Source organism: Diabrotica undecimpunctata, chromosome 4 (assembly GCF_040954645.1).
Source record: "Diabrotica undecimpunctata isolate CICGRU chromosome 4, icDiaUnde3, whole genome shotgun sequence".
In the NCBI taxonomy this organism is placed as follows: domain Eukaryota; kingdom Metazoa; phylum Arthropoda; class Insecta; order Coleoptera; family Chrysomelidae; genus Diabrotica; species Diabrotica undecimpunctata.
The window spans coordinates 129,800,370-129,872,458 of NC_092806.1; the positions used below are offsets into that span (position 1 = coordinate 129,800,370).

The 72,089-nt window shown below is 32.9% G+C and overlaps 3 protein-coding genes across 3 annotated transcripts in view; 1 reads left to right on the forward strand and 2 right to left on the reverse strand.

Moving 5' to 3' along the window:
* LOC140440000 (solute carrier family 53 member 1-like) overlaps positions 1 to 3,431 on the forward strand; it is a 24,516-nt gene extending 21,085 nt beyond the window's left edge. Inside the window, exons 7-8 of the mRNA XM_072530228.1 lie at positions 635 to 804; positions 2,947 to 3,431. Of these exons, the coding sequence (XP_072386329.1) occupies positions 635 to 804; positions 2,947 to 3,342 (566 nt within the window). The 3' untranslated portion in view covers positions 3,343 to 3,431. The remainder of the gene's footprint in view (positions 1 to 634; positions 805 to 2,946) is intronic.
* Positions 3,432 to 11,124: 7,693 nt separating this feature from the next.
* On the reverse strand, positions 11,125 to 59,653 carry fab1 (1-phosphatidylinositol 3-phosphate 5-kinase fab1). The gene is made up of 20 exons (XM_072530229.1): positions 59,254 to 59,653; positions 58,704 to 58,893; positions 57,692 to 57,938; positions 55,132 to 55,338; positions 50,212 to 50,423; positions 49,518 to 49,742; positions 48,941 to 49,129; positions 45,084 to 45,319; positions 42,671 to 42,938; positions 38,672 to 39,348; positions 37,715 to 38,004; positions 36,448 to 36,861; positions 31,969 to 32,270; positions 30,196 to 30,450; positions 29,741 to 29,913; positions 25,312 to 25,613; positions 19,949 to 20,196; positions 19,291 to 19,614; positions 18,588 to 18,749; positions 11,125 to 16,123 (listed from the first exon to the last, which is right to left on the reverse strand). Exons 1-20 carry the CDS (start codon positions 59,557 to 59,559, stop codon positions 15,927 to 15,929), a joined length of 5,424 nt encoding a protein of 1,807 aa, XP_072386330.1. The 5' UTR covers positions 59,560 to 59,653; the 3' UTR covers positions 11,125 to 15,926.
* Positions 59,654 to 62,078: 2,425 nt separating this feature from the next.
* The window catches only part of LOC140440002 (uncharacterized), an 11,030-nt gene continuing 1,019 nt past the window's right edge, over positions 62,079 to 72,089 (reverse strand). The window contains exon 2 of the mRNA XM_072530230.1: positions 62,079 to 65,880. Within this exon, the coding sequence (XP_072386331.1) occupies positions 65,257 to 65,880 (624 nt within the window). The 3' untranslated portion in view covers positions 62,079 to 65,256. The remainder of the gene's footprint in view (positions 65,881 to 72,089) is intronic.

A 72,089-nucleotide genomic window follows, 5' to 3' on the forward strand; every position in this document is an offset into this window, starting at 1 on the left:
TCTTCCATTACGGCATCATACATTGTCTAAAACAAGCAAAATTTTTTATTAAGAATTACTTTTTCGATAAAAATAAAAAAAGTTTCTTGCATTAAGCATCCCATCTATGTGCATATTGTAGAAATTTTTCTTAAATTAGAATCATTTGAAAACGGTTTCTTGAAGATATTTTTTCTAAATAAGAATATGTGGCATTTGGTACGTCATTTAAAAGCTCTTGTACGAGTTAGTATGTTCCTTGATTTTTATGTTATATATATAAAAAAAAAAAATTAGTTCCATCAGTACTCGAGAATTTACAAAAATAAATTGATCTGTTTGACTGTTTTTCATAAAAGCTTGAGTATCAAATAATCAGGAATATCCCATGCTTTCTATATCACATGGAATGGTCGCCATTTTAAAACGACACGACAGAATGCCAAAAATTTTGCTTTTATCAATACTTTTATCGATACTTTTATCAATTGCAGACGTATTTAACAATACTTGCTTTCTTTGTGGTTTTCTTGTTGAATATTATTACTAGGTTAGAAAGGGTCATAGGACCATAGGGATCCACCCTCGTATACTGGTATACATACTAAATTAGCAAAAACAAAAATGTTTTATTAACACTCAATCTATTTTTTAGACGATTATGCAACGCCTTCAGATAATCCTTATATGTTTCTTTGGATAGCGTCACAGGTACTGAGTTCCACATATGCATACACTTGGGATATTAAGATGGATTGGGGATTATTCGACAAATCAGCTGGTGAAAATAAATTCTTGCGGGAGGAGATAGTTTATTCGTCAAAGGTAATTAATTTTATTTCTATAACAATATAGCATCTTGTAACAAAATGGCATATCGGGTTTTCGACACGTTACAACACCTCAGGGAATATACAATAGAAATACAAAATAATAAGATAGAACAGGTCTTAAGCTATGTATATAAAATTTAACAAAAAAAATCAGACTGTGGAGATAAATTGACGAACAAGATTAGCATGGACAACATTTGTAAAACTAGCTTTCGTATTAACGAATCATAAATATCCAAAATACTTTAAATTTTACGCTGAAATGATATTAATATTCTTTCCTTGCAATTCTTTGTTTAATATATTTATACTCTCAAAAATGTCCGCTAAATATGCGAGGTATGCAACCCAGGAAGAGTTTTTAAACATATCTGTGAGAATATTTTTTGATTAACCATAAAAATTTCGACTTCAGTTTTGAGAGTCCATACTCGATTTAGTACATTTCCGCGAGAGAGCCACCTTACTTCTGTATAATAAAGTAGGTCCGTATATTCAGCGTATATTCAGCTTCACCGTCCTGACATAATTCACGAAATTTCCGCGTGTTTAGTGCTTTTCCCTTGATAAAATTTACATTCTTGATGACATCGTGCATGACGGCTTCCAGTGTAGGTTCTAAATATTTGCGCATTGACGTATTCATTTACTTTATTGTATACATCAATTCCACGAGATCTCAACTCTCGAGAGGAGACCAAAACAGCAATTCCTCTTCAAAATTATCTGCACCTTTGTAGCGAACATATACCATTAGCTGTGAATTGCTACTAAAATCAGTTTTCTCATCAAGCTGAATAGCAAAATATTTAGCCGGTTTTAATGCGAAAATAACCTGCTCCTTCACATTTTCTGCTAATATAGATATTCGTTCTTTCACAATTCTCGCAGACAAGGGCACTGAATTCAGTTTCTTTGCTTCTTTTTGACCACACATAATCTCTGCCATTTTTACAGCAGCTGGTTTAACCAAATTTTCACCAATAGTGTATGGTTTCTTATTTCGTGCAATCAACCAGGCTACTTCAAAGCTAGCCCTTGATGCTGAACGCTGATCAAATGTACCAAACAAGTTGCTATTCAATCTTTATCTTTTAACAGATATTTCTAAATTTGCAAAGTATTCTCGCGGTTAGGAAGACAGGTGTGAATGCAAATTATCTAAATGTTTCTTCAATTGACTTTTTTTGAAAGATTCTGAAGTCAGTACCTTCTACATAACACACTATGGTTTCATTGTCTTCTATTTGTGTAAAACCGTAATTAAGGACAAGTCTTGGTCTCGTAATAAGTCTTGGTATGTTCTTTTTCTATTTGCTGCCATCTTAAGGGAGACAGAAAATAATAGTTGTAAAATACTTGAATTAAATTTTCAAATTGCAGCTTACCTTAATCGATATATCGATGATTAATGATAAAATGATGGTCTTGTTAGCAACTAACTAGTAAAAACTCGCTCTCTGACTCCTCAATGTATTTGTATCTTGACGGCATGGCACGGACTGAGCAGGTAGCCGGGCCGGGGCTGTGTTTTACTGCGCAAAGATATAACTCGAGAACACTCTAGTTGTGGGGAGTGAGATGTCGCAAAATTGTTTATGTTGAAAAAAATACTAACAGGTTTATAAAATAGCAAATTAAAAATAAATACTTTTTACTCACAAAAGTTTCATTTTTACCCCAAAAATTTCTTTTTTACCCCGAATTTACCCCGGTTCCCCGACCGCTGATTTAAAGAGATATGCCGGTCCAGGATGGATGAAAATCGCAACGGACACAGAAAAATAGAACTCAGAGAAGGGGCCTATATTCGAACTTAGATTTAAAAAGAGCTTTAGATAGATAGATAGTTTTTACAAAGTTCTCTTTTAAATAGTATTGGTATTTATTAAGTTAAAATTTGTATAAAATAATTATATTGAATTAACTACTAGCAATATATTGATTTAGTACTGTTATTTGAAAAAAAATTAAATAAAGGATGAATGATATGAAAAGATCATATTGAAAATAATTATATTATTATCTGCAAAAATCATAACAGCTTAAAGATACGCGAACTGTGCTAATATTTGACCTGTCTTATCTTGTAAATTTCAGTATTAATAATAATGATACTATTATTTTATTTTAGGTTTTCTATTACTTCGCCATAGTAGAGGATCTGATTTTACGTTTTGCATGGGCAGTTTCGCTTTATTTGACTGAGAATGGTTATGTTGGTGGAGATCTAATGACTTCCATTTTAGCACCCCTTGAAGTATTTAGAAGGTTTGTGTGGAACTTCTTCCGTTTAGAGAACGAGCATATCAATAATTGTGGTCAGTTCAGAGCCGTTCGTGATATATCTGTGGCTCCAATTGACTCATCTGATCAAATTCAAATTATAAGAATGATGGATAAGGAAGACGGAGTGACAAATAGAGAGAAGGGAAAGAGGAAGCACAAGAAGAAGGAAGATAAAAAACATTTATTGGACGACGAATCGATCGTTAATTTTAAAGCAATACCTTTGACGGCTGTTGTGTAAGATAATATTCCATGTAAATTATAAACTATTTTAGTTTTTTAGTGTTATACAGATTTTATAGAATATACTTTTATAGTTTACATACATAATTGAATTTTTTTACTCACCTTAGTGTCACAGTCGAACCCGCTCATTGAAGTAGCCTTCGCTCCAAACAAAAATATTACCGTACCGAATATACGTATAGACACATCTACAATATTACAATAAACGTTAAAATTGACTCGATATAAAATACTTGAATCATGCCCAGTTTATAAGCAAACGTCGAGGTTGTTTATATAGTTAATCGACTCGATCGTCGCAAACAGGAAGTCTTGTGAACTGCCCTCGTAGGCTCGCTGGTGGCACTCCTCCGTTATGTGCTTGATAGATTGGACCTCACCGCAGCTGCATGACGTTGATGGTAGCTTGCCCCATTTGTGCAACATGTCTGCCCATCGACCATGTTGAATTCTGATGCGGTTAAGTGTGCACCAGGTCTTACGTGGTAGGTCAAATCCAGGAGGTGTCTCTGTGATGCAAGACATGGCTGTATTTGGTTGAGCTGTCGACCTACCATGGATCTATTTAGTGATCATGTTGAACCCTGTGGCTGCAGCTGATTCTGCAATTTGTATTGGAGATTTTATGGAGCGCAGTCGAATTTTGGTTATATCTTATAATTTTGGCTAAGGATCTTGTTATATTCTTTGGTAAGCAGATTGACTCCGCGAAGATGTGGTGGTGGAATGTCGCTCAGCGCTGGTAGCCAATGTGTTGGTGTAGATTTGATTACTCCAGCGATCATTCTCATGGGGTTATTTAGCTGCACATCTATCTTTTTAACGTGAGCACTGTTGATCCATATTGGCGCGCCGTATACAGCTACTAGATAAACAAGAGCTAAGCCTGAAGACCTGAGTGTGGATGCCGATGCCCCCCATGTTGTGCCGCAGAGCTTCTGAATGATGTTATTTCTGGTTTTTAACTTCTCGGCAACTGGACTTAAATGTTCTCTAATGCTAACGTTCTGTCCAAGGTCACGGCTAAATATTTTGGATGTTTATTGTGGTTGAGTCGTGTGTTCTCAAAGTGAACGTTAAGGGTTCTTGACGCCAGATTGATGTTTAGGTGGAAGCAGGTTACTTCGGTCTTGGAGGCATTGGAGCGAAGTCTCCATTTGAAAGTAATTTCCCATAACCTCTAGGTCTTCGGTAAGAAGCTCTTCAGCTTCTTCTAGTGACTTTGTTTGGGATAATAAAGCCCAGTCATCAGCATAGCCAAACTTTGTTGATGTTGTTGTCGGCTTGTCTGCGATGTAAAGGCTAAATAGCAGTGGTGCGAGTACTGTGTGGCAGACCATTTTTGAGTTTTCTGTGGGTGCTTACTTCGGATCCTATAGTTACTTGAAATACTCTGTCGGTGAGCATATTTTCTATTAATCTAGTGGTGAATTTGCAAGGAATAGTGCATAAGAGTTTATAAATCATTCCTTCTCGCCAGACGGTGTCGAAAGCTGCTGACAGATCTATGAACGCAGCAGAACTCTTTAGTTTTCTTTGAAAGCCGGCTTCTATGTAAGGATTGTTAGGCTTATTCTATTAAAAATTAATCTTTCGAGTAGTTTATACATTATAGACAGTAGGGAAATTGGTCGATAGCTTTTTGGGTGATCAGCTGGTTTACCCGGTCTTAGTATTGCTGTGACTTTTGAGTGTTGGAATTCCCGTGGGACTCTTCCGGTCTGAATTATGTTTGTGAAGAAATGTAATAGCCAGGTTTTTGTGTATTTCTCGCAATTGAGTGCATTTTGATTTTTGCAGAAATAGTTAGTGATAACTTTAGTAATGATAATTGACTTATCCTCCCTCTCAAATAGGTCGAAAACATTATTAAAAAAATTAAAATATTTAAAAATTTTAAGTATTGTACATAGTAGCGGTTTAAATTTGATAAAAGCTTGTCTTGCTTGTTCGGTACGGCATTTTATTTCTTGTCGAGGATCCCATTGGTCATTCATCATCATTCCCAAGTATTTAAATGTTTTCACTTGATCGATTGGAGCATTATCTACTTGCAGTTGTATTCTTAAAAGTGCGTTTTTTCTTATTGCCATGTATTTAGTTTTTCCAGCATTTATCGTCAAGCCATATATTTTTCCTACGGTGTTTATTTTATTTAACATCAACTGCATATCATGTTCGTTGTCTGTTATTATCGCGATGTCGTCGGCGTAATAAATGTTATTTATCGGGAACCCGTTTACCTTTATTCCACACTCAGAGTCTTCCAGTGCCTCTGCAAAAATGTTCTCCACATAGAGATTGAAGAACATAGGAGACAAAATACACCTGTCGCACCCCTCTTAAAATTTCAAATTCTTGTATGTTGGTTGGTTTGTTCAGTCTCACTCGTGCTTTTTGATTCCAATAGAGATTCTGGATAACTAGTCATTGTTAGCGTTGTGTAGCATTTTTATCATTGCGTCATGTTTTACGGTGTCAAACGCTTTTTCATAATCGAGGAATGTTATAACTATATCCTTTCGTTGATCCATGCAGTTTTGTATAAGCGTATTCAAGCAGAAAGCTGCTTCACGTGTACCCAGTCCGCTCTTGAAACCAAATTGTATCTCACCGCTTAGATCTTCCAGCTTTCTGAACATTCTTGTGTAAAGGATGCGAAGAAACACCTTAAGCAAATAGCTCATTAAACTTATCAGTCTGTGGTCTTTGCATTTTGTCGCTCTTTGTGATTTAGGGATCATTATAAAGGTTGAATAAAGCCAATCCGTTGGAAAGTGGCCGGTGTTAAATATGGCATTGAAAATTGTTACCAGCATGTCGATGTTATCATCTTCCAACAGTTTTATGGCTTCCGTAGTAATTCCATCCGGTCCAAGGGCCTTGTCTAGTTTTGCTACTTTTATAGCGTACTCCACCTCGGCGCGAATAATGGAAGGGCTGGATAAATTTTTCGTGGGTAACTTAGTAGTTGGCAGATTCGGTTTATTATCCGCAAAGAGGGACGAATCATAGTCTGCCCAAATTTTAGCTAGTTCTTCCTGGGTATGAACGTAGTTTCCTTGATCATTCTTCAGGCGAGTCACATGGTGTTTCTTGTATATACTCGAAATTTCTTTGCCTTTTTTATGTATTCCAAAGCTGTCTCCATTTTCTTGTAGTGATTCCAATTCTTCACAACGTTCTTTCATCCAGCTTTCCTTTGCGTTTTTAATTATTGCCCTTATCGTACGTTGGATTTCCTTGTATTCCTGTTGATTCTGATGTATTTTGTACTGTCTGCGTTGCTCCATTAGATCAAGTATCTCTTTCGTCATCCACTCGTTTTTGTGATTTCTTTTTATTTTACTTGCGACTACTTCGTCAGCCTCGACTATAGCTATTTTTATTTTCTCACAGGTTTCCTCTATGCAATTTCCTTGTATGTTTTACAAGTTTTCGTTGATGTGCTTACTGTATGTAGATCTTCATCAAGTTCTTCATCTCTCATTAATTTTTTAGTGTTTATGCATTTTTTTAGATGGCTTTTTAACCTTTGCCAATCGAAGTCTTACATTCGCGATTAGGGGGTTGTGGTCAGACGAAATGTCCGCAACAGGGTAAGCGGCCACTCTTTTTATATAGTTGCAGAATCTTTTGTTTATCAAGATGTAATCAATTTGATTTCGTATCACATGACCTGGACGATCTCCTGGTGCTCGCCATGTATACAATCTTCTTGGTGGGAGTTGATACCACGTATTGGATATGACGAAATCGTGGTCATTACAAAATTCAATTAGTAACTCTCCTAGCTCATTTTTGTTACCCAGACTGAAATCACCGACTGTATTACCACATCTACCTCTACCGACTTTGGCATTAAAATCGCCCATTATGATGTTTATATCGTTTTTCTTTGTGACCTTCAGTTTCCGGTTTATCAGATGTGGGTGCGTAAACTTGGATTAGATTTATATTAATAGGTAATATTACATTTACATTAACATAATAATAATAATAGTAAAAACCATCGGCATTGCACGTGAAAAATACTAAAAAAATTTGGTTGAAGAAAATTGAATTTCAAATATCAAAATCGGTATACGTAAAGAAAATGTATTTTCTCAGCTTACCATAAAGCAATTTTTTTCATTTTTTTTAATTCGACGTAAATCTAATAGGGCCATCTAAAAAACGCATTACCAAATGCCAGAGATGCTTTGGTTTTGTAATAAATAAATAAATTTATTTTTACTCCAGTCGTCACAGACAAAAATGCCACTGAATCTATAAAATCATACGAACAAGCTGAGTATTTTTGAGAATATTAATTTTGGGACCCCAAAAAATATGCAAAAAAGTTTACTATTTTTACCCCCCGGCATACCTCTAAAACCGCCTCCCCTCGTAGGGGAAAACAGAAAAAATCGATTTACCAAGAATCTGTGCGTCGTAGAAAAAAATATTTCAAATAAAAATTCTCAGACAATTTTGGGCAAAAATATTTATTAGCACTTTTTGTGTAAAATAAACAGTTCTCTCAAAAATATTGCTCGAAGCGACGCAGATAAGCGGGCGAAAATAATTTTAAATAAAATTTGTATCAATTCGGCGGTAAAAATTCGATATCTTTTGATCAGACTGTCCTATCGGCAAAACTACTTTGAGGAGAGAAGTTACACAGCAATCTATATGATTTTTTGCCTTCTCTGATGTTTTGAGTAGTGCACCCAGTCCTATTCGTTCCAGCAAGTTTAGTCTTTCTATTGGCCTTATGCTAGGTATATTATTTTCTTCTATTCTATGCACTATCAGATATCGTGCCTCGGGATTTTATAACAGCACACCAGTTTGAGAATATATTTATAGATTTATCTCATGGAACTTTCATTCTGCCGCATCTACTACCCTCAATATTTTCAGGTGCTTTCTCAGTCAACGATGACATGAAAATATTTATTTCTGTAAAAATAGGCAGCACTTCTTCCAAAGGTTTGAATCTTTTGTGATCTACTTCTCCTAGGAATTTTTCCAACATTAAGCTGTTAACTAAAAAAGGTTTCAGCTTCCATAAATGCTATCTTTGCGCTTCTTTTGGCTAGTTCGTCAACAATTTCATTTCCCCTTTCCTATATGTCCCAGAAACTATAAAAGAAAAACTAAATTTTTCTTGTCTAATGTAGTGATTGGCTATGTTTTTGAGTTTCGAATATTTGGACAAAAGTTAAATTTCACACAATGACAGTTACAATTTTGGCGAGAGCGTTTTGAGCAGTTTAAGTTTTGGCGAGAGCGCTAGTTAATTTTTAAAAATTTAAGCAGCACTAGGTAGATGTCGTTAGTGTATTACTAATTGCTTAGCAACAAGGACTGAGATACGTGTAATACATAAAACTGGATTTATAGTATGACGGACTGTAGACGCACTGTAACAAACGGACTGTAAATATTATTTCAATTTATAAATCGACGAAGTGGAATTTTTTCACATGAGTAGAAACAGTGGCTAAAGTTGGTGACCATGATACTATAATATCCTTTTATTATTTATTATTATTATTTTTTAAATTCTTAACGTTCATTGTAACAAATAATCAACAAAATCAAAATTCGAATATGTTGATAAAAAACTTTACAAAATGGTGGGCGGGCCAGACAGTTCACTTTGGTTGACAGCACAAAATTCTACCTTTTGATTGGCCAGACGCAAGTAACGCACTGTAAAAGATGAAAGTTGGCCAACTCTTCCGTTGCAGTTCGTTTCACTTACGTCCCGTCATGCGTTTACGTTCATTTATAAATAAGAGTACACAAAATTCTATGTTGATCTTTTTCCAGTGCGTCTACGTTTATAGTGCGTCAAACTATAAATCCAGCATAAGTTTCAAAAAGAAATATTATTTATAAGCAATTTTATATTATCGTTAAATTTTATATTTTAATTTTACTTAAAGAATATTCACGTCATAAACCAAATAAGTTGGCAGTGACATCTATAACTTAAATAGTTGAGAACTAAATTAATTTTATATGTTTATAAATTATTAAATAGATGTCACACACATGTAACATATAACGACTTGCGTAATTAGTTTGCGCAACAAACTTCAGTAACCATTAAAAAATCCTTGAGATATCATATGGAATAATATTTAGTATAAAATGTTTCAATATCGATTAAAACGTCATCCCGAATTGGTTGTCATATGTATAGATTGCACAAATAAAATATTAAATTTATTAAGTAAAAAAGCTAAAATAGACACATACTTTATATAATAAAATAGTATTTCTTTTACATTCAATACTGTTTTTTGAAGCACATAAAATGATGTTCTTTATTTTTATACAACCAGAAAAATTTTAAGAATTTTAGCGAAATTTGTAAAATTAGAGGTAAGCATTCACCAAAATTTAGACTGTCAAAAACGCTCTCACCAAAATTTCAACTTTCATTTTTTTTTAAATCTATAAAAGGAGATCGCACACATCTTATGGAAACTGTAATGTCATTCAAATGTAATAAAATTTACAGGAACAGATTCGTCCCGAAATTACAATCATTACATATCATTGTGCCAACTTTTTATTAATTACGGCGTAAATGGTAATTAAAGTTTATGGAAATCACATTTTTGAAGTTCATAAAACTGTCATTCATAAATACTATTATTCTAGTCGCTATTGAAAACAGCTTAACCCAGCTAGTAATAGTACTTAGCCATAGTACCTACAGAAGATTTATGAACTGACTTTCGAGACGAATCTATTCATGTAAATTTTATTGCATTTGAGTTACATTACATTTTCCATAAGATGTGTGTGGTTGGTGTCCTTTGCGTTGTATACTCGATTCACTAATCTCAGTTCCAAGTGTCTAGTAAATTTAGTATTATAGTTCATTTTTTGCTACATTGAAGAAATTTTGACTTCGATTTTAATAGTCTAAACGTAGGCATAGATAATCAAACTCACATTTTACTTACGTTAATCAAAGTCCCAGTTTGTTAGCTATCTCTTGCAGGATCTTGCCTACTGCCACTGTTGACGAAATTGTCGAAGTTATTAACTTTAGAAGAAAAGTGATTATAAAATAAACTTTATTTCTGACATATTTACATAAAGAAACTAATTTAAACTGAAATTAAATGAAAGGCGTTGTGTATCGTCTATGGTTGTTGATTGTCTCTGTCCCACTCGCAGGTCGCAGTTGCGTCGCTTCAAAACCTGGTACCTACCGAGTTTGGCGCACAATGTTGCCACTTTGTTTTATTGTCCGTGAATTCCAAACAGTCACGCTGTTCCTAACATTTAGTTACAAGACGCAAAGAAACTACCTAACAGTCCCCGGTAAGAAACGGATAGTTTCTTGAGCCTGATGTTAACCAATAGTTCGACGCTGTATTGTCGACATACTCTGAACTAACTTAATTGGGATATCGACCACGCAGATGTTTCTCCATCCAGATGAGCGTTTTTCTACAATAGATAAATGGTTCGTGCGCATTTCTTGTTACCTCAATAGTGTTAAGTTATCTTCTACGTTAATTTGAGTTGAAACTTATTTTTTGGAATGCCAAAACTTAGTACAGTATCATCTTAACTTTTCATTGAAGTTCTCTGTTTTTAGAAATTAAATTAGAGAACAAATCTAAGAAAAATAAATCTTATTGAGTATCTTAACAGTCTATATTTGTGAAGGTACAGTCGTCACATCTAAAGCTGATGGTACAGGAACTGTAAATATAATATCTGGTATATACAAAAAATGCTCTTAGAAATAAATAATATATTTTATTAAAAAATATTACGTACAGTGAATATATACAAATCTTTACAGGAATGAACTACTTGAATAGGTTTCCTGTCATTAAATATAATAGGAAGTTATATTCCGATTATGTACGGTTCCATTTATTGCTAAAAAACTATTTAATAGACCTTTTTAAGTAATTGCAATCTGACTTAATTAAGTATGTGTTAGTACCCGAAAGAATTTAATATGTTTATATGCAGCCATCAAAAAAATCATAATTATTGTAGTCTATGCAATAAAAATGTATTTACTTTACATACATAATATTCTTAAACTAACAAGTGGTCTACAATTTTCTGCGTCTTTGGAAAAATTTAAAAAATGCAAAATTCTAAACCAAAGTCTGAGGCACCACAAACCAAAACGATAAACTTAAAATAAAAAATTTGAATGAATAAAGAATAGCTAAACTTTTATATTTGGATGTAGATACAAAGCTTGGAGATATAATTGTAATAAGCAACATTAAGATAAAATTACATAAATATTTACTCACAGAGGTAGAACTGTTCACAAAAAAGATACAAGACAAACATTTGTACTACACTTTTACAATTAGACTGACCATTTTAAAATAAGTTAAATAAAACAACAAAAAGTGTATAGGATATAGACGAGTTTCTTTGTATATATAAAATAAAGTAGCAGGTACATTTTAAATCAATTTGAATTAAATGGATTGCAGAATATTGCTGTAGATGCTGCTTAACTGATTCGTATCTGCTTTGTAATTTATTACATTTTTTTTTGTGTTGGTAATATAACATATTTCAAGAAACAGTGTTTTACAATATAGTTACTGTTTGTAGGATTTCAACACTAGTATAAACAACAGTGTTTTTACCTTTATGACAGTCACTTTTGTGCTGGGTAATATGTTGTTTTAACTATTGGCTTGTCTGTCCAACATAGCAACCTTCGCACACGGTATTTTGAAGATTGTATTGGTGGTGTACATTACTGGTGTCTTATCTTTAACACGAGAAAACAAACTTTTGTTATTAATATCGATGTAATTACCAATTCTAATGTTAGTATATGGTTTGAAGAGGGCTATAATCTTATTTGTTAGATTACCAATGAAGGGCAATCTTTTATATTTAAAGTTTTGTGGAGCCTCTCTATCCAATGGTCCATTATAATAGTGGAAGTTGTAAATTAATTGTTTAAGGAGTGTCTTCGAATAACCGTTGTTAATAAATATCTCAAGAAACTGGTCGTCGCATATATTGAGTATTCTATTTTTCATAGCAAGAATTGTACTGTATTTCTGGTTTTTGGGGTGGTTGGAAGCAAAGTTTAAAAATCTGCCTGAAGCAGTAGGTTTTTGGTACTAATCTAGTATTATACGATTGTTTTTCGTGCGGATTACTTTGGTGTTCAAAAAAAGGTACGCTATTGTACGCATCTTAAATACGTTTAACTCTTTTAATGACAAATACAATTTACTGGTGAAAGAGAAACTAAAAATTTATTTAATAGAGTTTAGTGAGCGTCCAGCTTTCAACTACATACAATGCTGTCGAGAAGATGTTAAATTTGACGAATCTTATTTTCAGGTTATTATTAACACTTCGTTCATATAATACTTTTTGCTCTGGCCTTTTAAATGTGGATTTTTATCTATTTGTTAATATGCCAAGTGTCATTTATATTGTAACGTATCGAAATACCGATACGTTACATTTTGTCTAATTTTCGTTTATTTGACTAATTTTATATAACACTAAGTATAAAGTTAATTTTTTTGCAGTTCTCAAGAAATTATTTTATGCAGCTAATATTTCGCAACAAAACCACCGATAAATTTTTGTGTTTTTTATCTTTTATAAAATTCCGTTACGTTTTGTTTGCAACTATTCTAAATAAGTGGCTCAGAGCCAGATGTACCTATCCAACATAGTTTTAATTTTTAAGTTCAGTGCACCTCTGCAAATTATATTTTTTTCTAAACAAAAACCAGCCATACTTCAAATAACTTTAGAACCCGTGTTGCCATCTATTAAAAATATTGCAAAACACGAATGTCACTTTCTTTAACCGCCAGACGTGCCTATACAGCATTCAAGATGACCGAGCCGAGTGGTGAAAGTGATAGTGAGACAACAGGTATGTACTTTGTATTATTCGCGATAAGCCAAAATGATTTTTTAATAATATTTCTTTAAAAAACTGTATTATAATATATTGTTGTATAGGCTATTCCGGCTCTACGTTATCATGAATTTTTTGAAGAAATTTGATGATTCACGATAAGCTTTAATTTAATTATTAAAGTTAATTTTTGTATTCCATTTTTTTATTTTATTGTATTTTAGATAATGACAACGACCATGTGACATTTGAAACGCCGTCCAACACTCGAAAACGGAAGTATGGTATGGCCAGAAGACCTACCGTAATAATACTTAGAGAACCGTTACTGGACGGTACCTAACTCACGTTAATTTACTTACAGACTATTTACTTATTACTCTGTGTATAGAGTAGATTGTAAACATGTAATGTAACAATACAACGTGTTTCAGATAAAGGTAAGACTGTTCGTCCAAAAGTATGCAAACCAAGAAGTTGCTGTAGAACTTCTAATGAATTAGGTCTTCCTAATGAAATGCAAAGAAGCAATGTAAAGGAAATAAATCTAAAATTTTTTGTGTCTGGACACATTTTTTCAACTTTTGATCAAAATTTTGGTGTCATTGACAAGGAAAAAAATATTACGAAAATATATTTGTGCCAGACGACTGGATAAACGTAATAAACATCTCAAAGAAAAAGGAGCCTAAATCTTGTACTCATAAAATGGAAAAAAAAATGATTTTCTCAGTACCAAAAAATTGAAGCACGACATTGTAAATAGAAAGAAAGCAATTACAGGAGAAAAAGTAGAATGGCTAAAAATATCCTGGATTCAGTTACGACAATCTAAGCCAAGAAAAATGTATTTTAAATATAACTATAACACTGATAGTTATTTTTCTGAAGTAGATTTCACGAAAAAGATACGTGGCCGTTCTTCAACAAATCCATACATAAAGTTAGATTTATTATTTCCCGAAAGAAGAGGGATAACAGTAGAGAAAAAGAAAGATCTAATAACATTGTTAAAGTACGTGTCTCCTATCCACCACGACCATTTTAAAACTCTCAAGTGTACCAATGAGATGGATACAGGTCTAGTACAGATTCAAGAGGAAGAGACGGAGTAATACTTTTTTTTTCCAGTTCAAAATATTTTTCAGTTTTGTTAGTGCCAAAAACGCCTATACAACATTTTTTTCCTTTTTTCTTTAAAAATAAAGCTAATTTTGAAATAATTTTTTTTGATTTATTCTACCTGAATTATTTTAGTTTCTTCTATACAAAAACCCCAAAATGTAGTTATGTTACTTTATTTAGAAATTTATATAACCGATTAACTTTACCCTAAATTATCTCAAAAGAGTGAATTTGTTGTATAGTCACCTCTGGTTCTGAGCCACTCAAATAATCCCTTTAAAGTTGTCGCAATACTGTCACGATGCCGCCAAAGTGCCCGTCTACGAAAACCGTTAGGTTAGACAAAATTTTGATTATTTCAATCTCCTAGCGACGTTAACGGTACTATATCCATGTAAATATTATTCTATAAAAGGGACCTTTTCAATTTCTTTTTATTTTTTGTTTTGAAAGCAAGAGAAGATCGATGATTCTACGCGTGTACGGACTTTATTTTTGCATTTTCTCATCTAATTAGTGTCCTAGGACAGAGACCACTTTCATTCTAGTTCATCCTAGTTTGGAGGTCCCCTTTATCCTAATCTTTTTGTTTCTGTTTTGGACGGAGCCCCCCTAGACTCGGAGATACGTGATGTTTTCAGTTTCTTCTATTTCAATACCATATTATGCTGTAATTATGTAATCATCCACCGGAATTTTGCTGACTCCCATATATTTAGTTTTTAAAGTATTTAGTTTTGAGCCGTATTCTTCACATTCTCCACAGTATCATCTGAATATATATGATCACTGATCTAAATTCCGTTGATCGTGATACCTACATTAACCCTGGCAAGTACCTCTTTAACAATATGCTCGGAGTGCAGGATAAAAAGCAGTGGTGACAAGGTGTACCTCTGTATATCTTAAGAATTTCAATTGATTCAGAAATATCTAGACCAATTCTGTCAGCTTCTCTACATGAACTGTAATATAGGGTAGAAACAAGGAGTTTTGGTCAGTCAGTAAAATGTTAAATACTATTAAAATCCATACTGTTGTAAGTTCTTGTTAAAATTTCCAGTTATATATTTCATTCAGATAATATCTGATAATATCTACTGGATATTTGTATGCACTTTTCACAAAATGATATTATTTTTACGTTTCTCCCTTTCTATCAATTACAGTGTCTGTTACGTTGAATTGCACCCCACATAGATATATACAAAGAAGCGGCATACTGCGATACAGTAGCTTTAGTCTGTTCTTATTCGAAAAATTAGACGATGTACAGTCGTTACATAATAAAATTTAACCGCAAACAAGAACTCTGAGGAAAGTTGTGAAAAAATAGAATTTACCAGAAGGTGGATAAATGGCAAATTTGGCATAAATATTATATTTATTTTTATTTAAATGTTACTAACGCTTTCGGGTTTAGATACAAAATTTGTACTCTAGTTAATGCAAAATATTGTTGAAAAGGTCCACGATTCGAGTTTTTCAATTACACTTTGATAACTTATACATGCTTTTAACTATATCTATTAAGTATTGTTAAAATTCTGTTGTATACATATTTACAATTCAAATGGCTTTCCTAAACCAGCCCAATGATCAGGTACTTCCAAAAAATACTTATGCATCGCCTCCATAAAACGTTTTTGATACTCTTCTGGCGAAATTATAGTGGGTAATTTGCCCTGCCCTCCTAAAATACCACTTTTCTTGACCATTGTTTCTAATCTCTTATCCCAGGTAAACGTTCTGATATAATCTGAAATCATATAATACAATAATAAACACATATTATAATAGAGTAGATATAGAGTAGTGTATATATATATATATATATATATATATATATATATATATATATATATAAGAGAAATTTAATCTTTGCAGATAAGTTAAATAGTAAACTCTTAAATATTGGGGAAATCTGCAAGAAAGACTCTAATGAGTATCAATTGTTTCGCCGAACGTTTTCGCCAAAGAGAATTAATTTGGCTTCTTCAGGGCTGAAAGAGAATAAATTATAATTAGCTATCATATATTATCTATTAAAACATTATTGATCTTACCGTAACTTAGAATTGTAGAGTTAGAATATTAAAAAACTTTGCTAGTAACATAGTGGTGTTTTTTGTTACTATGTGCAAAAAAAAGTTTTTTTAAGGTTTGAAATGTATGGTAGCTTTGAACTTAACACGCAAAGGTTTACCCAAGGTTAATCGAAAAACCCAATGTAACTACATTTAAAAGGAGGTAATTCTTTGAATTGTCGGTAATAACTAAATTTTTGATTTTTAGAAAGTTTAAAAGTGAGGTTCTGTTTTAGCCAGAACGCGTGCGCTGACAAATTCAAGTAGTTCTTATGAATCTTTATGTCGTTAAGGTTCATTGGTAAAAACGAATGAAATTAAATCCCAGTATAGGGAAATATTATTTTGATTTTCTTTATTTAATTATATTCTATTGTTCATGTATTATTATATCTTATTGGGATGTATCTAAGAAAAGCAAGGGAATATTATCTTTTTTAGTTAATAAAAATTAATTATAAAGGTAGGTTAGTTGTTAATGGATATATCAGTCAAGTTAGTTATCTGTGATGTTGTATTGTTCTTGGTATCTGATTTAAGTAAGAAGTGGTATATATCGCTTAGATTCTTAATATCACTCTTAACATTAATGGAGAAATCGTTAAGGAAAATATAAGACATTTCAATGAACTCTCTTTTAGATTTATTGTTCTCACGGTGGAGAATTGTAGTGTTCGTATAGTCCATGAGATGACCAGTGGAATGGACATGTTTGGCTAATGCACAACGGTCAGGGTGAAGTCGAGAATCACTTTTGTGTAGTGTAATACGTGATTTCAATAATTGAGATGTTTGACCGATGTAGGAATTGTTGCAAGAGAGACATGGAATGTTGTAGACAATGTTACTAAGCCTATCTATGGGAGTCTTATCTTTTATCTTAGAATAAAGATTATTAATTGTTAGGGCTGATTTACAATTTTGGTAATAATAACAACAACATTAAACTTAATGTCGCTTGTAGATCAAAACACTACACAAGAGGAGGTCGGTGGTGGTGACAGCATCTGCAGGTCCATCCTCGGTCGATGTACTCACTCCTTCGGCGGGTTCGTCCTCGTCTAGGCTATCCGGATCCCATCTAACCATATCAAACGGTGTCTCGTAGGCCAGGGGCCCAAACCTACGTGGCAAACGACCACCTAACTGTAAGGGGGCCTGGCTGGTCCTACTCCGCGATCTACGTTGGCAGCTGGGGCGTCTAACGTCGAAGAGGGCTGGCTCGTCGAAGGTATCTGCACACTGACGGTCTCAGGTCTGCAGAAGGCTCGGATATCGGCATGTTAGCTGATGTGCTAACATTCGATGCATCTCCTCGCTGTCTTCATGAATGTCTTCTGTGCAGGCTGGTCGTGGATTTGAATTTTTGTTGGGCGCCATGTCGTATCGGAACTAGTAACTATGTGGAATTTATATAGTTACTAGTTGTTATCTAACATTGCACAATATTACGCAATATGGCGCAATGTTAGTCCGAACGCTCTTTGTTTGGATCTCGTCTTTGTCAAGACGAGATCTGTTGTTTGTTCTTATAGGACGAAGAAATAAAACAACAAACTGTGGTAAAAAAAACTCAACCACAGAGTCTTAAGAAAATATCGCAGAGCCCTTAGAGCAAAGTGCTCTAGGAGCGCCCGTGAGGGGCTGACCTCGACTAGGCAACTACTACTCGAGATCCGAAAATGTCCCATATTTAAAGGTGTTTTAACTTTTATATGAGATTTTTGGATCTCTCGTCCAATCGAATTTAATAAAAGTTCCAGAAGGAAGGGCGATGCGCATCAGGGTGCGTATATGTTGCACCAGGATGACAATATATGGTAGCTAATTATAATTTATTCTCTTTCAGCACTGAAGAAGCCAAATTAATTCTCTTTGGCGAAAACGTTCGGCGAAACAATAGATACTCATTTGAGTCTTTCTTGCAGATTTACCCAATATTTAAGAGTTTACTATCTATCTATCTATCTATATACATATATATATATATATATATATATATATATATATATATATATATATATATATATATATATATATATGTTGTAAAGAACTTTAAATAGTCGCACAATTTTAACAATATACATCAAAATAAAACATCACCAGATGTATCTACGTAATAAAACTAATATTTACCTATAATTCCTAGAACTAATTCCTTATTATCAGGATCCAGTCCAACTAATAATGAATAATCCATTACAGATTGGGCTGATAAAAATTCTGTATCGTTCTGGATGGCGTTTATTAATACGGCTTTGGAATGTTGTAGTACATATAACGGGGAATCACAGGTCACTAAAATAACAATATTGTTAACAAATTAATATGTTCTTCTAAGGCAAGTGCAAAATTTAATAAACCGTCGTCCGAGTTTTGCCCGTTTCATTTTAAAAACGGGAATGAACCAGTGAACATATCCTTACAATTATACAGTGCAAGTATCTCATAACATATTTTCTGAACCATAAAAATAAAATTAATAAAAATTTGAGTAACTGAACTGAGGTATTTGTTCATAGTTTTTATGATGTTTCAGTTACATAAATGGAAATGGCTTGCGTGTTGTAAGATAATTTTAAATGAGTTCATATGGTAAGTAATACTTCACTTGACAGCTCCTTTCACGATCTTTTCAGCGACGGGTTTGAGTTATACGGAGACTCTTTTTGTATTATCGAACCTTAACTAAGCTTGTAATAGAAAACCACGTATGCTGGTCATTTTAATATAGCAACATCAGTTGCCATATGGCAGAATCGCCAAAGAATTACTCCAAACAATAAATCTTTAGTAAGAGACAATTATATATAATAATAAATAAAAAATAAATGCTTACTTTTCATTAAATTCTCATCTAGCAGGACTATTTCTTCTCCTTGATTGTCAGGAATAACTAATCTATTCCTCATAGATCCTTTGAGGTCAAATTTTTGAGAAACCTTTCTGTTATAAAACAAATTCTCCATGACTAGAATATTTGATCGATAGGGTACACTAGAATTGTTTTTAAATACTATCTGGTATATTCCTAATATTTTTCCCAAGAGGGTCAGTTGTTTGGTAGCTTGACATTTGTGCATGTAGGCAAAATAATTGGAAGATGCTTCGAGAAATAAGTGAATTTCCGATTTTGACATTTCCTTGAGTATAAATCTATCGTCTGAAACAAATAAAATTAATAAATGTTTAATGACATTAGTGTCGTTATGAAGCGGCGGTAATATGTCGTGATACATAAGCGTATAAAGATGTCCCTATGTTTCTCTTCACGGTGATCACAACCTTATCACAACCATGACTCTAGACAGCTTCAAAGATGAAAATGATCGTTCGAAAGAAAGTGAAATAAATTTATCTTCGATAAATCTTCGATAAATTTATTTCACTTTCGAAGAAAGTCGAGCTTATCTTCCAAAAATTACTATAAGTTGGTTATATAATAAAAATATATATCTCACGATTAAATTATCGTAATTCATAAAAATACGGCTTACCTATGGTTTTCGAAAAATTTGATCCGGATTTTCCACCTCTTGCATTCCATTGCGCAGATCTGGATAATGACCTTATATAGCCCTCTTCGCCCATCGGTAAAACAGCAGCTCTAAGTGCTGCAAATTTTTCAGCTAAGTAAACCCTACAGAAGAAATTGCTAGTTCCGTCCTGGAATTGTACCTCAACGTGAGTTTTACGCACTTTCTTAGCATCCTCTTGTAGTTCTGCCAATCTCGATTGTTCAGCACTAAAAGCAGAGTTAAATGCGTATTATTATAAGAAACAAAACCAAAAAGAGCAGTTGTTGCAAAATAAAAATAGGTTGTCGGTCCTAAATCTAGGGGGATCTACAGGCAGGTTATCATCGTACTGATAGATTTCAAACCCATACAGCTCATAAAAACAGGATTATGTCTCGGAATAGGAGAGATTCAATAACAACGACCAACGCAAGAAAAAGAACTTGGTACTTGGATCGTAAAGTCGTTAAACACAACAAAGCAGAAAATAACTAAGAGCTTGTGAAGAAAAAAATATAGACCTATGTGCCCTACAGGAGACGAAGAAAAAAGGAAAGGATCAAAGTGGCGTTGAGAAAGAAATTCATTTAAAATTATTTTTTTTTTATTTATGTATTTGATCTATTATTTATCTACAGTTCACTACACAAATAATAAAACGAGTCATGCGCGTTCAAATCATTGTTCGCCAAAAAAATTTCATGATGGATCAGTATTGTACATTCGTTTAGCAAATTCCCATCTGTAAACACACGCACGTGTTGATATTCGCCCTCTCATTCGTCAAGAGGCTATTAAATATAATTTATTGCCTTAAGCCAGACGGATTCTCATGTTACAGATCCAAAGTTGCCAGTCTGTTTAAATTCAAATTGTAGCGTGTTGGTTTTTAAGTTATTATATTGTGTGTTATATGTTATAGTTATTGTTAAGTTATTTACTAGTCGTGTTATTTTTTAGAGTTTAGTTTAAGTGTTTAGTATTAAGTTTTATAGTGTGTAGTGAACTTTTAGTATCCAAAAACAAAGTATTTGTTAATCAAAAGTAAAAATAGCTTGCGGTAATCACTTTAATAAAGGTAAGAGAAACCAATATTTTAATTTATTGATGTTTCGAAAAGTTTTATTTCCTTTTTAGTCCATTTATTCACGGTTATTGCTGTAAATATTAAAGAACCGCTTGGATTGACATCAAATTTGGCATATACATAAATAACGGCAAAGAAAAAAAGTGATATTGTGCCGATGTGTGCTTTTGCCATGGGGGTGAGTTTCACCCCTTCTCGAGTGTGAAAAACATGCGTTCAAAATAAGTCCAGAATTGAATAAACTGACTAATTCTAAGTAACTTTTATTTCATACAGTTTTTGCACAAAGTCAATACTTATCGAGTTATTTGCGAGTGAATATGATCATTTTTCAACAAAAAACCACCGTTTTTAGATGGTTTTCCGCAAATAGCTCAAAAAGTAAATATTTTATCGAAAAACATATTAGCAAAAGTATAGCTTATAAAAAGTTAAAAAAATGATGTATTTATATCTATATGAAGTCTGTAGACTCAGTAAAAGCAGAGTTGTAGCTAATGAAAAGTAATTCAAATTTCAAATCGAATATTTCAACTAGAAATATCAAAAAAAATGAAGCACTTTTCGGGGAAAACTCGCTGTCGGGGAAAGTAAAGTGCTTGTTTTTTTTATTCGTTCACGTTAAAATATTCGATTTGGAATTTGACGAATAAGAACTTACTTTTTATTAGCTAAAAATGTGCTTCTGGCTTTATACGTACACCATTTTTTTTTGCTATTTTATAAGCTATATTTTTGCTAAGAATATTTTTTCGATAAAATACTTACTTTTTGAGTTATTTGCAAAAACCGTCTAAAAACCTTGTTTTTTTGTTGTTGAAAAATGAACATATTCACTCGCAAATAACTCGAAGAGTATTGACTCAGTGAAAAAACTCTATAGAACAAAGGTTGCTTAGAATTAGTCCGTTTATCCATTTCCTGACTTATTTTGAATGTATGTTTTTTCACCCCTGAGAATGGGTGAAAGTCACCCCTAGGGCAAAAACACACATCGGCACAATATTTTTTATTTAACATGTTAGCTATGTGTATGCCAAATATGATGTCAATCCAAGCTGTTCTTTGGGGAGGTTTTATCGTGAGTGAATGGAATATTTCTGGACTTGAAAAAGTATACAGAATGCAGTTTCATAACTTTACCGATATTTTCGATGATGCTGGTTTTATTACAATACATATTATTTTTCCCTAGGCTATTTTGACATTCTCTCAATCAACTAAGTATATTAAGTTATTGAAGATAAATAGAATAACAAAAATGTCAAGCACTCATACAGCCGATGAACTCCTTGATATTGATTTAATCCTCATTCTACCTAAAAAAAGACCAGCATTTTGATGGACAGGAACGAAATTGTCTTGTAGAGACGAGAATTTCTGATAAAAATTAAGTACTACAGAAATAAAAACCGCAAAATTTACTACTTAAATGAGACTTGGTTAAACGCTGGTCACACCAAATTTAAAGTATGGGTTGACAATTCGGCGACGTCTTATAAACAAGCGTTTTTAGATGGAATTTCTACGAGGTTAAAAAATCCTGCAGGTAAATGTTAATGTGCTTTTTCACTTCAAATAATTTTTAAAATTATAAATAAAATTTTCAGGAAAAGGAAAAAGACTAATAATCTGTCACATTGGCAGTGAAGATGGGTTTGTTCCAGAAGGGCTGTGGGTGTTTGAATTAAAAAAAAGTGGGGACTACCATGAAGAGATGAACGGGAAATCTTTCGAAAATTGGTTAAAAAATATACTGCCCCGATTAGAAGACAATTCCATCATCGTATTGGACAACGCGTGTTATCATTCCAGAAAATTGGAAAAAATTCTAACTACTGCTTCTAGAAAGGCTGACATCCAAGTGTGACTGAAATCAAAAAATATAGGGTTTGAGGACTCCATGTTAAAAGTGCAACTGCTGGCTATCGTTAAGGAACATAAGGGGCAATATAATAAATATATCATTGATGAGATGGCAAAAAGCTAAAACAAAGTAGTGTTAAGGCTGCCCCCATACCATTGTGAGCTCAACCCGATTGAGCTCATCTGGGCAGAAGTAAAAAATTATGTAGCAGCCAAAAACACAACCTTTAAATTTGCAGATATGAAAAATATTTTTTATGGTGCAATAAATAATATTAGTCCAACCAACTAAATGTGTGCAACACGTTCAAAAAAAAGTAGAGTCCAAAATGTGGAAGTTGGACAATATAATAGAGAACCATATCGAACCCATAACAATAAATCCAGACGAAGTCAGCAGCACATGTAGCTCCTCAGACTCTGAGTAATTTAAATGGTATGTTTTTATGCTTTGATAAACTTATGACAATGCTACTTTATTCAAAATGTTCACTTTGTTATGTATCTCTCAGTTAATGAATATTTTAGCACATTTTTCTTCAATGGAACATTAAATTTTGCTCACAATGATTAAATTTCAAGAAATTCTTACACTAATAGTTTCAAAAGTAAATATTTAAAAAAAATCATATGATACACCTCAGTACGACACTGTTTGGCTTTCACGTGCATTTGTTGACAATTGGGAATATGTAAAATGAATGTAGGTTAGTGTAGAGATCACAATCGTCCACTTATATATCAGTTTTTACTCTTATTTATTTTAAAACGTAAGTAAATGTTGTAACAAGATGACGCTCAATTAATAGAAAACTTAAATCATGTGTCCGGACAAACTGATTTTAATAAGGAATGTTTCCTCTACGTGCTCGAATTATTGCCTGAATTCTGCTTGGCATGCCTAAAATCAAATGAGAAATGTCCTGTTGAGGAATAAATTCCCATTCCTCTAAAAGGGCTTCTTCTAACTGATTTAAAGTTAAAGGGACAGGAACACGACTTCGTATCCTTCGCACAAGCATGTCCCGAACATGGTCAATTAAGTTTGCGTCTGGACTCAATGCTAGCCAGTCCATTACAGGAATGTTTACTTCATTTAAAAACTGTTAAGTGATTCTCGCACTGTGAGGCATTATCATGCATCAGAACAAAGTCATTCCCAACACAATCAGCATAGGTACAACATAATCTTGGAGAATTTCATTAATGTACCTGGTTGCTCTTATGGAGCCTCTTAAAACGATGTACAATTCTGTACGTGCCTCTAGAGAAATTCCAGCCCACACCATAATTGAGCCATACTCTCTCGCGGCTCTCTGGAGACTGCAAGGTAAACCTGGACTTATCGGTCAATAAAACGTGTCTCCAATTATTTACAGTAAAATGAGCATAGTTTCTAGCAAACTGAAGCCGCGCAACTTGATGGTGCCTGAGAAGTTGTAGGCCTGTTGCAGGTCTGCGACTGCTTAAATTTGCTTCTCCAAGCCTTCGTCTAATTGTTCGTTCACTTAGGTTGGTATTCCGGACGTACTGAAGTTGATTTCGGATTTGAACAGCCGTGGCACGACGATCTCGTACCTTTGTAAGAGGATGAAGTGATCATCACGGGCACTAGTTCTTCGTTGGGGACCGGTTCCAGGTCGTCTAGTTTAAGCTCCGGTTACCAAGAAACGTGTAAAAATACGGTGCACAGTACTATTGGATATTTGATATTTTTGAGCAACATATCGCTCACTTCTTCCGTCTTGAAGCAACGCAACAATAGCAGCTGCTGTTTCGGGATTTACAACCATAATTCTTGAGATTAAATCCACTTCCAAGGCAATTCCACTTCAAATTGTGTTTTACACTTAATTCGACTTGACAGTTTACTCACATCAACAAGAACAAGAGAATAACAATAGAATACTAACAGCTACCTTTGCACTTTAAAGTGATAAGAATAGTGTATTCTTTATTTCTGATTTTTTATGCATTTTTTTTTTTTCGAATAAGCACTTAAGTTTTATTAGAAATGACTTAAAACAGTTTGTTTCGTTTCTGTTTACGTTATTATAAAAATAAAAGTTTAAAAAGAATTAAAATTTTAAGTTTTTATTTTAAAAATGCAATGCTTCGTTTTTCGTGTCGGTGAATGTACTACACTCAGATAAAAAAGGAAAAATGAAGAAAAAAGGTAAAAACTTGCGCTAATATGAATCTATATAATGTATATGAATAAAAACAGAAAGTTAAAAGTTAAAAGAAATCGAGGAAACACAAAATTTTGATGAAATGAATCGAGTTGTTAGAGACAGAAAAATAAAATATTAAAATATATGAGTGACGAGAAACCTAATTAGAATTTAACACCCAAAAGTTCCTAAAAATAAAATGGCAATAATCTTACCTCACATCTGGATTTGCCGTAACGTTTGATACATTATTTGCTTCTTTATTTTTCAAAAATCCTAACAAATTCTTCCCCTTATCATCGTCTAGTTTTTCCCTTTCGCTATTGCTTCGCCTCTTTAGAATCGGGCTGTTGGAAAGATCTGCCTGCGGTTTCTTAGCGGTCAAATCTTCCAATAACTTTTTATATTCGACTGAAGCTAGAGTATACGAAACTATAGAACTGGGTTCACTTTCGAGAACTACTAATGGAATTGATGAATCAGATAAGCCGTAATGTTCGCCGTTATTAAATGGAGCCTAAAATAAAATATTTATCAATTAAAAAATCTAGACGAACACTAAAATGAAAGATGAAAGCAATTTGTTGTAAGAATGAAATACCAATTGGTCAGCTTAATATCAATTTCCAGTTGTTATAAAGAAAAAAACTAAAACATTACTCTTTTTTCAAACTAAAAGACTAGAGCTAAAGAAAAAAAGATGCTAAAGCAAAAGAAAAAAATGAAGCATACAAAATGATGCTTACCCGACGAACTAGAACAACTGTACAGAATTACCAGACAAAGAGAAGAGAAGAAAAGATGATACACAAAAAAAAACGAAACCACTTAAATAAGGAACTTAAATATATAGAAAACCTCAACAGAATGGAGACCTATTAACATCAAGGAAAGATGTATTGAATAGATGGGTGGAATACTTTAAACATACACTTAATATAGAGGAAGAAGAAAACCTGGAAGACGGAAGAGATGAGATAAGAGAAACAGACGAGAGGGAAGAGGAACCACCAACGATTCTTGAACTTAAAAAACTAGTCAGAAACAAATCACCCGGAATAGATAATCTCCCAGCTGAACTGTATAAAGGTGTTCACGATACCATAACGGCATTACAGCAGCTTATAAAAGAAATATGGACACAGAAATCCCTCCCCAATGATTGGAATACTTTGCACCATACATAAAAAGGAGACATCTTTGAATGCTCTAACCACAGAGGAATTACGCTTCTAAACGCAGCGTATAAAATATTTTCCACAGTACCATGTCACCGTATGGCACCATATGCAGAACGGATAGTAGGGAAATACCAGGCTGGTTTCAGAGGTGGTAAATCGACAATTCATCAGATTGCAACCCTGAAACAAATTTTAGAAAAAACACTGGAATATGGCATATATACTCATCACATATTTATAGTTTACACAGCAACCTACGATTCTGTGAATAAAGGAGACATGTTCAAAGCAATAAGAGCTAAGAATACCAAATCAGTTGGTAAATTTAACAAAACTAACTCTTGAAAAAGTTGAAAGTAGAGAATTCAGAGGGAACTGTCTGAAACTTTTAAATCAAATAACGGGCTGCGCCAGGCAGACTCTCTCTCCAGTGCAAATCCTTGCCTATGCTGATGATATCAATATTGTTGGGAGAACGGAAAACGCTGTACGAGAGGCATATGTAGCATTAAAAGAATCAGCTACAAAAATGGGTTTAATAATAAACATCAACAAAACGAAGTATATGAAAATAAGCAAGCAACCACAAATCCTACGTACACTTTTTATAGAAAACGACGTCATCGAAGTAGTGAACGAATTTGTATACCTGGGAGCGCTCCTTAACACTGAAAATAATACTACCGCAGAGATAAACCGCAGAATTTGCACGGCCAACAGATGCTGTTTTGGGCTCAATCTCCTCCTTAAATCCACAATTATATCGAGAAATACAAAAATGAAACTCTACAAAACAATAATACGACCAGTCCTAACATACGGTTAAGAGACCTGGAGTCTAACAAAAAGTAATAAAAACATGTTAGGATGTTTCGAAAGAAAAGTAGAAAAGTATTAAGGCGAATCTATGGAGCAGTGAATGACAATGGAGTGTGGAGAAGACGATACAACTTCGAATTTTATAGAATATACTAGGAACCAGATATCGTAAAACATATTAAGATAGGGCGTCTGAGGTGGATAGGGTATGTAATGCGGATGGAACAAAATGGCCCAGGTAGGAAAACGCTCCTTGATAGACCCATTGGTCAGAGAAGAAGAGGAAGACCCAGAACAAGGTTCCTTGATAACATCGATGAAGACATAAGAAATATGGGAATACGTGCATGGCGGAGGAAGGCGATGGATAGGGACTACTGGAGAGAAATTCTTGAGGAGCCTAGGACCCACGCAGGGTTGTAAAGCTAGAATGATGATGATGACTAGAGCTAAGAATATAATAAGTAGAGGTAAAATTGGGATCTTCTTCTGGAACGAATATTATAATAATTCCTTTTTTGGAATGTGCGAAGAATTTGGGTTTGAATGGTCTCTTTTGCCACTCTAGCTTTACTCTATTCTGTATCGATGACTTTGATATTGTTCCTACTTTTAAAAAGTTAGTTAAGATTATTTCTAAAAGAATTAGTATGGATCTGACAAGAAAATAGTGAATGAATGCAAATTTATACACATTATATCAATTTTTTATTTATATATCGATTAATTATGATTATTATTAATACAATTGGAGGAGACGCTTAAATTAATTCACTATATACCACAGTACCAAAATTGTAGCAAGTGACTCATATTTTCAATGTAAATCTTTGCAGGTTTGAGGGGGAAGGAAATCGACGAGTCATAGGCGTACGGTTATTCTTAAAAAAATAATCAGGATTTTAAAACGAATTGATTGCCATCATATTGCCATAAAAATTATTTTCTTATTTTATTTATGCCTCAGATAAAGAAAACAAGCCTTGAAAAAAAGATGCCTGATTAAATACATTTTTTTGGGAAAAACTTTTTATCAGTTTAAATTAACAAAGTTATGACTGATTCAAGGATTAAATTTAATTCCTATAGTAAAAAGAGATTTAATGACATGGAATTAGAAAACAAAAAAACTTTTAGCACAGGTAAAAATGAATTACTTAAACAGTTCTTGGTACGAAACAGTACTAGTAATAAATGGTTCACCTTAACTGAATATTTAGTTTACAAATACTAGGTCCATGGTAATTTCAATGAAGTTATCAAGGTTCCACATATTCTGCTCTTCTTTCACTAGATGTTCGATACATTGATACAATGATACGACTGTAAGATCACATTGCTGAAGACACTATTAAGCAGATTTTTTACATAATTGAATTTGAAAGTAACATTGTTCCTTGCTACTTCATTATTATTTGAACCCACATAAGTTCTATCGGTTATAGTATCATATTTAATATATTTATCTTTATGACACCGTGCTTACTTTAGTAACTCGATTTTTTCAAAATTGGTTTATTGAATTTTTTTTTAGTCAGCCTCCAGTCTTTTTAGAAACAAAAGCATTAAACCTCCTTCTACAAATCCTGAGTCGCTAAAAATATGGCTAATAATAAGGCGTCTTCCCTTTCCAGATAGGGCTTTTAAACCTGTCAATAAACCATTTAGGAAAGCTTGTCGTTCGTTTTTCGCATTTAAATCCTGCCAAATTTTGTCACAGTATGTCCTTCATTTAACCACGTTTCATCTGTAAGTATATTTTTTTTTGTTTCAGATACTTTCTGCGCCATAAAATGATTTCTTCTTTTTGAATAAGGGTACTATTCCTCTTTCCCTTTAAATTCCTAAAGTTCATTTTACGTAAAGTACGTAACAAAACACGTCTTGTTATTATTTGTCACCAAATTGAATTAAACTAAATTACTCACAATTCACAAAAAGTAAATGTAAAAGATCCTTCACTAATAACAATACTACAAACAATTCTGTTATCTGCTTTATGAAACCCCTGTCTGTGCACTTATGAAACCGAGTTACAGATAACAGACAATAAAATAGCTATCCGAACAATGGCATTGTTACCGTTAGAGAAAGATATAAACTTCGTTGCAGATACCTTCAAGTTGAATCATACACGCTGACAACGTTACATTTTCCTTAGAACCCAAATTTTCTCCAAAATATTTGAACAGTTTAAAAATAGACCAGTCAAATTATTGAAATTGATTTCATATAAAATGAGATCTTTTCTATCTCAACGTATATTCTTTGAACAGTCAGAAGAAGAAGGTTTTAGTCAGTTTTTTAAGAGATTAAACAGATTCTGCAATAATCCACTAATTTGTTTATTAAATAATATTTAGATTTTTTCCTTTTGTCGGAACAAAAATATTTTTTTTCTTAAGGGTAAACGTCCAATTTTACTGGCCTATAAAAAATCATTAAAACATGAGTCACTTGCTACAATTGTGGTACTTTATTGTAATTGAGAGCTTTCTTAAGAATAAATTCTCTCCTAAAATTAATAATAAGAGTATTTTGCATAATGTTTTAATTTATGAAGATATCTTCTATAAGGCGAAAGCTTAATTTCTATCCAGAATTGGAGAGAACTTAGTTATTAAAGGTAAAATAAAATACATACCTGTATCACACATAGATTATTTGAAGATGGCAGTAAGGATGACAAGATGGTCTTTACCGTTTTCTTATCAACTTCCTTTTTGTTATCTACACTATCTTCATTTTGGGAACCAACTGTGCTTTCAGAATGGGATCTATTATGAGTTTTCGGTGAAGCTGATGAATAGGACTCGCCTAAAAAATGTTAATCAATATAGGGATTTTCATTTTTCTTATAATCATGAGGAACATCAGGAAATTATCTTATAATATAATCTTGACGTCAATTGTTTTGTCTATTAAAGAGTTGTCTCAATATTTAGTTTTCGACAGAACAATAAAATTGATTTCATATAATTAAAGGAACTATGAACAAATAAAACCTTAACAGTAAAGTTTATATTCACCACGACATTAATCGAATAGTTCGTATCTATCGAATTATTTCACTAAATACTTTAACCTATAAAAACTTACCATCACTATTATCCAAACTTGACACCTTTTTAGAGATCAAACTCGTGCTTTCCTTTTCTTCTTGAATATTTAGCTCTGGATGTTCGGAATTATCTTCAGCGTTTGTATCTACTAATTTGTCTTTCTTTTTATCATTATCCTTCTTACGCGATATGATTTCATTCAGTCTGGCATTCCAATTGTCTACTATATCCACAACATTCTTTTTTAATTTTGTTAAACAATCTGATATGTTCCAATAGGTAACAAAAAGTTCTAAAATACAAAGACGATATTTAATGATTAGAAATGCCTTCTGGGTATATAAACAATCATTTGAAAGCTATTGCAATATTCATTTAATTAATTTAACCCATTTAAGCACATCGTCCTTTTAAACTACCTCGTTACAAATATGCCAGGAACTTAATTATATTGCTAGTTATTAAGAGATGGCGCGTGCTGTTTCGTGTAACAAAAAGCCATTTTATTAAAAAAAAACTTAACAATCGTTGTATAAATCTGTTGTTTTCGGCAGAATTTTTGAGGTTGCCTGAAAGACTGTTTATAGTTTCCAAACATGTCTGATAAAAGGTGAGTAAAATATATTGTTAGATTCTTATTATATATTGTTATATTGTTAATTCTTTAATTTCAAATTAGCACTAGCACTCTTTCAGAAAGAAAGAGTGCTAGATTCGGCGTGACCACAAAAGTTCAGAAGGATCTATTTCGTGTTCCGGAAAACGTCTCTCTAGCCCACTGTATTGCCCAAGACCAGGAGATGACTAAAGAAATCTCGTCCGCATTCAATAAAAACTTGGACGAGGTAAAAAATCAGCAGCCTAAGTTGGAAGAGTACTGAGGTTGAAAGATAGTCCTTGATCTTTGCTGTATATGGTGACCAGGAAGTCTTATACAGACAAGGTAAGCTACGAGGATATATGGCGTGCTCTAACAAATTTAAAGAAAATCGTGTGCAATTATAACATCAAAAATTTGGCTATACTAAAAAACCGCAAAAACCAAACACAACCACCGTTTTGGTTTGGCTGTTAGTTATGCAAGTACTCCAAAGTTCACTGAAGATAATACTGATTAGTCCGAAAACGTTTTGAACTTTTAATCCATGTGGATTTAGATCCAGAAAATCTAAGTGGAGAGCCTCAAATTAAATTTTCGGCGACGTCTTTCAATTAATTCTAAAGGAACAAGGAACCTTTAGGTTCAAGAGTTGTTTCGGATCTTCTAAAATTCCAACCTCCACCGAAATCACGTCACCATCGACGGTATAAATGAACCGTCCCTGTTCCCAGTAGTAGTAATGCATTGGTTAGTAATCATTGGTCTGAGGGCTCGGGAGACTGAAACCTCGGAAACCCTGAAGAAGATATCAGAGAGGATGTTGAAAGCTCGCGCAGTGATAATCGAGTATATATATATATATATATATATATATATATATATATATATATATACATATATATATATATTATATATATATATGTATATATATATATATGTATATATATATATATGTATATATATATATATGTATATATATATATATATATATATATATATATATATATACATATATATATATTATATATATATGTATATATATATATATATGTATATATATATATACATACATATATATATATATATATATATATATATATATATATATATATATATATATATATATATATATATATATATATATATATATATATTCAATACCTTCCAAGTAAGTGTTAAATATACCTTCCAAGTAAGTGTTAAATATACCTTTTTTATCAAATTGTTTATTTTCTATGGTTGGCGAGGTCAATTTAAGCTGTATCTCTTCGACTTTTTGTTTGAACTGATTGTGATCTTTCATTAAAAGTTGCTTAAAGTTCCCATTTGGGTCTGCTTCGTCGCTGACCAAATTTTTTAATTTATCTTGAATCAAAGAAAAAATATCATGCCCTTTTTGTGCAATATTTTTAATTTCATCTATGAGTTCAGTCTGAAATTTATTGCTTTCGCATTCTACTTCTATTATTGGAGGAGGTAGGGAAATTTCTAGAATCGTAATTTGGCAATACCTAAAAACATTTTAAATTATAAATAACATAACAAGAAATTTATTACTAAAATAATTAAGTCAAGACAAAAGTACACCACAAGTCTTATAATATTTATCAATATCAATGATTTCCATCATATGGCTCTCTAACCCAATTCGAGCCCTGGCCTCACTCAGTAAACCTCTCAATTCATTACAGTAGTAATGAATCTAGAGGTAGCGAGTGTAGCCATTCTTCTCCACTATCGACTACCAAGGAGATTTCTGGCGTCCTCATCCACATCAATGATTTATCTGTGGTATTTTATTGCGGGTTTATTGATTTTTATGAGTCTCCTTTTGTTCTAGAAGAGGCAATTAAAAATCATAACGATCAAATTTAGTGCATCAAACACTCGATAATACTTCCGTTTTACAATCGAGTAGTAGCAGTAAACACGCTAAACAAAAGAGTAGTCAATTTCGAACCCATATCCGTTTAACAGAACGTACAAAAAACACAGTTGGCACAGCAAGATAAAGTAACTATTCGATATGCGCACGATGGCAGACGCATCTTGTGGTCAGTCTGCAAAGTTGAATTGCAGTCTATAGAGAATTTAAATGGAAAAATATGTCAAGTTGTGTTCGATTCCAAAATCTTATTCTAGCCATTTTGGTACATATATCTCTTCTTCCTTTTTCCACTAGTCTATATAGCGGGCTGTTAGCATCCTTCTGGTTCTAGTGTGTTTCTTTAGATCATTAGTCAATCTCATTTAAGATCTTCTGTCTCTAACGTTTCTTACTTTCGTCGCTTCTACAATTCAGTTAGCTTTGTATGATGTGCTATACCGAGTGGTCCAATAAGCCGATCTCTAGGCTATATATCAGAAACTATTCATGTTATAACTTTAGGAGAAAAAATTCCTTAGTAAAAGTGGCTAAGAGAAATCGCTGAAATATCTTTCAAGTTACTGGGTTAACCGCTAGGGGGCGTAACCTGTGAAGAAAACTTTGAAAACCAGTTTTTTGGGAAATATGCCCAATTATATGAAGTGTTAAATAAGTAAACTAGAAAGAGGCCTAAATTCTGCACAAAGTTGTTCAAGTACTTTTTTTTATTTTTTCAAATAAAGGGTGGGGGAGAGTGGGAAAGTATTTGTGGATAAATACCTATAACTTTAGTTTGGATCAACCGATTTTAACGAAATTAGTGTCAATAGAAAGAGTGTGGATGATTTAATTTACATCTACTATAAAACAATTGCATTTATTTTTAATTGTCATGGGTAGAGGGTACTTTCAAATAGAAAAAATTAAAATTTGTTTTTCTTCAAAATGTGTAATGGAAACACCTATTTATTGTAAATTATAATGGAACTGGATTAAATTCGTAACAAAATGACACAAAAAGCATGTTAATAGCTTTTGTCGAACTCGAGATATAAATAAAAACGCATAAACATAAGTAAGTATAGTATTGACTCACCCTTTACTATAACTTAAAATTAAATATGTGAAAGATCATACAAATATCTCGATCATTAAAACTTAATGTTCAATTAAATGTTCAAATTGTTTTCCATCGTTGTCCACACAAAGATGTAATCTTTCGCGCGTAGACATAACAGCTGCTTCAATCTCAGCTGTTGATATACCATTTATTGCGTTTATAATGCGATGTTACATGTCGTCTCGCATAGTTGGTCTAGTTTGGTACACTAAGTCCTTCTATCTTCCCCACAGATAAAAGTCCAGACATGTTAAGTCTGGAGATCTAGCTGGCCATGAAAATATACTTCACCTTCCAATCCATTTATTTGGATAACTTGCATACAAATAATCTCGAACTAGTCTGGAAAAGTGCGCAGGACACCCGCCATGTTGTAATATCATATCTCTTCTTTGTTGTAAGGGAATATCTTCCAATAAAACAGGCAACTGATTTTCCAGAAAATCCAAATATATTTCGTCATATAAAGTTCTATCAAAGAAATATGGACCTACGATCTTTCCATCAACTATACCACACCAAACATTAATACTCCATCTACCTTGAACCTCCACCTCATGTATTCAGTGCGGATTTTCTTCAGCCCAATAATGCATATTATGCAGATTAACACCATCCGCACTATTAAACGTAGCCCGTCCACAAAATCTTTGACATGATATTATGCGGTTGTTCTTCTAGCAGACCTAACATCCAATTGCAGTAATCCAGCCTTGCATCAAAATCTCTCTCATGTAAAGCTTGGTGGAGAACTACATGATAAGGTTGCAGTCTAAAAAACAGAACAACAAATATTGGTGAAAAACAAACCTCTATATTTACTAAAACTCAAAAAATCTTGAAAAATCCACAATTGTTTCACAAGATAAATCGTGCGTAAGTATTTTTAAGAAACGGATAAAAGGATAAAAGCGCCGTGTTACCGTTTTTATCGGAATATTAAAATAACAGTTGAATCTAAAGTTTAAAGGGAATTCCAAGTTTCTGACCTAAACGTTCACTTTATAATATGAAAAACTAACCTGTGATGTTTTAAAATCCTTAGAACAGTAGTTTTGGGTATGTTTAATTCTATAAAGATTTGCCGACTACTTATATGTGGATTCTGTTGAATTAAAGCAAGAACATTGATTGAATTATCTTCGGTCATACCTCTACTACGTCGTTTAAAACAAGGACGATGAAAACTATCAGTTTCTCTTAATCTTGCCTTTCTTTCAAATACTTCTTTGCCATAATGTCTACTGTCAGGATATCTTACAGAATATATACGTGAGACAATAGCGGCATTTTGGTGACATTCGAAATAAACTCCAATCATATTATACAATTCTGCATTTGATATACTCATCACGCATTATTAGTACTGATAATTAATTACTAATATTACCAATATTAATATCTATTGAAAAAAGTGCAATTTTCAAGTCGAATTATAATATAACATTTTTTAACAATGTTTTGACTGCTGTCAATAAATAAACAATATGAACTCTCCGTCAAATTCATTGTCGTAGCCTACTTAGTTTCGAAAAAACTATTTTTAATCATATGAAATAACAATGGTCAAAATAGGAATCAACATTAAGATTCTTCTGCTATAAAAAAATTTGAAAGTACCTACTGACTTATTTTTTAATTTAATTTATAATACAGGGTGAGTCAATACTATATTTACTTATGTTTATGCGTTTTTATTCATATCTCGAGTTCGACAAAAGCTATTAACATGCTGTTTACGCTATTTTGCTACGAATTTAATCCAGTTTCATTATAATTTACAATAAATAGATGTTTCCATTAAGCATTTTGAAGAAAAACAAATTTTAATTTTTTCTATTCGAAAGTACCCTCTACCTATGACAATTAAAACTAAATGCAATTATTTTATAGCAGATGTAAATAATTTCATCCACACTCTTTCTAATGACACTAATTTCGTTAAAATCGGTTGATCCAAACCAAAATTATAGATATTTATCCACAAATACTTTCTCACTCTCCCCCACCCTTTATTTGAAAAAATAAAAAAAAGTACTTGAACAACTTTGTGCAGAATTTAGGCCTCTTTCTAGTTTACTTATTTAACACTTCGTATAATTGGGCATATTTCCCAAAAAACTGGTTTTCAAAGTTTTCTTCACAGGTTACGCCCTCTAGCGGTTAACCCAGAAACTTGAAAGTTATTTCCAGCGATTTCTCTTGGCCACTTTTACTAAGGAATTTTTTCTCCTAAAGTTATAACGTGAATAGTTTCTGATATATAGCCTAGAAATCGGCTTATTGGATCACCCGGTACGTGTGAGATCTGTGATTAAAGATTACTATAAGCATCAACCAATGTTTTTTCACTTTTTGTGGAGCCTAACTTATATTCACGCACAAGATATGCCGCTAAAGTGGCTGAACTAATTAATAATTGCCTGGATGTTGTTGATCTTATACTATGATGTGGCCACATAGACGACCTGAGTATTTATGGAAGCGTCTTAAAGATAAAGCACGAGTTTGTACACTCCGATAAAAATCGGGTCAGTCAGTAATTAAATAATGGGAAAGTATTCCCAGAATAAAATTGAAAAGTTGCTAGTCAATGTATTTGAATGCAGTAATCAAAAGTAAGGAAAAGCATACGGAATAGAGCTTTAGTCTATCACTTTAGATTAAGAAAGTTGTGTCAGGAATTTGTATAATTACTTACTTGAACGTAGCTACATAATTCTTATATCCAAAATAATGATAATGGTCTTGATGTAGGCTGTGGTCACAAGCTGCCTGGCCTCTTCTACTATAAATATCCCCATAAAATTTCAACTCCAAGAACTTGGCAAATGAGTACGACCAAGTGTCAGCCGACATCGGAACCACAGGCGATACTTTTTGACATTTGGTACACCACGTCCACATAACTATGTGGTCTTCTGAAAATTCATTTTCAAAATAGTTAAGACATATTGTTACACAGCCTGTATTATGAACGAATCTTCTTATATGATTTATCATAGGGGTATCACAAGATTTTGAAGGGCAGTTATAAGTAGATCGGAAGCAGTATCTTTCCAGGAAACAACCTAATGGAATATCGTTGCGTCCATAAAAATCCATATAAACAATCCTAAAAATATAAAATAGTAAACCATTTAATTACTTTGCTTTATTTTAATAATGTGTTGTCCACTACTACAAAAGTTTTCCCAGGAATATTTGGAATAAGTTTAGTTTTAAACCAATTTTCGAAAAGAGGTCCATCCATTTCATCCTGATTATCTACTGTATTTTTCTTTGCTAAATTATAGTCTTCTCTATAATTCTTAAAGTAAATTCAGTAAAACGAAACGTGGACAACATAAAACAGGGGCTTTATGGCCTGTAGTGAATCCACGAAAAAAATTTGTTCCTATGTGACGATATACATTCATAATTGATACTGTGACCAATATTATTTATCCATAAGCAATTAAAAGTAGGATCAGTTGTCATTAATTTACGTAACATTAATCAACCTCGACTGTGTAATAGAACGAGATTAACTGTGAAAAAGCTAATGAGTAATGTCATTGACGCAATGACAATCAAAGAAAAATACAAAGGACAAGATGTTTTGATCTGGCGTAAACTGATGATTTCAACTGACTTACCATTTGATTTTAAGCATCTACAATTTCCCATGCAAGGCCAACCATTGTAAGTTTGCCGAATAAACTTGGAGTTTCCATGTGTCGCGCATCGGAAAACAGTCATCGTTTTATCTTTACGCACATCAAAAAAAGACCAAAAATATTATTTATCAGAACGAATTAAATTGATTAAACTTTTTTCGTACAGAATATTTTTGAGAATTTTTTTTTGTGGTGTGTAAATTTTTAATTACTGAATATTTAATTCTGAAGCAGTACGAAGTTCGCTGGGTCAGTTAGTACTACTTATAAATAAATGATGTTCGTAACAAAGTACAAACGATAACCTACCATGGATTAACGCAAAATGCAGGAGCATTGTCGGATTCCGTACTATAACTGCAAAATAGTACTGCTAATCTTTGATGATGAATAAGATCAAGAACATCTTTTGCACTGTTTTCGGCATTATTATTAGGCTTGATATTCTTTTGAGTTTCTTGCTGAGCTTTAACGCAAATGTGTTCCTTCTTTTCGTATTTACCACCACAAGCTCTAAAATGTGCTAACAGATTCTGAATATTTTTATCTTCCACGGGTTTTGTTAATTTTGACAATAAAAATGGATGAAGAGGTTTTGCCTTAAACAAAATAGATATATAACAGTTAAATATTTGTTTTAATAGCTTTGAGTAGTTTGATGCATCAAAGAGTTGTGATTAATACCGACTAATCAGTCTGACAACTGAACTGTATATACACAAAATGTGATGTACAAGGGAACTGTGTTCTGAGGTGTTTGAGGTTTATTTATTTAAATATTCCATTATTAAATTACTTAATATAATAATATATCGTTATTGATACAAAAAACTTAAAAATATTAACATTCATTACATAAAATTAGCTTGGAACAGATATTTTCCATTTAGTGGAGAATTACCCATAAAAGAATTTCCGAATACCCTGGAGAGACTATAAAAAGAACAGCGAAGTACTATTTAGACAAGCCGCCAACAAGATGCGAATTTCCATGTTAATAGCCAACGACCGTAATGAATAAGGCACGAGAAAAGAAAAAGAATGTGACTTTCAGACGTAATAGACGTAGTCCAGAAAAAGTTGTTAATTAGTTCATAACAAATATCGATGTTCAATAATTATTATCCAAGAAAATCACACAACCGATCTTATAGAATTAAAGTGCCGTGAGGTATAACCTACTGGTTATATCTCACGGCACTGGATGGATAACCAATCACAAAAGTCAAAAAATTTAGGACTAACTTTAAATTGAAAAATACATACCTTCAAATTAGAATCGCCATGATCCAATCCATGATCATCCATACTTTTCCGCTTACATTTTGTACTATTTTCAAAGTGAACACTAAAGTATAAATCTTCCGGAAAATACTGCCTTAATTTACACTTTTTACCAATTTCAGTTTCCAAGTATGGTACTGGAAACACAATATACGGACTTATACATAAAATAGTATCATCCAGTTGTTTTCTAAAATAATTGGAAAACGGAAGTTTTGCAACTGCCAGGGTTTGACCAGACGGCTGAGCATCAAATTCGGCGTTGGAATGTAGGGGATCAGTAAAATCGTCAACTAAAGTTTTTCTATTCTCTGTCAGTTGTTCGTCCTTGATAAAACTTTTGATAATAGGCCTTTCGTTCCTTTTAAACACATCTTGATCGACATCGTTTTCCGTCAAGCAAAATGTATGTCTTTTTTCTGGTATGTCTGGAGAGTTCTCTTTACTATCTTCTAGAAATTCGTTTGCATTTGGAGGCATCGCGAATTCGTCCATTAAAAAGGATTTCTCTAATCTCCAGCTGTACATAACAAATAACATTAAAACGGATACTTCTTTCAGTTTCACCAATTCGGGCTCAGATGCACCTCTAAGCAAAACTGTACTGCCTAAATGAGTCGATGGTAATCCCTCGAAGAACATGAGCGTTTTCGTTCTACCTTAAAATAATAAAAAATTCATCAAAATATGACCTAACATCACATCAAGTAACACACAAGAAAGTTATATACTTTTTCTATTTGAAACTAGTTGGTATTTTAGAGTTTCAAAAGTCAGTACAATCAGTAAGATAAAGACCGAAGAAATAAAGCTTTACCATAATTACCAAAAATTATAAAAGAAATACATGAAGAAGACTATAAACAACAAGAATCAGAAGAACAACATGGGTTCAGAGTATTTAGATCGAGTGTGGAACATTTAAAAGAAATAATTAAAAGAAAATAAATACAGGAAGAAGCCTTCACCTAAAATGTTTGGATTTATAAAAAGCAAATGACAGTGTACCGGTGATAAAACTATGAGAAGCAATGAGAAGAACAAATATAAATAATATGTATATTGCAGTTATTACAAAATAGGAGAGATAGAATTGTACAATTCTGCGTAGAGACCAACCTCTTAATAGCCAACACCTTCTTCAAACAACATCCTAGAAGGCTATACACTCGGAAATCACCTGCATACAGAGAAGATAAAATTGTTAGGAATAAAACTGACTTCACAACTTAAAGAAGTACAAAAAATCTACTAAAACATACCCTGGAGCTGACTTTCGTAGTTTCCGGTTTCAGTTAGAATAAATTTTAGACTAAAAAGATTTCTGAAAGTTAAAAGAGAAAATGTGACGGGAACATAGACATCTCACAACTTAAAAACCCCAAAAGGAAAAATGAAATAAGTATTAAGGTTGATGAAGAAATAGAAACGCTAGAGAACTTGATACAAACAGACGTTGAAGTAACATGGAACTGTTCTAAAAAGAAGACAGAAGAAGACATCGGATTCACGAAAAACGACAGACAACAAGAATGGATAACGCAAGAGATCATGGATCTCATGGACGTAAGACGAAAACATAAAACAGACCCAATAGAATACAAACGACTCAATAAAATCGTTAAAAAAGTACAGAGAAGTTAAAATCAGTATTCGTAACATGCAGAGACATGAATGTAGATGTATATGCATGCTTTATTGATTATCGAAAAGCATTTGACTGCGTTAACCATCAAAAGATGATCGAAATTCTGACAAAAACTGGAATTGACGAACAAGACTTGCGAATTATCTCGCACAGAACTATATTGGCACCAAATGGCAACAATTGAAATAGAGCACACAACATCCTAAGATAAACGAATCCGACGAGAAGTGTGACAAGGTTGAGTCTTATCACCGTTATTATTTAAACTGTATTCAGAATCTATATTCAAATAAGCATTAGACGAGATCCAAGATAGAATAAAGATTAACGGAACCAGCATAGATAACATTAGGTACGCTGATGATACCATTCTAATAGCAAGCAAAGCACAAGAACTACAAAATATAATAAATGCGGCAGTTCGTCATAGTGAAATGTTCGGTTTACATCTAAACGTTTCCAAAAATAAAATTCTAGTATTTTCAAAGATACCAACCAACGTACAGTGTATGCCACGGGACAAATAACAGAACAGGTAACTCTATAAAATATTTGGGAACAAATATCAACAGCCAGTTTACCCAAAAATGAAATCCTTTCAAGAACTGAACAAGCGAGGAGAACACTCATGAACTTGAAAACATTTTTTATAGAGAAAAGAAAGCAAAAGAGACTAAATACCAGCTGATATTTCTAAACTGTAAATGGGTGCGAGAAACGTGGATGAAGAAATATGCCGAGATATGAAGAAGATAGCGAAGGTAGACGCTATGTATACGAAACCGTCTCCATTCTATACACAAAATTCAATATTTTTGCTCTTCTTAAAGCGAGAATTGTGTGTGTGTGTGTGAGAGAGATGGCATTAGACAAAAAATCTTTTTGCCACAGAAAATTAAAGCAAGAATTCTTAGTAACAAGTCTTCTTCAAAAGACAAAAACACAGTAAATTAAACAATATTCCAAGTATATGTATATATGTATATATAAATATATATATATATATATATATATATATATATATATATATATATATATATATATATATATATATATATAGTAAACTCTTAAATATTGGGGAAATCTGCAAGAAATACTCTAATGTGTATCAATTGTTTCGCCGAACGTTTTCGCCAAAGAGAATTAATTTGGCTTCTTCAGGGCTGAAAGAGAATAAATTATAATTAGCTACCATATATTATCTATTAAAACATTATTGATCTTACCGTAACTTAGAATTGTAGAGTTAGAATATTAAAAAACTTTGCTAGTAACATAGTGGTGTTTTTTGTTACTATGTGCAAAAAAAGTTTTTTATAAGAATTGAAATGTATGGTAGCTTCGAACTTGACACGTAAAGGCTTACCCAAGGTTAATCGAAAAACCCAATGCAACTACATTTAAAAGGAGGTAATTCTTTGAAATGTCGGCAATAACTAAATTTTTGATTTTAAATAGTTAAAAGTGAGGTTCTGTTTAAGCCAGAACGCAAGCGCTGACAACTTCATTATAATTGGTATGAATCTTTATGTCGTTAAGGTTCATTGGTAAAAAACGAATGAATTTAAATCCCAGTAAAGGGAAATATTATTTTGATTTTCTTTATTTAATTATATTATATTGTTCATGTATTATTGAATCTTATTGAGACGTATCTAAGAAAAGCAAGGGAATGTTATATATTTTTTGTTAATGAAAATTAATTATAAAGGTATGTTAGTTGTTAATGGATATATCAGTCACGTTAGTAATCTGTGATATAGTATTGTTCTTGGTATCTGATTTAAGTAACAGGTGGTATATATCGCTTAGATTCTTGATGTCACTCTTAACATTAATGGAGAAATCGTTAAGAAAAATATAAGACATTTCAATGAACTCTCTTTTAGATTTATTGTTCTCACGGTGGAGAATTGTGGTGTTGGTATAGTCCATGAGATGACCAGTGGAATGGACATGTTTGGCTAATGCACAACGGTCAGGGTGAAGTCGAGAATCACTTTTGTGTAGTGTAATACGTGATTTTAATAATTGAGATGTTTGACCGATGTAGGAATTGTTGCAAGAGAGACATGGAATGTTGTAGACAATATTACTAAGCCTATCTATATATATATAAATACCCCTTATAGTAACTTTTCTGGAACATTATTTGAATTTTTTGGCGCCCACAGTAATATATACTGAATATGTTTTGGGACGTCACTGGTCAGATAAAATGGTAATAATATAATGTATATATATATATATACATATATATATATATATATATATATATATATATATATATAAATATATATTCTTAACAAAAAATACTAATATATAGGTAATACCTCTGTCCAGTTTGAAACTTTTCAAATAAAATCTTTGGCATGTTCCCAATTTTGGACGGCCGATGTGAGCATCCATAGCTGAAACGATATCCGCTTGTGTACATCTCGACAATCGTTCCAGAACACTTAGTTTTACGTTATGCACTAAAGTGACAGACTGTTCATGTAACATGTCTTGAGCAAGCCTTGATATGTTTTTGTGGACTAATATAATGTCTGGTTTGAGAGCTATTATTCGTGCCGTGACGTTGCGTAAGTACTCGTATTCCTATAAAATAATATTAGTTTCAGAAAATATTAACAAAAATGTAAATTATATAACAGAAAGGAACGTTATACCATTTTAAATATGTAAAAGATACGGTTCTACAAATGTATTTTTGGGAGACAACCAGAAATTTTAAAATACATTTTTATTTAGATAAAATTATCAAGTATTTTTCGATTTAAAATCGGGAATTTCCTCATTGAGCTTGGATGGCAGCTATCATTCTTTGAAGCAGGCTTTATAGCAAAGCAGCAATCTATCTATCTGCTATTTGCAGCCATTCATATAGAAGCGCTTCTTCCAAGTGTATCAATGTGTAAAAATGGTCGTAATTCCAAATAATCCTTCTATTTAGAGTGCTCCACACGTGCTCTATGGGGTTCAGATCCTAACAGTCAAGTGGCGACCCCAGTACAATCACGAGTTATTCTGGCAATGTACGGTCAAGTATGTACGGTAAGTATCTTGCATGAGAAGGAAATTTTCACCAACAAATGATAAGAAAGGCACAAAGTGTTCCCTGAAATATTCTATTCCAACAAAATTCCCCTTCATATCCGTATACCTGCATTCTTTTCTCGCTACCCAAAAATGCTCTTAGATAATCAGACGATAGAACTTAGATTAATCAGGGAGAAAGTTAGTGCTAAAAACATATGCAAACTGGTAAAAAAACTCCATTTCAATGGAGTTCATGTCAAAATGTTTTAAAAAATCGAGACAAATTTTCAAAAACAAAAGACATCAAATTTTTTAAAAAGGTTGATCTTTGTTCCACTATTGGATCGTTTGATAAATTTAAAAATCGATTTGGTATCCGTTTGTTAATCGCATCAGCTGAAAATTTCTCAAACGATGAATCTGCAGTTCAACCATTTGTAGAGAACTGGCTCTACTGCAGAGTACAGTAGAAGAACTTGGTCTTCCTCCAGGTCACATCTACCATGGTCATAATATAGTCATATAGTCATAATTGGGATTTTTGCCAACATAGCAATAGTACTTTTATGATGCATTTTGTACAAAAACATGTTAAAATAAAAATAAATAACTGGTTGTCGAAGGATTTTATGGTGCCTCAATTAATTAAACAACAATATTTTGATATGTCCCTTATATTGTAATTATTTTTTAATTTCCTAGTCCTGATAATGGAGTACAAATTATAACCTCCGAAACCGGTCGCGGAAACACACATCATTCAAGATTTAGTAAACATAAAGGATTGCGATTGGATTTTCTTTCCACATTAACTTAGATGAACTCACATCGGCAAACATGTCATCATAATATGTAAATATATGTATATATATATATATATATATATATATATATATATATATATATCAATCATGGTTTTGAATTTCTTGAACCGTACTATATTTAATATAAAATTAGTTTTTCTTGAGTTTAGGTTCAATAAATTATATTAGATGTGGAACTAGATTTTATTTTCCATAAAAATCAACGTTTCGGCAGGAAACCCTTGCCTTTGTCAAGATTCAAAACGTAAAGACGGACACTGACATTAATGAAGTCCGGACACTTCAATAATGTCAGTGTCCGTTTTTTACGTTTTGTTATTCGTTGATTTTCTTCTTTCTTCCATGATTTACAGTACATATATTGTTATTCATCCAACTTTTCCTCTTCTCTTTATTGTTTATTAGATGTTCTTCTCTGATCTTGATAAAGGTTTCACATATGTTCTGGACTGATTTTTCTGGATCATATTATGTTTGCTTTGTGTTAAGAATCCGTGCGATTGTCTCCTTTGTTTCCTTATGTTAATTTTAATTGTACTAACCGCGGAAATCTTTCGGAACAATATGTATATGTATATATATATATATATATATATATATATATATATATATATATATATATATATAATAAAGATTATGGACTATGTTAGACATGAGTTAATCACCCTGTATATATGTATGTTTAAAAAGCACACATTTGGATTTAAAAGTCGACAGGTCCTAGCGTTGTTTATGATTTTCTAAAAAAATTACACAAAAATTTTTATTCCATAAGCAGCTTCCGCACTGTATGAGCTTAACGACGTAAACATCCAGATTTAGCATACAAATAAATCCTTGGTCCTTACAGTTAATCTAGTTATAAGCAAAGAACACTTACCTGCATTAATACTGGTTCTAGAGACATCAATCTGCCTTCAGTTCGTTGATAAACAATGGAACATTGAAGCAAGAGAATTTTAGGGTTTTCTATGTCGATCAACATATCTTTGTGTGCAACGTTTTTGCTGCATACTACCCCTCCAACTAGAGACGTATCACTTCTCAAACCGCCAGCAAGAATTTTAAATTGGATGTAGTGGCGGATGTCTAAATCGATGGCGTCATGATTTTTATCTAAAAAATATTACTTTTTTGTTGCTTCTATAAAATTGCAAAGTTGTGATTGCATTCAATTTGAAACGTGTCGAAAATTTTCGTTTATTTTATTAAACTTTATAAAAACATGCAGTATATAAGTTTTTTCATTTTTGTAAAAAATCTCCAGAAATCATTTTTGACCGTGCTAGTAAAATCTACGTTATACAACCCAGAAAGGTTCATCTACCCAGAGTAATCCCTTTTACCGAAGAGCCGCTAAAAATGCCGCCACTGTCTGCTTATTCTATATTATTTCTCGAAAGATTTTACCTAAATGCCGCCAAAATTTCCGTTGCAATAGTTGCAAGAGCTTTAATATTTTCAGTCAAATTCGGAAACGGTATTTTGCCCAAGCAATTTATAAAAAGGCACACCCTCCCAATGCTATTTTATTTTCCGTTGTGCATTAAGATGTAAGAGACATTCTACATGTGTTTCGAGGCTCCTGTTAACGAGATCTTTTTTTTTGTATCTTTTGACTTTTATATCTTTTGCTTCTTTGAGAAATTAGAGACCCTAAATTGGCATTGCGGATACCCCTACTTCGCTGCTACGTGTTTTCGGTCTTACTTTATGGTGTAGAGTCTTGGACTCTGAATAAAAGTGATCTAAATCGCCTTGAGGCTTTCGAAATGTGGTGCTATAAAAGAATTTTAAAAGTTTCTTGGGTGGAGAAGATGCGAAACTCCACAATACTAGAACGTTTCAGCAAGACTACTGGGAATATAAAAATCATCAAGAAGAGAAAGTACTTCGGACATGTAATGAGAGGTCCCAAATATAGGTTGCTACAAAATACTATGCAAGAGAAAATTGTACGCAAACGCAGTCCAGGATGAAGAAAGATTTCATAATTGAAGAACTTACTAGATTGGTATGGTGTTGATACAAACATGCTATCTAAGGTGGCAGTGAGTAAAATAATTAAGATCGCTATGTTGGTAACCAACGTTCTGAAAGGACATGGTGCATGAAGAAGAAGATACCGCAAACCGGGGTAACTTTGCCCCTGCCAGGGTAACTTTGCTCCATTACTAAAAAAAGTTCATTTTAATTTACCTATGAATTAAAAAGTCTTTACAAAACGCGCATCGCCGTTTTACTGGTTGCCTATTGACAAAGTCTCCTCACATGCAGCATCGACGTGTTCTTCCATTTACATGCCTACAGCAAGTCGAGAAGGTAGTGGTGTAAACACTTCGGTGTCTCCTACGTATAAAATTTGGTGTGTGTAGAATGTTGTGCTATTATCTCGCAAGTAAGTATTTGTGTATGCGTTAAGTGTTTACTGTTTATCAATTTTTTCACTAAATTGTGACATAAATGAAAAAATTTTCTTTTTCTAACCTAATTTTACAAATTATCAGGTGATTCCTCTCCGAAAAACTATACACAAGAAACAGAACAAGAGTGTTTAAATGAAATAAAAAGATCTACACAGAAAGGCAGAAGAAAAATATAAGATTCCAAGAAAAACCATTTTAAATAAACTAAAAGGGAAACATTCCAAAACATCAGGGAGGCAAAACGTATTTACGCCCGGCGAAGAAAACCAATTTTTCAATTGCCTGATTTATACGGGAGAGTATGGGTTCCCTATTAACGCAAGGGAACTGAGAAACGTTATCAAAAATTATTTAAACCGTTGTGGAAGAGATGTCAAAATTTTCAAGGATAACTTCCCTGGAGAGGATTGGATCAAAAAATTTATGGTCAGACATCTTGAAATTTCCCCACGTTTTGCAGAAAATATTAAACGTGTACGAGCAGGAGTAGATGAAAACATATTGAGAAGCTTTTTAGAAAATCTGGCAGTGTAGTTAGACGGCGTTCCTCCAACAAATATATGGAATTGTGATGAAACTAATTTCACTGATGATCCCGGCAAAAAAAAAGTCATTGTCAAGAGAGGTTGCAAGTATCCAGAACTAATTAGAACCGCTTGAAAGACCTCTGTGGAAACGGCGAAGGTGAACTTTTACCGCACTATGTTGTTTACTGGGCTGCTAAAATGTGGACTACTTGGGCTGAGAATGGACTGGAATGCTCAGGATGGTTCGATGCAAATATTTTTGCAGATTGGCTTGAATTCCAGTTGGTACCTAGGTTCAGGAATCTGAATGGTAAAAAGATATTACTATGCGACAACCTATCTTCACATACTACAGTACATGCACTTCAATTCTGTCGTGAAAACGACATTCATTTAATTTGTCTGACTCCAAACAGTACACATTTGACGCAACATCTAGACGTGGCTTTATTTCGGCCCCTAAAAATAGCCTGGCGAAAAATTTTGTCAGATTGGAAAAGTACTGAAGATGACATCCGCAACACTATTATACATATACTTTCCTCCATTGTTGTTAAAGGTGATGGACCTGCTTGGTCCACAAATCAAATCTAATTTAGAGGCATGGTTTCGAAAATGCGAAATATTTCCCCTGAATGTTGAGGAAGTGCTGAGCTGAATACCACGAAAATGCGACCTAGCTGTTGTGAGCTGTTGTGTAAAAGCCCTCGAAGCAAAAAGATCCGATTTTCCAAAAACTATTAACCACAGCAGAAAAAAAATTAATGTTCCAGCTGAAAAAAATGTTGCAGTCAAATATGGAAGAACCTACAACCTCTTGCATGAATACCATTGAGAAACCATTAACTCCTGACGAATCTTCCGATGAGGAATCACATATTGTTTGCTTTAGAGCTAACGAGATGGTATTTGATGACAATTCATCGGACGATGTAGACTTCGAAAAGCTTGCCAGGGGGAAAGAAATTGAAAATGAAATTGTAAATTTTTTAGAAGACAAAGAAAACAAACATAATAATTTTTAAAAGTGTTGTTCGAGAAGTGGGACGTTTTGTAGTGTTTTCTTATACTCAAAAACAAGTTTCTAAAAGGGGAACTCTTACGATTCCTGAATTAAGTTAACGTTATAATTAATACTTATTATTCTTTATTATTTTCAAATAAATATCGCTGCCTTCTTTTTTAGTTTTTTTTTGCACAAATAATATCTTTGGAGCAAGGTTAATATAAGCAACCCACTAACTTTGCTCCACTTTTTATTAAAAAAAAATATGTAATTAATTATTTTTAGAATAAAAAATACCATACAGTAATTACATTATATACTTTCTTCATCACTTATTAAAAAAAACACATAATACTAGTAGCAATTTTATACACTTTTCCCTCTCAATTCCTTTAATAACTCCTAAAAGTGGAGCAAAGTTACCCCAGTAACGGCTGGCGAGATGAGGAAGACTAAAAAGCAACATTCAGAAATGATATTTATGAGATGTATCTTGGAAAAACACTGACCACGTCTAGAATTTGAAGAACCTAATCTCCGTATGCACCAATTAATGACTTTCTTCAAACTACCCATCTAATAAATAATTTGATATGAAAAGAAAATAAGTTCTTCATCCACGCCATAAGAAAAAAATAATCTATTAACAACAAGAAGTGTAGCCCTATCGTTTAGTTAATTTTGATAGGCTTTTAAATATTATTTTCGTAAAATAAACATAGTTATTCAGTAATTTATTAATTCTAAATTTAACATAAATATAATAAAAAATATTTACCAGGTCTAATAATACTGATTATGTCATTAAGTATTGGCATAATAACTTCCGACCAGGAATATGAAAGCCCTTTGGAAATCAACAATTGCTTGAGTAAACTATTGCTGTGTTGCTCAAAAGCATCACTTAAGATTGTATATGCTAACTTTTCTCCGTTTTCCTCCCGCAAATTGGATGCATTAAACCATCCTAAAAAGAGAAAATTATTTTATAAATACAAATGTTTATTCTGATTTGGATTATAATCTAATGAACTATTTTCTACAAATTCTTTACATAATATAATTATAAAATTCAAAAGGAAAACTTAATTTCCTGTAGTCGGCTGTATACCACATATCAAAAAATTTAGTAAAAAATTTTTGGGTAGTAGTTGCTACCCAAGGTCCGATTAGATAACATGTCCTCGGACCAGTAACAGTAATATATATATATATATATATATATATATATATATATATATATATATATATATATATATATATATATATATATATATATATATGAAGAAACAAGAAGTATACTCGGGCGTCTGTATATTTACGTAAAAAATATATTAAATATTAATAATATTTACCTGATTCTGGAGCAGCTTCAATTTGATCCGAAGGTCTAACAACCACTGTTTCTGTTTTTTCTTGTGGCTCTTGTGTTTCGCTTGTATTCTGACTCTTGTACTCATCAGGTGGACGAGACAAATACACTGTATTTGCCTCTAAATTAAGATCTAATGTATATGATGACGATGAAGTCATATTCCCTGGCCTCATTTCAACTGGCGATAACTGTTCGTTTTCAGAATCTGCAATAAAAAGTAAAATCATTTACAATAATTAAGAAGAATAAATCGGGTATAATATGGACTCCAAAAACAATTCCACTCAAGAAAAACCAAAGAAAAACTAAAATTATTATATACAAAACACTGTTGAGGCTGGCAAAAAACATGGAAAAAATATGAAGGAAAATTGAGTAAATTCTACAAATCACATAAAAGTATATCAGGTTGGCCCTCCTATCAGTATGAAGTTAGTGGAAGTTACTTAGAACCAGTTTATGCTCACGTTTGAAAGAAGTGAAGTTTTAAAAAAATGTGGCGATAATTTTGCAAATAATTTATAATAGGAGGACATTAATAAACTGTTGTATATTGAACAACGACTGTATTTATACAAGCAAATCAGTTATTCTTGAGCAGTTCCAGAAAAACAATTATATAAATTAAGATTAACATTTTATATACGGAGTTCTTTACAAATAACTTAACAAACCTGTTGTACTTGATTCATGAGGAATTTGCTGAACCCATTGCGGCTCATCGTGATAAGGTACATCAAAATTTAAACCCGACGGTGGAAGCTCTGGATAAGAAAATAATTTTTTATGGTAAAAAGCATAGCCATCAATAAATACCATTGGTTCTGATAAACTCTCGATATACCCGCCTTCTAAAAGAGCTTGGCAAATAGCTGATGCTTGAACTCTGAAACAATAAAAAAAATAATTTACAAAAAAAAGAGGTGTGACCTACGATATAATAAAATATTGTGACACGAACTAATCCATATTTGCAATAAAAACTTTGTGCAATTAGATCTTGAAGCAACATTGAATTTTTGTTCTTTTCCATTTATTTTTTATTTGTATCTTTCTGTAAATATTACTCCTATCCAGGTGCGGATACGGAAATGCTTCCAGCAAAGGAAATCGGCAATTGGATTACCATAACCAAACATAAGCAGAGATCAAATGGATCCGAATGGTTGTGAAATGGACAACTTGCGACGCAATATTAATAACTATAAAACCAGAGTTTTTACAGCGGTGTAGAAAGCAAGAGGAGACTAATGTACTATTTTCCCCATAAAATTTCTCCTATGGTGTTGTGTATGTGTATGTATATTGCCGTATCCGATTTCGCGGCTTTGTTTTTAAACGATCTTTGTCATTTTCCCCAACTCTAAATACCTGCTAAATTCCATTTATTTGCGGCAACTCTTTTGATGCTGCACGTCTTATTTTATGGCAAAATTAAGAGAATCCTATGTTCAGAAATGGGCATACAATAATAAATATGCAATTTTATTTTTCCCTTTATTTGGATGAAAATGCCATGTCAAATTGTAACGATTCAAAGAATCTATAATGTTTTATAATTTATTTAATTTACTACGCAGTAATTTTTATGCGCTCCCTGTGTAACTTATTTTCGTTTCAAATAATGTAAACATTAAACTTGTCTTGATCAAACGATCCTTGAGGGATGACGCAAACTTTTTCTAGAACTTCTTTTCTATTGGTCTTATTTAATCATACGTTTCAGCGCTGACATAATTTCGATGGAAAATGACGCCGTTCGCGGCGGAGCCGTGTTATACCAGTTTCTACCTATGTTCTACCGGTTTTAATGTAGATAGGGTATTAAAAACTTCTTCTTCCACTTCTTTAGAGAAGAAAAAAATTAGTGATCTTTCCTTTAAAATAGTGGACTGCTTTGTTTGTCTTCATGTACTATTGGTCTTACACTTTTATTTTTCTTTATTTTGGAATGGAAATAAGCAGTGACTTCCAGTTATGGTTCCTTCTGGCGTAATGAATAGGACTTATGGAGAACTAATTAGAAATATGGATGATTAGAGTCCTTTACTGAGTCATAGATTATAACAGATTTGAAAAACTTAGACGAGAGTACTATACAATAAAACAATCTAATAATTTTTCAAATTTACCGCCAAAATTCAATTCTGCAACTAATTTTAGTGCGTCAGTCATTTCATTCATGACCTCGTGAAAGTTACAGTGATAAACTATTTAATTAAGGTAAGAAGTTACTTTTTATATAGTTTTATTAACTTATTATCGAAACTAATTGTTGATTTGTACCAATTTGCAAGTGCATGCGTGAAATGCCACAGTTAAGTTAGTCTAACCTCCAATAGTCGTGTCTTAAAACTAAAACAAATATGATTATTTGCATTTGTTTAGAACAATACTACTTGGTACACAATGAGAAACTGGATGATAGTACACAATGAGACTGACCCATTGTGTACTACTAAAGTTTGTACCAAGTGTATATGCTATAATAATATGTTGTATAGGAAGAATAAAAGTTTATTATGTTTGTTACAGACATGTTGCGCAAAGAAAAACCAAGGAGTCGAGCGACATTCAGCTCCGATAATATGGCAAGTGCGGTACAAGATTTTATGGATGGAAAATCATTGAGAATTGCTGCCGTTGAACAATAAGAGAACAGACATTACAAATACATGTCGCAAAAAAAACGTACTAATCCGATTTCCGAAATTTCGAAACGTACTAATAATGATCGAATGGAACCCAATTATGCTGTACGACATGCTTTTTCAGAGAAACAGGAAATTTCTTTGTGTGATTACATCAAAACTTAATACGGATTAACAACCATTCAATCACGAAAGGTAGAATATGGTATGGCGATTAAAAACAATATTCCAGTTCCACCATTCCAGCCCAAGGAAAAAATATCTGGACTCCAATGGCCCCGTTCATTTTTAAATAGACGTGGGAACCTCAGTAAATATACGTCAACGTCTAATATCAGGATATATAACCTTAATGAGACCGTGCTGAACTAACAACAGTGCTGAAACCTAAGAAAGTCGTGGCGAAGAAAGGTGTAAAAAGCGAAATAGTTGTACATGTATCGTATGTGCGAATGGTACTTTTCTGCCCCCTATCATGTTTTTTTCAAGGAAATAGTATAAGGAGCATATGACACAAGGAGCTCCACCTGGCACACTGGGTTTGGCAAGTCCAAGTGGATGGATGAATAGCCAGCTGTTTGACGACGTTATGAAACACTTCATCAGTTTAGCAACAGTTCAATTGAAAACCCTTCCATACTGATCTACGACAATCACGTTACATATCACGTTGTTCAACTGGCAAAGGTAATGGTGTAATCATACTGACTCTACCTTCTCATTGTGATAACAAACTGCAACCGCTATAGACTCATGGTTGCTGAGCCATCCTGGTAAACCTATTTCAATATACCAGATAGCACAATGTGTAGTTTATAATACATATGAAAGCATTAACACCTAATAATAGAAATCCCAAGATTTCCTACTTGGTGAAACTAAATTCAAATTTTTACCACTGTGCTTTCTAAAACTTGCAAAGCTGACAGATTGATGAATTAATCGACAAGTGAATCAATAATTTGCATTCCACATATATGCGATAAACCGATATTCCACACAAAAAAAATTCTTAGTGAATTCAGTTTCTAGTACTCAAAACCGAGTAAAAAACTAAAACAGAAAGACGGTATTAGATTTAATTTCGATGCAGGGCATCCGCCAGCCGCTTATACGTATTTCAACCTCATTAGGTATCATCAGAGCGACATATGCAGTTGCTCTAGTTACTCAGATCAACTGCATATGTCGCAATATACCAAATTAAACTGAAAAGTCAAATCCACAAGTCAATAGTATCATCTGTGAATTCAAGTTCATTCATCTTCCCTCGCGAGTTTAAAGGATTTCCAAAAGCAAAAAAGAGAAAAGGTGTGAAGACAAGGAAAACTAAAAAGTGTGCAAATCCACAACCAGAGTCGACAGAAATGTCTATTGTGGTTTTAAATAAAGTTATATTATCCTCATCGAAGACACCTGAAAATCAAGTAGTATTCCCACCAAGGACACCTGAAAAACCGATAATGTCTTAAAACTCTAAGCCAACAGTATCATCATCATCATCTGGTGGGCCCTAGCCTCCTTAAGAATTTCTCTCCAGTCGTACCGATCCATCGCCTTTCTCCGCCAAGCACGTATTTCCATATTACACATGTCTTCATCGATGTTATAAAGGAACCTTGTTCTGGTTCTTCCTCTTCTTCTCTGACCAATGGGTCTATCAAGGAGCATTTTGCTAGTTGGGTCATTTTGTTCCATCCGCATTACATGCCCTATCCACCTCAGACGTCCTATCTTATTTTTTTTTACGATATCAAGTTCCTGGTATATTCTATAAAGTTCGAAGATGTATCGTCTTCTCCACACTCCATTGTCATTCATTGCTCCATAGATTTGCCTTAGTACTTTTTTTCGAAACATCCTAACATGTTTTCATTATTTTTTGTTAGAGTCCAGGTCCCTGAACCATATGTTAGGACTGGGCGTATTATTGTTTTGTAGAGTTTTATTTTTGTATTTCTCCATATAATTGTGGATTTAAGGAGAAGATTCAGTCCAAAATAGCATCTGTTGGCCGTGCAAATTCTGCGGTTTTTCTCTGCGGTAGTATTATCTTCACTGTTAAGGAGCGCTCCCAGGTATACAAATTCGTTCACTGCTTCGATGACGTCGTTTTCTATAACAAGTGGTCGTAGGATTTGTGGGTGCGTGCTTATTTTCATATACTTCGTTTTGTTGTTGTTTATTATTAAACCCATTTTTGTAGCTGATTCTTTTAATGCTACATACGCCTCTTGTACAGCGTTTTCCGTTCTCCTAACAATATTGATATCATCAGCATAGGCCAGGATTTGCACTAATTTATTATATATTTGAACAAGTGGTTATGATTTGTGACATATGTATTACTTTTTCCAGAGCCAGATTGAACAGTATATGGGAGAGAGGGTCTCCCTGGCGTGGCCCGTTATTTGTTTTAAAAGGTTCAGACAGTTCACCCTAAATTCGCAAGTCAATAGTATCATCTGTGAATTCAAGTTCATTCATCTTCCCTCGCGAGTTTAAAGGATTTCCAAAAGCAAAAAAGAGAAAAGGTGTGAAGACAAGGAAAACTAAAAAGTGTGCAATTTTGACTAACACATCTGACTTGGATCAGTTAAAACTACAAGCAGCAACCAAAAAATGACTCAGAATAATAAACGAATTAAGGTAAATTTAAATAAGGTAAACAGCTCAACAAGAAGACAGAAAAAAATGGACGAAGTGATAGATCTGAGGAGAGTGAAGAAGTAATCAATTATTGTGATTGTTCTAGCGATGAATGTAAAAATTTACAGTTGGAAGACGGTTATGGCATTGATGATAGTACAGAAATTTCCGTCGATAGAGCATTTCAAGAATTCTGACGTCAAAATAAACAGTAAACTCTCCTTAACTTACAAATATTTTCTGTCTCATTTTAACATAATTTTAAATATAATAAAAATAACATGTTCTACTTACCTACTTTTCGCCTTTTGTTGAAAAATCAACCAATCTACTAATTCGGAACCCAAAAAGGAATCGTTGTAAGTCTTAAGACGATATCTATGAGTTTCAAACTGTAGACCTGTTGTAGGTTTACACATTTCTTCATATAAGTTTCTTAAAGACGCCGAATTTTGAAGAGCCCTACATTTTTCCTCGGTTGTGAGATATGTTGTATTCGTGCTGAAATTTTAATCTGCTTTAAACCGAGAAGAGAATTATGTCATTTATGAGAATGTATGAAATGTTTGATGGAATGCTCTAAATGTTCCCTATCTTCAGACTGTCTGTATCAATAATGAAATAATAGTTTTAATCTAATCTGGTTTTCCGAAACTGATTTATGTAAATGTAATGGCAATTATGACGACCTTAACCACTGGATGTTTCAATGTCGGTATAATCAAAAAGCCATAAATTTTTGAAGTTATACTTCTATACGCGCGCTCCACGTTGGAAATTTGTATGGGAGTAAATCTGTGAAATCATTACATATGTAAGATATGAGTAAGAGAGAGACAGAAGATATATTTTCTCTTTCTTCCTCTCTCGAGAATAAAAATGTTCCTTTTGTATATATATTTAATATCTGAAATTCACCAGCAACGTCTTCATTTTGAGTTGTTTTTGCGGTACCTTTAAAAAATTTGGAATTTGAATATGAACCTTAAAGTCGTTGTCTAATGTAGCGATAAAATTGACCAGCTCCTTAAATATACCTCCATTTTCTGAATTTTCCTTTTCGTCGTGACCTCTAAAAGCTCTAGAAACTCCTCAAAATATATCGATTCTTATCCACTTGTTTATTGTGTTTAATTAGAGTAACACGATAAGCTGAATTTAACTGGATTTTTATAATTTAACTTACCAATCATTGAAAAGCTAAAAACATTCATGTGCACTTTAAATTGTTCATGAGATTTCATTTTATCCTATATATGAACAAGATTATCGGAGCCTTTGTTTGACCACGTCTAGTAACTTCCAGACAAAACGCATGCAAAACAAAACAGTTTATTAATTTGTTCGCAACCACAATACCAGCTATTTTTATCATAAATAGTTTTATTAAACTTACGACAACGAAGTTTTTGTCCACTTCCACTTTGTTCTTCAATAAGTAGGGTACAGACCGACCAAGTTCTTTAATTTGTAGTTTTTTTTTCTAACGAAAAACCACAACAAAATTTTTAAGATACTAATTTGATTCATTGTCAATTATTAAATTAAACCTACAAAATAATCTAAATATTATTTATATACTATATTCACCCATGACCACGACGCACTAAAAGTTTAATTATTAATGAAAATGAAAATGAATATGAAAATATAGTAATAGATAATAGACATAATAAAAGCGACAAGCGAGCGCGTAAAGAAAATCAAAATAAATAGATACTATCTTACGAGCTACTACTAGATCTTCCTTCTTGAGTCCGGCACAAAGATTCTCATTTAACGTATTGTTATAAGTCCAATATAGCTCTATCTGTGTCACATAGATAGAATGCTCGTAAAATCTCTTTTAAGGCTGTTTTATCGGTGCACCAAAACCTAGGGACAGTGTTTTCTCTGTTATTTACTGACAAAATGTCTCGAAATTTGGACACGTTATTCGAAATTATGTTGCCTTTAAAATGATGGTTTTACTTTTTTTTATTTTTTTGAAACTTCAGTTGAAAAACTGGATTATACTGTTTAACGTTCTATTATAACCAAACTTTTTACGCCCATCACTTGAAAGAGTTTTTTTTTCTGTAATCGTTGATTTTTGTTTCACCTTTCTGTGTCCAATAATAGTCGAGAAAAGCGTGTTCCAACTTTGAAGAAAATTGCTAAAAAATACTAAAATCTAATAGTGAAACGTGTTACTCATCATTGGCGCTTAGTTTCATCGTTATCGCCTTCGTGACGTCAAATCTCATGAACGTACGGTCAGTTAGTTTGTGTTAAAACTAATTTGAATGGAGAATAATGTATTTGTTGTCATTAAACTACCCGTCGGCCGGCGGCACTGAGTAAAGATGGTCTGGCGTAAGCAGTGTAGAAAAGTAAGTGATACGCCCATTTCAAATCGCAGTGTGTTTGAACTGCTAAAACAGCCTTAATACGCGCCAGTATGATAATGACACAAGAGTATCCCGTCGAATAACCTCCGCTATGGGTGACAGAGTTTGTATTACCCACACAGTTGCCAGATTTTATATAATTTATGAAGATAAAAAGAAATACACACAAAAAATTAACAGGCATTAAGACGTTTTAAAGATAAAAATTATGTTTCTGCATAAAAATATGATAGTGTCTTGCCATAGTGCCTCTATAAGACTACCTCACGGGCCGCCACTGATCTATTGGAATAAAATATCACCAAACAAATTTTAAAAAATCATTTAGAATTAACCGGAAAAAGAGTTCAGAACTAGTATCCGCTATTTTAGTATCAAAATGGAGATCTAAGCTCAGAACAAAAGTGACGGTCTGATATAAAATTAAAGTGACGGGCATAAAAAATAACTGTATTTATACATACTTTTCAGAAAAGAATTTTTCCTCTTGATAACCAACAGATATTTTTCGTTTTGCACAATTATCATCAACACTGACAACAGATGTTTGTAAAGAGCTGTCATCAAATGTATTTGGCGATAATGTACCAAATTTGGATTTCAAACTTTCCTGAAGTATTTTTAAATCATTTGTAAGAACAGTACTGAAGTCTGATGATTGTAAATAGGAAAGGACAACTTTACAGCAGTAAGTGCAAACTCTTAATTCACCTAAAAGATAAAAATACTTTTTAAATTGATATTTTCTTTTTCATAAAAATAACACATTTTTTTTTTATATAAAATTAGGTAACAATTTTTGTTAACGACAACTCGGGAGATATAAGTATCGCCTATTGATACGCCTTTTCAAAGGGAATCATTCATTTTTGAGAACGATTTCTGAAGTGGAAATTGAAACATCAATAAACATACTTTAACCTTTAATTGTGGCTTATTCCCATTTAAATAGTAATTACTTTAACATGCCACAAGAAAATAGCTTCAGAACAATACTATTAAGCAATATTAATTTCTGTATTTATAAATACAGTTAATTAAAGTTATATATTTATTGCGAATCAAATTGATCAAAACAGACTTGTTATAGTATAAGGTTATAAAGTATTGGCAACACTGTACTGTGACTGTTCCATGTTTGCCACCCCACCATCATATTATTGAACGTGAAGTATTCCCTATCAATGGCGTACGATTGTGTAATCTAGTTAATTAACATGATTATTTTTTGAATAAATAAACTTAAACAATTGTTGCATAAAATTTTAATTATTAATAATATGAAATGTTTTTGTATATAATATATTATATATTTATTCAATATAATTCTAAAATTCTGAATGTCATCACAACTACATTTTACTTATTAGGTATAATACCATATTGGTGCCTATGAAAGATCAAGCAACTCCATAGTGATGTTATATTTTTAGCTTTGTTTGATATGAAATGTTTTTACTTTGAAAAATGGTATACCTGTACATCCAAATATTTTCCCAGGGATTTGTTGATTACAACAATGAGAACAAAATATTTGTCCACAAACTCTACAGTGATGCCTTCTCCTAAATGTTGTAAATTTTTCAGAACATTCATAACACTCCTTACTAACAGAATCAGGCATCCAGTATAGTTTTAAATCTGTATCTGCATAATCCTGGAGGCTCTGAAAAGTATTTAAGATATATAAAGACATATTGAAAAAAACATTTAAAAGCCTGTACAAGCCATAGAATTAAATGAAGACAATTTAAAAATGAGAGAGCAGTGAATATGTGAATATATGCCACATTTAGAATACTCAGTGGATGAATGTAGAATATGATGTGCTAAGGTACATTCAAAACGGGAGGAAATTACTGAGTAAAATGACTTCTTCCTATCATCAACCAGGAATGAATAGGAGAGGAAGACTAAAAGGACACTAACAAAAAATGATAATGAAGAACATTAAATATTACACAAAGAGAATTATAAAAGATAATACTTTAAGAAAGTATAACTAGAGAATAAAGAAGAGACTTACACTGGTTTTTAAGGCTAACAGATTACTTATTCTCTTCAAAACATTTGGTAAACTTCTTCCCTCATTTATGTCAACTTCATATACATTCGAAGATTCTGAATATGCGTTATCAGATACACTATCAACGGCCCAAGTAGGAAGGGAATCACTAACATCATTTTTTTCAGCATTAGCATCATCTGATGAAACACTTTTTTTCCAAAGAAAATTGGCTATAAATTGTCCAACGGTATTTGGTTTTGGATCTTCCGATTGTAGAGGCCCAAACTCTGTCAGCTTATTAGCTGTCTGTAAGTTTTTACTCATTTTTAAAGAAGGAACTCGTCATTGAGGTACAACAAAAACATAGTATTTGATATTATGATATTTACATCATTTGACATTTTCGTTGACATCTGTCATAGTCACAGCTGATTCTACTTTTTCATAAACAGTGACAGGTGACACGATTTTTCATAAACAGTGACACGTGTGTCAGCACAGCACTCAGCACGCGATCGCCATATTTTAAACGGAAACACAGACATTCACACTCCCATTAGTTTGGATAATTGGAGTTCAGAATGACTTATAGCAAACGTTATTATACAAAACAAGAATTATACGAAATTTTAATGGATAGTTATTTAAGTGAGGACGACCGTTTCTGAAAGCGAGGACCCCGACTTTGTTTCAGATATTTTCGCCCAAGATGGGGACGACATATCGGATGATAAGAATGGTACGTTTAATGGTATACCAAGTAAAAAAACAAAAGACAGCCGACAACGATCAAAATTTGAATGGAAAAAATGTGATTAGTCAAAACTTTGATATTAAAACTGGGGAATCGGACAGCAAAATTGAAAATCTTATTGAGAATTATTGTTCTCCTCTATTTCGAATTTTTTTTAAATCATAACATTATGCTCGAAATAGTAACCCACGTGAACGTGTTCTATGACTTGTTTATTGAAAACTAGCTGACCCGGTGAACTTTGAACCGCCTTAGAATTAAATATTGCGTCAAAGTTCAATAATATGCTGCTCGTTTATTAATAACACTCGCATGTTAGTTGTCAATTTTAGCGTCTTTACGTGCCGAAACAAATGGGATGATGTTAGGCATACGTTTAGCTCGTCCGCAGCAGTTAATTGTGGAATAATTATAAAATTCAATCTGACAATAGAATCATGGCTCCACCAAAAATATATTTAATTGTCACGAATATCTTTCAAAATTCTGTCCAATGCCTGTAATGAGCTCTTGTGGGCCGAATGTAAATTCGTCCCAAATGATTAATTTGCATACCTGTAAAATCTTCGCCATTGTGCCATTTTTAGAATCCGATGTTTCATTGATTTGTATGTTTAATGTTAATTTCAAGGCGAAATGTGCACTTCGTCCGCCTTTCGCAGATATTTCAAATATCTGCCCACACTAGGGTTACTGCGACCTGATCATTGTCAATAACAATAAAATTAGTGAGTAAAGCTTTTTCTGTTCCTACCGAAAGTAAATTTCACCAGATCCAATGTTCACAGCTTCTATCAAAGTATCGTACAAAACCCTTTGTTATTGATTCAATTGTAGAAAATGTGTCGGCAAATGCTTAAGTGTTGAACTGTGGTTCTCTTTGTAACTGTTGTTCTTCTTCATAGTCACAAAGCATTTATTTACTGTCAAATATTAATGGTGCGTCATAAATTTCCTTTTAAAGTTACATCACAGATTAATAAACAATCAGAATGTCCACTCTGCTTGTCAATGTCAAGATAGGTACGCGCATCTCGTTTGCGCAGACGGGAACAGCCATGTTTTAAAAGGAACCAGTGCTGTTCAGTGAAATTTTATCTGTTGTGCATAGAAAAATTATCCCGGTTTAATTTATTTACGGCAACCATATATACAATATGCACTATTTTATTTGTACTTTTAGTTGAAGAATAGGTTAAATTATTTGAAATTTACTAAATTAATTATCTCTAAAAATTTTAATTACACTCCTGTCGTAGCTTGTCCCAAATTTCTCAATTCGAGTCTATGTTTCCGTTTAAAATATGGCGATCGCGTGCTGACAAACTTCAAAGGCATCATCTGAGAGTGGGCATTCTGATTGTTATTTATTCTGTGGTTACATCAAGCTACATAAAAGACTGTCTTATAATAAAAATGAAAAGATAAAAGTCAGACCAAACAACTGAATTAGCATATTGGGTGTCTATTAATATTCGTCAAATTTAAGATTTTATTTTCTTCCATTATATTCGAGAGAGAGGATACGTCAATAATTATTATTACTGAAGTTATCACGTAAGTATTTCAGCTATAGAGTGCTTCATAAAAATTGTAGTATGGTAATAGTACTTTTCGATAGTGGTATAAAATATTGGGTGATACTTTTAAAATTTCCAAGAAAATAATGTAGGTAGATACTTTAATTTCGACTTGGTCTGTATTTGATTTAATGAAAAAACTATGGGTACAAGCTGTTGCTTTTGTAACCCTTTCCAATTATACAGTGAGTTGAACTAAGATTTTCATAAAAAAAATTTTAAATACTCTGTATAACACAGGACAACTTTATGTTCGTGTAACAAGGTAGTAAAACGGATCTTACATTTAAAAACATTTTTGATCCTGTACAGTGTTATGGAGGACCCTGTATATTTGTAACTCATTTTAAAGTGTGAAGCTATTTTTGTATCTCCTATAACAGATACAACGGACTTTGTCACAAAAGTTGATCACTCTGTATACGCCAACAATCGAGAACGTTGAGAAGTATCGGCATTATTGGATGCAGTAGGAGCATGGGGATAATAATAAGAATAAATAAACACAATATTCTACAATTTTTTATTTTATACAAAAAAGTAAATTAAACAATAATTTTCATATTGTTAAATTGCAATATCTAATTGCTTTTTTATATATTTACTAAGGATTTAATAATGAAACTAATGTATCTGTACAATATATAGTAATAAACAATGAATTCAGATTCTAATTTCAACTGATAGAATTGTCTAATTATTTATAAGTATACTCCCTTTACTACAGTATTAATCTTCTGCTTGTTACGACTCTTTCATTTATATCATCAACTGTTACAGTCAAATAAAACAAAATAAATATATTCATTATACAATAAACCACAAATGAGATGAACTCGATGAGGTGAACACATATCCATAACTTCATTTATCTTAAAATTGTCCTGCAATTATTTTAAAACAAATAAAGTTTAACTTCAATTTAGGAGAAAATTATTATAAGTAAATCGTTCTTCGAATTATTTAATTATTTGGGGATTGCTTATTTTCTAGCTCTGCGGACTCGTATGAAGACTAATTTGTTGGAGAAGGATAGTCCTCTTACGAAGACATAAAAACCATAAACAAAACATCTTGAATTATAATAATAGTAGAAAATGTACCTGTATTAATCCTCCTCAAAATCTATTTAACCCTTTAATCGGCAAAACCGTCTACAGACTGTTTTTACTCCAACCTAAGTATTTTTTCAATCACAGGTGTGATTGAGCTGAACGACAAAGCCGTTTGTAGGTACTGAATATACTAAACAAACTGTACCAGTTAAAACGTTGTAGCTTTATTTGATTTACAACAGCTGCCATTTATGTCGTTGATTCAGACGCTAAAATTATTTGCGTTATAGGCAACAAAAAATAAAAGTACTTTCTAGTTGAGAAATAAACACAAACATTTTGTGGTGAGTAGTTATTATGTATATTTATTGATTTTCTATTTTGTGCAGAGGAAATAAGCAGTGGAATTGAAATACCGCGCATTTAGTGAAGGCCATCTGCAGAAGGCCTTGTTGCTTGTCGCTTAGTTGCAAAATTTTTCTCACCTGTTCTTAGTAATACGCGTATCTTTTGTCTTTATTTTACCTACTAAACGTGCGGTTATTATTTTTTATGTAGAAAATGGAGGGTAAACGTTGTATAGAAGTACGTAAGAGAGCATGGGCAGCAGGAAAAGGATTCGGTGTCTACTCTAAGTGAAGAAGTAATATACATTATGGAATCGTTTACGGATAAAGATGTCTATGACGTAGACAGTGAATGATGAGATGATAAATGATTGCATCCAAAAAATAGATTCAACCGCTATATTTGTACAGACTGTGAACTTATCACTGAATATCAGTAGTACTTCGCTCAGTCCAACCGATGCTATAGTTGGAATAGCATAACTTTCACTCCTGAAGCGGCTATTGTGGTTAGAGATGAATCTACATCAACCACAGCAGCAGAAACAGTAGCATCGACATCAGAAGACACAACCTCAACACAAATGACAACAATAACAACAACGTCAGTAGCAACACTTGCATCTACATTCAAACAACCGAAGAGACTGAGATCACTGTTACTAACTTTAAAAGCTTCCAGTCCGAGAGTAGTACCATCAGCAGGTGGCTTCACTGGAAGAGGTCTGTACATATTATGAATAAAAAATTGATAAGTACTGATTATTTTTTTACTTTCAGCGTTAAAAAAAATATTGCAAAGGATTCACAGGAATGGAAGAATATTCTGTGGGGTCAACGTTCAATGCCGTTACATGTGAACGAGGTTGCATTTCGCAGCAAAACTGGTCTTCCATAATACATAAATTAGATTCGCCATTGCAATTTTTCAATTACTTCTTTACGGATGAATTGGTCGATCTTATTGTGTTGGAAACAAATCGAGCTGCACGTGTCATCGAAATTAATACACAATTCACCGTCGTTGAATTTGGTTTCAGAACCGTACTAGATTGCATGGAATTAAAGAAGTTCGAAGCAATCAAAAAGCATCTTGCGTTCAATGATGAAAGCCAACGTATTCCAAAAAGTGAACCAGGATATGATCCTATCTTTCGAGTACGAAAAATTGTCACAATTTTGAATGCTCACTTTGACAGCATCTCAAAAAATGGTTCTTCTACACCTCTATACCTCTAACGGTTTACTTAGTCTAGACGTCATGGATTCATAATATGGGTCGAAAAGGATTTTGTATCAAAACAATGGACATGGCCACCAGAATTTTTTACCATCTACTGGACATCGCGATTACCAATGCCTTCGTTCTGTATCGACGTGTAAATGTGGAGAAAAATCGGAATGTCTTCGATTAAAAGACAAAAAGACATGACGATACAACAATTTTAATTGAAAAGGTCTAAAGAGCTGTGTGCTACTATTGAAAAACGTCCTGTTGGACGACCATAGTCCGTTCAATAGCCATCTAGTAGTTCTGCCGTCGGTATATGAGCTATACATATATAGCTTTTTGTTTATTTACCTGTACCTTTTTTCAATAAAAATATTATTTTTATACTATATATTTATACGTATAAATTACGATGATTTCATAAATTTTCCTCCTGAACGACAAGGCTGTCTGCAGATGGTCTACCATTTGTTGGTCTGGCGACCAAACCAGACACAATATCGCCAAACTGACCTCATATTCATTTTTCCCACACCCAAATCACCCTAAAACTAAAATTGCCGATTAAAGGGTTAAGATTTTAAATATATAATTTCAATTGAGACAAACAATAAATCAACATTAACTAATCCTCAGAATAATCAATCTCCAGGATTACGTCTTAACTTCTTGTTCTAAAATATTCAAGTAACAGTTCAAGAGTTACAGGCCATAAACGTTCTTCTTATTTCAGGTATGCACCTCTATGGTTCATCATATTTCACGATTACTGTATAAATGTTATCCAGATCATACCACTATGAATTTTATACTCACAGTGTCCATATACCTAAATTTTTCTTCTAAAGGGATCTGATGTTGTAGTCGTCATACTTGTTCTAATAATATTTAAATAACAAATACACTGAGCTCTTGTCAGAAAATATTAAGTGCTATCAAATCCAATCAAAACCTTGAAAACCAAAACCTAAACCTACTCATCACAACAGCTACATATTTAAAACATTATAGAATCGAAGCAGTTAAACATCAAACCACAAATATTATAATGTTGTTAAATATACATCATCTCAGCCATAGAACTCATTTTTTTGGGTATATGTACAAATGTTTCAAAATAACTAGCAAGTTCGTCGATTGTGACATCACACGGGGGATTAACGTTCATTCTAGCTTGATGTGAACAGCTACCGATATTCTGACTTGTACTATCAGATCTCTGAGTATTATTTTGATACTGAGCTATTAAAAAACTAGGAGCGGAGTACCTGTCCAAATTAGAATCATTATTGCGTATGCTTAAAAGTTCACAACCGTTTATGATGGACTTAAAATCATCTGTAGGCTTTGACATTTCACCAAATTGTTTGTCTTTCTTTTTAGACGAATGTCCTTTAGAGTGTTTCCCCTTTTGAGAACACTCAACAAACTTTAACACAGGATCTCTGAGGATCTTCTTGTTTGGCTTTTTAAACGATGTAGTATGCTTTACACTTTGGTGTTTTGAAGCACAATCACATGTTGACCCAAAATTGATGGAAGAAAGTGATTTGGAGCGTCTCCGTCTCATGAATGGGTTTGATTTGAAACTGTTCACAGGTTTTTTATTCGACTTAATATCTAATTCCAATTTTTCCAAAGAATTCAACAAATTTACGTCTTCTTGTGACATGTCGGCCTGAAAAAGAAAAGCAATTACTTATTTTATCGTTAACCGATATAAATCTATAATTGAGGCGGTATATGTAAAAACGGCATGTTACTAATTCGTAAGATTTGTTCCACAAAGAAAAAGTCTCGTGACAAAAAGAAGAATTGAAAATCTAGAATGTTCTAGACGTCATCGAAATGTCCAGAAATGTCTCGTGAGGTTTGGAACGTCAGAAAATAAACAGGAAATTGGCAGTTTAATGAGTAATAGTAATTTAGTTTTTGAATATTTTTCATTTAAGTCAAGTTGTTAACAAGGTCATAAGTCGACATCCAGAAGCCAGTCGCAAAGCTCTACTAAAAACAATAATAGATATAGATCTTTAGGAAATCGATCTCCCACAACTGACAAAAGAAAGCAAGAAGATACTCTGGAATCTGAAGTTGCTTATTTGAAAGAGCAACTAGAGATTAGTAAAAATGAAATAAAAAAAGTAAGAGAGCAGGTGTCAATTTTGCAAGAGAGATTTTTGTAAGATAACTCGAAATAATGCAAAAACTGCACAGTCTAATTCGGAATACAAAGGCGATAAAGTGGTGAGGGAGAAGAATGTGTTAAATAAACAATTACAAGAATTCCAAGATGCTTTAAACAAATAACAGGTACAAAGCTTGAAGAAAAAAATAATGTAACTAAAGAAGTAAGTCTCCAGATAACCATAGTTAAACAGGAAGAAGATAATGATCAGACTCCCTTGAAAACTCTTAAAAATAACCAAAAGAAAGATTTTACTTAAAAAAGAAAGAAATACTTAAAAATTAAAGGAGAATGGCTTAAAAATGGAGTGATACTTATTTCGCAGGAAATAACCAAATACAGTGGAACTATAAAGGCGTAATGGGCTCAATGGGAATCTCTGTATCAATGGTCTATTTTGAAATTTTACTTACGGATGCTGAGAATATACTTTCCTATAATGGCTTGTAATAAAAAGTAATATAAAATCTAATTTTTCAGACAAAAATCATGTGTTCAATGAAGGCGATGTCCTCTTCATGTAAAAATTTGTATAGACCTCATCTACATCTTTAACTTTTAGCATATTGTAACGAAATAGCTCATCTCTGATGCATGGTATGCGTCACAATTATTAGAAGGATGATTCTCGAATACACAATCGATGGCATTTTCAATAGCGCCTGCCTTCGAGGCGCTTCGAACGAATTAGAGAAGGACTAGGCCAGAATATTCTAGTACATAATAACTTTTGTATATAAGCATACCTTCTAGGAGTTAAAGTTTAGTTGATAAGATATAATCGTGCTGTACACTTCTAAATAAATATATTTATATAAATTAGAACCGCTCGTTTTATTTAAAAACGGTACAATATTTACATCTGACAAAAGGCACTTCTGAGTTATTGGGTTTCGAAAGCTCCCTATTTCTACAAGAGGGCACCTATAGCTAAATACATCATACTGGAGAAAATAGAACTTGGTGCAAAGCAGTGCAGCATTTTTCTGTGCTTTGGTGATGACATATTTCATTAATGTGAAGGGTATTTTGTTTCTCTATGCAAGTTTTTTCTGGAATAGTTTTAACAGGAATGGAATTTCCCGTTTTAAAGAAGTTAATGGTAAAAAGTAACTTGAAATGGACAAGGATTTTTTTCTGCAAAACCACATTGCTGAAAGATAAGATTTAGCTTTTATATTTTTTAGGATCTACATTAATTTTACAAGCTGTACTTTATCAAATGCCTTTTTGAAGTCAATGAAGCATGCAAATACATATTTTCTTTGATTACAGCATTTTTGTAATAGAAAATTTAGTGAAAAAAGTGCCTCCCTAGTTTCCATAGCATTTCTAAAACCAAATTGGGTATCTTCAAGATCTTTCTTCGCATTTGAGTCTAATTCTGTTGTGGAGTATTCTTAGGAATATCTTAAGAGTATGGCTCATTATCAAAAATTGTCTACAAATGTTTAAAGAATATATGAATACTATCCTTCCATATAGTTCCACTTGGCTTTTAGTTTAAAAACCTTAATGCTTTTGCACCATTTTTTTAGCATGGTTCATATTCCTCCTTCATATTGTGGATTGATATCCATTTCTAATACATGCAATCTTTGAATATTAAAATATGTGAAATTCTGACACCCACATAAGGTGTCTTGAGACTAGTAAAGGACTTGGTTATGATATATGAGGACCTTAGATGACAAGGGGCCTAAGTAACATTTTTGAATGGTGCATGAAGACAGATGGATCATGAAGATGCAAATAATGACAATATCAGTTTTCTAAGTGGTAGCAGTGAGAGACCACTATTTGGAGAAGGCCGTGATTCTGAAATAGACAGAGATTATAATCCTGAGGATGATGAACAATCTCATAATTCTTCTTCGGGTGAGCTAAAAGTTATTATTTAATAAATCTGAGGAGGAATGACACACTTCGTGGTCTGATTAAATTTATATTATAAAAATATAACATTTACATGAATGATACAGTGTGAATATTTTTCAGATAATACAGAAGAAGAAGGGAGACTTGGATCATCCAATACTTATCCTCTTGAACCTCAACAAGGAAAAAAGGGTAAGAAGAGAGGAAACATGGAAATTTTATAAGAAAAAGAAATGATCCAGGGCTTATCTGAATCGTAATATGAGGCAACACGAGTCAAAAAAGTTACGTGAATATAATCACTGGTGTAGGTTTAATTGCAACGAAAAAAGATTCCATATGAACAGAGGGAATCAATATTTAATGAATATTGGAAGCTAGGTAACTGGGAGCTTCAAATATCGTTTTTAAATGGTGCCATAGAATTGCAGCCTGTCATGAGGAAGAAAGCGACAGCAGTCAGTCATAAAGATATATCATGTAACTAACCTGGGTCGTCATAGAGTGTGCAAGGTTTTTTTTTAAACTCTTGACATTTCTTACAAAAGAATAAGGAATGTTACTACAGTATACTCCCTCTATAACGAACACGGTTATTACGAGTTTTCGCTTATAACGAGGTACATTAGATGTAACGTGAAATTTCTATTGAACTATAACCCTCTATAGCGAGGTAAATTTGCTTATAACGAAAGAAAATAAGATTGAAAAACGTGTTTTTTTACGTTTTGGCCCGACCGTAGCTATAAATAAATACCCTTTTTAATTGCCGTCCGCAATAAACTTCTTACAATTTATGATTCTTAGTCGGAAATTTACAATTTATGATTCACAAGTGTCATTGTAGGGGGTTGACCATTCACACCTAATAATATAGGTCCTAATAGACAAGATGTGGAAAGTATTTTAAAGGTTGTCAGAAACTTTTTCCAAAGAAAAAACGCAAATGAAGAAGCATAAAACTGTTTCACATCTTTAGAAAATATGATAGAATACTGGACAATTTAAAGCAGTCAATAATGACAGACTTCTTCCAATTGCAGACGCAGTAGTTTATGTTATTCTTGAAAATACGCTTTATACAGATTTACAGAATACAGATTTTTTGTTTTAACGTATATCATTGACAATAAAAGTAAACAACTCTTTTTTGTTTTAATGTATTTCATTGACAATAAAAGTAAACAACTTTTTTTCAAAAACGCCATTCAAACAATATTTATTGGCATCTTATATTGCTCCGAATGGCTTCACTATAGAAAGTTAATGTTTTAGAAAATTACATATTCATATGTATGCACAGTATTATTGTTGTTGGATATAACGAGATCCGCTTATAACGAGGTAATTAGTCTGCCATTTCAGTTCTCGTTATAGAGGGAGTCTACAGTATACTCCCTCTATAACGAACACGGTTATTACGAGGTTTCGCTTATAACGAGGTACATTAGATGTCCCTTGAAATTTCTATTGAACTATAACCCTCTACAGCGAGGCAAATTTGGTTATAACAAGAGAAAATAAGATCGAAAAACGTGTTTTTTTACGTTTTTGTCTCGGCCGAGGCTATAAATAAATACCCTTTTTAACTGCCGCCCGCAATAAACTTCTTCTGTTTAATCTACCGACCGATATTGCATTGTCGGAAATTTACAATTTATGATTCACATGTGTCAGTGCAGGGGTTTGACCATTTGCACCTAATAAACGTAAAGCAGTTAAAAACATGACAAATGAAACGAATTTCACCACAATTTCATTTCACAGTTGTTTTTGTTGTAGATGTTTATCGTTTGTTTCCTCATTGTGCTTTCGCGTCTTGAAAGTTGTGTTGTATACATAGTCATATAGATTACACACTATGACTCCTAAAAGAAAAGCATTTACTTTAGAAGAAAAAATTAACATCCTTAAAGATGTTGGGAACGGTAAGAAGAAAGCAGAAGTTTGTCGTGAAAGAGGAATTTCAAGTTCCACTCTATCTACCATATTCAAAAATAAACAAGATTTTCGAAGCAGGTTCGTCTTTTTCCGGTAAATCGACAAAACTACGTTCCGCAACTAATAAAGAACTCGATACTGCAATGGTCAAATGGTTTACCGTAAACAGGGCTGCGAATATTCCAATAACTGGATCACTGCTTTAAGAAAAAGCAACACAGTTTTCGCAGGCGCTAGGTGGAGATGAGAATTTTAAAGCATTGACAGCTGATTGAAGTCATGGCCTACAATAAGACAAAATTACAGTGATGATAATGTTGTCAATGCCAACGAGTTGGGACTTTTTTTTAACTTATTCCAGATAAGACCCTCAAATTCAAAAAATGAATGTTGTATAGGTGGCAAGTTATCAAAAGAAAGGGTAACTGTACTCGCGTGTGCCAACATGTCTGGTTCCGAAAAAAGGAAGTTAATCGTCATTGGAAAATCTCAAAAACCACGATGTTTCAGAGGCGTAAACCAGCTTCCTGTCACATATAAATTTAATAGAAAATCATGGATGACAGCAGAGATTTTTAGTGGAGAACTTTTGAAGTGGGACAGAGAGTTGGGATGTCAAAAGATTCTTTTAATTGTTGACAATTGTACAGGCCATCCGAAAGTTAACAATAATTTAAAAAACACTCAACTTCAAAAACATGCAACTGATGGATCAGGGCATTATAAGATCCCTTAAAGTTTACTACAGAAAACTTTTAGTTACGCGGATCCTGAATAATGTGGAAAACCGTAGTGAATCCCCTGTTAGTTTATTAGATGCCATAAATTGTATCCACAAAGCATAGAAACTCATAGATAAAAAATTAATCAGAAAATGTTTACGTCATGTGGGGTGGATAGAGACTGAGGTAGAAAACGAAGATGGATATCCTGTAGCAGAGTGGTTGAGGATACAACAGCAAGGTTAAGAACAAATCCAACTGAACAATGATGACGAGTTTGCAGAAATTCATTGCCATAGATGATGACGTCATTGGTTGTGATCTTCCGACGAATAGTTAAATTATCGCGGAACTAATAAATCCGCCGGCGGAGCGCGTTATCGTCAGTGACGAAAGTGATGAAGATGGACAAGACAATCGCGGGGAAAATCTATGCAAGAAGGTCCTAATAGACAAGATGTAGAAAGTGCTTTAAATGTTGTAAGAAACTTTATCCAAAGACAAAACCCAAATGAAGCAGCATACAACTGTTTCATATCTTTAGAAAATATGGTAGATATAATGATACTGGACAATTTAAAACAGTCAAAAATGACAGACTTTTTCCAATTGCAGAAGAAATAGTTTATGTTATTCTTGACAATATGCTTGATACATTATGTAAGTAGTTGGAGAAAAATGGAAGTACATATTTTTTGTTTTAACATATATCATTGACAATAAAAGTAAACACCTTTTTTTCAAAAACGCCATTCAAACAATATTTAGCATCTTATATTGCTCCGAATGGCTTCACTATAGGAAGTTAATGTTTTAGAAAACTACATATTCATTATGAATACACAGTATTTTTGTTGTTTGATATAACGAGATCGGCTTATAATGAGGTAATTAGTCTGCCATTTCAGTTCTCGTTATCGATGGAGTCTACTGTATATAGTTTAGCTATACTCTATTAGACACCAGATTAATATTTTGAATCAATCTCTACCCTGTCCAATTTATTCAAAGATTATTCAAAGAGACCTAATAGCCAACTGGTGAGTAAATAGTGTTTCACTAGATAATTTTATCATAAAATAACGAGAATGTGGTCCGATTCTAAAGCATCGGGATACTAGAACATATTATGATGTCCTACTAAAATGCTTTTATTTT

Excerpts from the sequence above, each read along its gene's own strand:
- fab1 (XM_072530229.1), bottom strand. The coding sequence starts at position 59,559 with ATGAGTAAAAACTTACAGACAGCTAATAAGCTGACAGAGTTTGGGCCT. Across the intron at positions 45,320-48,940 it reads AATCAGTATTATTAGACCTG|ATAAAAATCATGACGCCATC; the intron begins GTAAATATTTTT and ends AATATTTTTTAG. Across the intron at positions 19,615-19,948 it reads AAATTTTTCGAAAACCATAG|ACGATAGATTTATACTCAAG; the intron begins GTAAGCCGTATT and ends TATTTGTTTCAG.